Source organism: Vicia villosa, linkage group LG2 (genome assembly GCF_029867415.1).
Source record: "Vicia villosa cultivar HV-30 ecotype Madison, WI linkage group LG2, Vvil1.0, whole genome shotgun sequence".
NCBI classification, from domain to species: Eukaryota; Viridiplantae; Streptophyta; class Magnoliopsida; order Fabales; family Fabaceae; genus Vicia; species Vicia villosa.
In genome coordinates, this window is record NC_081181.1 from 158,626,225 (window position 1) to 158,698,146 (window position 71,922).

Consider the following 71,922-nt stretch of genomic DNA (forward strand, 5'->3'; position numbering starts at 1 on the left):
ATCTGCTTGACACTGTCCCACTGGGCGTGCCAATTTGTTTACGGTGATTTCCGGTAAACAACCGCTAGTCTTCCAAACTATAATAAATATGATTTGGTTACTTGCAGGATCGACTAGATTGATCCTAGGACACATAGTCAAGAAGATTGTCATCAACGTTTATTCGAACCATATTCATTATTTGTCTTCTTCAATAAGCGTTGTTCGATTAAAGAACAAATAGTCTTGACAATCACTTTGTTATATATAAATGTGACTTCAATGAAAAGATAAGTAACATAACATAGAAAATTAAAAGGACTATTGAAACGTAAAGAATCTTAAACTGCAGAAATGTAAAAGACTTTGAAAGTAAATAACATGAAAGTAATTCGAAAGTAAATGACGTTAAAGTAAAGATACAGAAATGTAAATGGCGAGAAGTAAACGAAATGCAGTAATTCTGGAAGATAAAAACAAAAGATAATACACATGTATTAAAATGGTGGTGTCATACGTACATTTTCTCAGCGAACTCTTTCTCTTAACGCTTGATACTTGAGTAAATATGTGAGTGATTTGTACAAAATGAACACACGGAATCCTAACATTAAGACTCCTATTTATACTAGTTTCGACCTTAACGGTCCTATACTAATCTGCTGCCACGTTTCTCATAAGGACTTCTAGCGATGCCATCTGTTACTTGGACAGTTACGAAACCGTCTTCGAATTTCAAATCTTCCCGCCTGAGCCTGTCTTCGACGCGTGGCAGTGTATTAAACAAACACTACGAAAAAACACGCTAAGTAGTAATACTTGAATATATTTACAAATTTGTCTAAGTCCCCGAAGACACATACTTTTCACTAGCTTTCAGTATTCATTATCTTCTTAGCGAACTTAGAAATCTTTACCCTTGAAGCATGGCCATCAGTAGCCATTCTTTTATTTTTAAGGGATGGCCATCAGTAACCATCTTTCCTTCGACTTTCTACTTCTTCGAAGGATACATAATATAAAACGAAATCTTCAGCTAACAGGTAGGCATTGCACTCTTTGTGGACAAGAATGCAAGATACGTCGACGTGACCTACCTCCGCTACTTCATGGACTTGACTACCGTTCACTAATGGAACTGGGGGTCAGCTATTTTGGTATACCTATACCAGAAGCTGAATGAGGCCTCCAACTGGAGGACCAGGCAGTTGATCGGATCCGTCACACTCCTGACGGTACGTTTCATTTTAATTGTTTCACATTTATTTATGATTCGTATTTATTTTTAATACATTATCGTGTTTGTGTTTCAGGGATGGATCATCTCCTACTTCCCCCGCATCCACGACTTCCACATTGATCCTGCATACGAGAACGCCATGTCCAGGGTCGCCTGATACGTTCTCCAAGGAGGGAACAATGCAGTGGGACCATATCGTGGGTACCTCGACCGCACAGCTCATGATGACATCAATTGGAGACCATTCAGTGACTACACTATTGTTGTCGCCTTTGACCGCATCTCATTATATTCTGGCTGGTGGCATGCGGGACCAACACCATGGTGAGGTATCTCCCTGAGCGGTACATGCGGTAGTTTGGATTTGTGCAGATGATACTCGGGTCACCTTTTGATGCTGCTCCCGACACAGTTACCCGAGTGGAGCAACTAACATAGTTGCGGATTTGGGAGCGTCATGTGGTCCCGGAGGAGTATCGTCGCATGCAGGTCACCCGGAACTGGCACAGTGTGCAGGGGTATGTCACATGGTTCTATCGGGTGTCACATCCTCTGATGACACCCGACGGTTCCAGCGCTCCTAGGCCAACATACGAGGAGGTCCTGGAGAACCAACAGGTCGAGGATGATCATGCCATTGATCTCCTGTCGATCTGCCAGCGGATAGAGCTACTTGGGCGGGACGCGTTGAACCGAGGTATCATTGATCATGGCGGACCAGAGGCAGTCGCCGTGGTGGAGAGGATAGTCGGTGATGCGGGCCATGCGGTGGCATATAGGAGGCAGAGGAGGTCCCAGGAAGTGAGGGTTAGACATACCCAATAGGGGTTCAGTTTTTTTTTTTTGTATTCAGCTTGTATTTCGCACACTATTACTCATTTTGTATATATTATTCGGATTTTATTTATTATATTAGTATTTTATGTTGATATGTCGTTTATTTTGTTCGGCGTTTTTTCGTTTTGTATATATTACTCGTTCTGTATATATTTTGTACGGGACAATTAAGAAAAGCATAAAAAAAAGAGAATTTCTGCATAATTCAGAAATGTACTTTCGAAAATCCCCAAAATTGTGAAAAAGGTGTTTTTGGAAGCGCATATCCGAAAACACCTCCCATTTGGTGTTTTCGAAAGTGCACTTCCGAAATCTGGAAAAATTTAGAAAAAAAAATACTTCGGAGATACATCTCCGAAGCAGGGATAAATTGGGATTTTCGCTAGGGGGTCACCCCATAGGGAGGTGGATAAAAAAAATTTCTAAAATTTTGATGAGGGCAAAACATAACTCTTATGTTTCACAAAACAAAGCAATTATCCATTGTAGCTTTAAAGCTGCTTGTTGAGAATATTTGTTTTACAAATTGGCTAGTGCTATTTGGTGTAAGATATCATGAATGTTTGAATTTGGTATTACTAAGAACATAAAGCCCCATTATATTTTCAAAAAATTGAGTTTCGTATAAGTATCATGGTTGTTTGATTTTGGTATAAGTAAGAATATAAAGTCATTTATCTTAACAAATTGCTTTGAGTTAATTACTTTGAAAATAAAGACGCGTGTTCTCATCTTTTTTTGATATGACATGAACCATACAGAGATGACACATTGAAGTTAAAAAAGATGGAGCATACCTCTATGCAAGAATCAGGAAACAAGAATTTTCTTAACTAATAAAAATAAAATGTGTTTTGATTAGTGAGACTATTTTATTACTTTAGTGGCAAAAAAATTGTGTTCATGCTTTGTGTGGAATTTTTATAAATTCATTTGTATTTTAACCAATATTACATGTCTTTATATAGCTCATACATGCTTAGTAAATTCTCAATTGGGTGCTGGGCTAATATTGTAATAGGATGGATTTCGGCCCAAATTTATATATTTTAATATTTTAATTAATTCATTTTAAAAAGAATTTAATTAAAATTATTAAATAATTTTTTTACCAAAAATATTAATTTATTTAAAAATATATTAATTAATAAAATATCGTAGCCATCCTTGTCAGCTAATAAAAAATAATTTTTTTAGACTCTTAATACGCCAACCTAAATGGAGTAATAGATTGTGCAGTGCAACTCCAATAGAGTAAATATGTGATGTAGGTAAATTAAATTTGCTTTCAATTCTAAAATAATAAAAATCTTTTATGTACTAGAACACGAGTATTTTAATATTGAGTAGTTAGCAAAATTAATTTGTAATAATTTTTTCCGGATAAAAATAGGATATCATGCAAGTTGGAGAGGACATATGATAAGAAGATTAAAAGGCTCATTAGAGAAAAGAAAAAATCAGTTTTTCTTAAAGACTATTATCATTAAAAGAGGTGTCTTTAGTATTTTATTTTATATTTCAAGCCTATTTACCTTTGCTGGCCCATGGCCCATTTAAATATTGGGAAAGAAACTCTAACTATATATTTGTATGCATCTTCCTCATTAATGTTATGAAAATTCTGAAGTGTTTTATTCTTTCTTCCTTAGAAACTTAGATCTAGTTTTAATTTGAGCAATTATCTATCATTGTGCTTTCATCTCTTTCACTCATGGCTCCCCTCAAACCCAATAACCTTCCTTCTAAAGAAATTGTAGAAGAGTCTGTCCAAATATCCCAACTCCATTTGAACAATGCTATGCAAGACACTCAAGCGCAAATCGATGAACGTTTTCATGTTGCAGCTTAAGATCTAGCACTACAACTTGGCAAAGTTCACACTAGGTTTGATAATGAGAAACAACTTGCTGATTCAAGACATGAATCTCTCATGGCAAACCTTCACAAACTGCTAGCTCAAAAGGAAACCCTAAATACTGATGTTGGTCACTCTGCTACTGTTCATCTCAGCACTGTTCACGGTGTTACTATTCATGACGGCACTGTTCATAGCAACACTATTCATGAGGGTACTGTTCACTCCGCATCTACCAACTCAGGTATCCCTAACACTCCTTATTCCATTCCTATGGTTACTACCCCTATTAGAAATTCTGCCAGCTTTTCCAATACCCTTGCCCAACCCACTACCAGCATTCCCCCTCGTAATACTGCAGCACAACCACCACCCCCTTTCCTCCATATTTATCATCCCCTCAACCTTTTATCCCACACCAACCATATAACAGCCCCTTCACTCCTCAAATACCATATCATCTCAACCCACAAATTCCCCCTCTACCAACTGCACGCTCACCAAAACTTGAACTCCCTATGTTTGATGGGTCAAACCCCTTGGATTGGTTATTTCAAGCTGACAAATTTTTTAACTTCTATAACTTACCCCCTGAAAATAGGTTATCATTAATTTCTTTTTACATGAAAGGCGATGCCTTGTCTTGGTTTAAGTGGATGCATTTAAATCATTTCTTAACAAATTGGTTTTCTTTCATAAGAGCCTTGGAATGAAGATTTGGTCCATATACTTTTGATAATCATCAAGCAGAATTGTTTAAATTGAAACAGGATGGGTCAGTTACGAAATATCAAACAAGGTTTGAAAAACTTGGTAACCAAGTTGTTGGACTACCTCAAAAGGCTATACTAAATTGTTTTATTTCTGGTTTAACACCAACAATCCAGAATGAATTAGCCATTCATAAACCAACCTCCATTTCCCAAGCCATTGGCCTTGCAAAATTAATCGAGTCCAAGATTAATGATGCAAAATCCAAATATTCCAAACCCTATAACCCATCTTTCAGCAAGCTTAATCCCTCTTAATTCCTTTAACCCACAAACAAATCCACCAACCAAAACAGCAACCACACCACAACTTAACCGTCTTCCCATTAGAAATCTTACAAAAAACCAACTTCAAGAACGTCGCGCCCAAGGTTTATGCTTTAATTGCGACGAAAAATTCATTCTGGGGCACAAGTGTGCGACAAAATTCTTTTTGCTTCTTGCTGAAGAGGACTTAATAGAATCTGACCCAGCAGTTGAAATTATCAGCGAGTGTGAATCTCCATCATTGTCCGATAACACTTATTTTCAATTATCTCCCCAAGCTTTAATCGGGCAGTTTTCTCCACAAACATTAAAATTATAAGGTGTAATTAATGAACTGCCTGTTATGGTTCTGGTTGACACAGGCACTACACATAACATCCTCCAACCAAGTTTGTCCCAACATCTCAATCTCCCAACTTCCGAAATTCCACACTTTTCTGTAAAGGTTGGCAATGGCTCTCATCTTAAATGCAAGGGAATCTGCCAAGATGTTCTTCTCATCCTTCAAAACCAACAATTTTCATTACCTTTTTATTTGCTACTAATTGAGGGAGCTGATGTCGTCTTGGGTATGGCTTGGTTGAGAACACTTGGTCCAATCAATGTTGACTTTTTTATACCCTCCATCACATTTTCCCACAAAAACACTCAAATCACTATAAAAGGTGATCCTCAAACCCACCCATCACAAACCAACTTTAATCAACTTTGCCAACTTGTCCATACCAACTCAATTGCATCCCTCCATATAATGACCTTTGAAAATGTTCCAGAATCCTCATCCACACCTTCACAAATGACCCTTGACAGCCTTCCCAAATCACTTCCCCTTGAAGTCTAATCCCTCATAGAAACTCACCTAGAAAATTTTCAAGCTCTTAAGGCCTTCCTCCTTATAGACCTCATGATCACCATATTCCTCTCCTCACAAATACAATACCAGTCAATGTTAAACCTTATCGCTACCCTCATTATCAAAAAGAAGCTATGACAACCATAATCAAAGAAATGTTAAGAGATGGAATTATAATTCCCTGCAACAACCATTTTTCCTCTCCCGTCCTACTTGTGAAGAAAAAAGATTGAAGTCGGAGGTTTTGTGTTGACTATCGCGCTCTAAATGCAGTAACGGTCAAATACCGTTTTCCTATACCTACCATAGATGAGCTACTTGATGAGTTGGGAAATGCATCAATGTTCACTAAGATAGATCTGCGCTCAGGTTATCACCAGATTAGAGTCTCTTTGGAAGATACTTATAAGACTGCTTTCAGAACTTTCGATGGGCATTACGAGTTTCTCGTAATGCCATTTGGGCTCACTAATGCCCCCTCTACTTTTCAATCAGCAATGAATGACCTTTTGAGGCCTTACTTAAGACAGTTTTTTTTGGTTTTCTTTGACGATATTCTCATTTATAGCCCCACTTTTAATGATCATTTAACTCACTTATAAATTGTTTTTAATCTTTTAAAATCAAATGTTTTTGTTGCAAAAATGGCTAAGTTTGTTTTTGCAGTTGATAAAGTTCATTATCTTGGTCATGTTATCTCTGCTGGGAAGGTTGCCCCAGATCCAGAGAAAGATCCAAGCCATGTTGGATTGGCCAGAACCTCGTTCACACACGGCTCTACACGGTTTTTTAGGCCTCACAAGTTTTTACCGTCGATTTGTGCGTCATTACGCCACACTCACCGCTCCTCTCACTGATTTATTACGTTCCACTAGATTTGTTTGGAGTACAGAGGAGGCCGAAGCCTTTACAAAGTTGAAGACGAAGATGATCGACATGCCGGTTCTTGCCTTGCCAGATTTTAAAAAGAAATTCATTGTTGAGACAGACGCATCAGGAGTTGCCATTGGTGCAGTTTTATCACAGGACGGTCACCCGATCGCTTTCTTTAGCAAGAAGATGTGTCCAAGGATGTAAGCTTCTTCTGTTTATGTGCGAGAAATATATGCTGTAACAGAGGCAGTAAAGAAATGGCGTCAGTATCTTGTGGGTCAACAATTTCTTATTCATACAGATCAAAAGAGTCTACGTAACTTGTTGCTTTAAAAGATTCAAACACCAGAACAGCAAAAATGAGCCGCTAAATTGCAAGGTTTTAATTTTGAAATATTATACAAACCTGGGAAATCGAATCTCGTTGTAGATGATTTGAGCAGAAAGTTCTCTAACAACTCTGTTCTGATGACCATATCTTCTCCAATCCCTGACCTCCTTATAACCCTTCGAAAATTCTACAACAGAGACACAACAGGTCAAACATTAGTCAAACATCTTACACAAGATCTGACTGAATAACACTCTTTTAAGTTCATACAAGGCTTAGTGTACCACAAAGATCATATCTTTATACCTGATATTGCAGCAATCAGAACACACATCCTTCGAGAGTACCATTCAACACCAACAGCAGGCCACTCAGGGGTTAAAGCAACACTAGCAAGAGTATCTGCTTCATTTTCTTGGCCGGGAATTTACCTCACAGTTAAAACAATGGTAAAATATTGCTCAGTTTGTCAACAAAACAAGTATGTAACACAGAAGAAAAAGGGACTTTCGCAACCACTTCCAATACCTCATAAAGTCTAGGATGAACTTACCATGGATTTTATCACCAATCTACCAGCTTCTTTTGGCCACACCATCGTCTGGGTAATATGTGACCGCCTCACCAAGTTTGTGCATTTCTTGGCGCTACCAACAAAGTTCACGGCCAAGGACCTTGCTTATCGTTTTTCTGTGGAGATCTATCGCCTACATGGGAACCCTAAATCAATTGTCTCCGACAGAGACCCCTTGTTTCGGAGCTCCTTCTGAAAAGAATACTTCAAAATACAGGGAACAACATTAAAATATAGTACTTCATATCATCCTAAAATAGATGGCCAGACAGAGGTAGTTAACAGATCTATAGAGACTTACCTTAGATGTTTTACGAGTGATCTTCCTTGTCAGTGGTACAAGTTTCTCTATCTTGCTGAGTTTTGGTATAACACATCTTTTCATACATCTATTAAAATGACCCCCTTCAAAGCCCTGTACGGTCGGGATCCTCCAAATATTCTGCATTATGTGGCCGAAAATCATCATGAAGCCTCCTTGTCCGCCTCTCTGCAACAAAGAGAACAAATAATTAGTCAGTTAAAGGATAACCTTAAGAAAAGCATAATCCAAATGGAAAAACAAGCAAACAAGAACTGAATAGATTGTGCCTTCAAACAAGGAGATCTGGTGCTTCTACGACTCCAACCTCATCGTCAACAAACCGTGAACAGGAGATCATCCCAGAAGCTTGCGAAACGTTTTTTGGTCCTTTCAGCATCATTAAACGAGTTGGGGAGGTAGCCTACACGTTGGACCTTCCTTCATCTTCAAGAATCCACCCTGTTGTTCATGTTTCGTTGCTTAAACAGTATTACGGCCCCCAACCAACAAAGGAAATTCGCCCATTTTCTCTTCAAGAACAGCAAAGCTTTTGTGAGACTCTACAGAATATGCAAGACATTGAAGGTTCGAGTTTTTTTTATGATGATAACAATAGAATTTTGGGCAAAGAGGTGAGAGTTTTAAAAAAATGATGAAGAGCTGAGAAGTGAGTTTGAAGCGCAAGTGAGAGGGAAAACACAAATGCATTATGCAAATACAAGTGCAAGTGAAAAAGTAAATGACCTACAAGATTCACTTATTGCCCCAAGTACCAATATGAGTTCCAAACAGCTGGCAGGGTCCCACAATATGACCGTTTCACACTCCCTCACGCGTGCTACCCGTGCTTCACGTGAAATGTTGCAAAACAGCATGCAACCAGCTGCCCCCCACACATCTATTCGCACTGCCCAAGGAATCCCTTCTTTCCCTTTTCACACGTTTCCCATTCCCCAAAAACCCTATCTTCTCCCAATCAATCAGCATCCTCCATCCAGATTTTTCCTTATCCTTCCATATCAAAAAATATTATATCTCATCCTTCTAACCCTAATGAGACCGCGGCTGCCACCTCACCCATGTGCCTTTTCCCTTCACTGTATTTCCCTACTTCTACCACAATTCAACCCGACCCACTTCAAATAACTTTCCTATGAACCTTGAGGACAAGATTCTTAATGGGTCAATGAGTATTGATAAGAAGATTAAAAGGCCCAAAAGAAAAAATCAATTTTTCTTAAAGACTATTATCATTAAAAGAGGTGTCTTTAGTATTTTGTTTTATATTTCAAGCCTATTTACCTTTGCTGGCCCATGGCCCATTTAAGTATTAGGAAAGAAACCCTAACTATATTTTTGTATGCATCTTCCTCATTAATGTTATGAAAATTCTGAAGTGTTTTATTATTTCTTCCTTAGAGTTTTAATTTGAGCAATTATCTATCAAGATAATTATTTACTACACAATCTCTTTATTTTTTTAAACTAAAATAAAAAATGTTAATGCTTTCTTTTTAGAGATTGTGTCACATTCACTAATTTGAGCAATTATCTATCAACATCCTTAAACGCCATACAATACAGTACAGCCAAAGATGTATTTTAAAAAAACTGTATATATTTTATTATTTAGGATTAGAGAAGGTTTATAAATGAACTAGTAAGTCGGTATAAATGAACTAGTAAATTACATTATATTTTTCTTCAAATAAAGCAAATTAAAAAGATAAAAATGATTTATCGTTCTATTATTTAGGATTATAGAAGGTTTTCGAAGGAACTAAAAGTAGGTTTATTATCAGAAGAGGTTTTTCATTTTATTATATATATTTTAATTCACAGAACAACAGAAAAATCAGCAACGAAGAAGAAGATAGAGTTCGCCGATCAATGAATACGTCGTCGTTTATGGACAAGCAGATAATGGATCTGAATCTCTCTCACGGATCTCCCGCTCCTTCCACCAACGATTTCATCGACCTAATCAAGCATCCTCGTCACCACCAACAACAACAAGTACTTGATGAAGATGATGATGATCAACAACAACACGAAGAAATTGATTCATCATCCACTCACAATAACGGAATCAAAAGTGCCGATATCGTTCCTAGCTACGATTTTCAACCGATTCGTTCACTCCCTGATTCTTCCCCCAATTTCGGTTCTTCGTTTGCGAAAACTTGGAACTCCGATTCCAACTCCAAAGTATATATTCTTACTTTTTCTTCTTTTTTTGCCCTAATTGCTTCCTGGTATTTTATCCTCTTTTGTAGTTGAATTGAATTGAATTGGATTGTTATTCACTATTTTTTTGTATGATTAATTGTAGTAATTTTAAGAAAAATAGCTTTTTTTTGTTTGAAAAGTTTAGATTATTCTTTAAGAGTGGGACGATAAGTACTCATATGTCAATGTAAAATTGGTGGTGCATGTTCTTTTTTAGGGTGTGTTTGGTTTGGATAGAGGGTTTTAGAGGGGAGGGCTTATTTTTTCCTTTTTCCTTCTTAAATTTAGGAAGCCATTAAATGTATCTAAAGAGGATTAATTTAAGTGGTTATTGGAATGTTGTATGATTATTTATTATGTTAGTGATTTTAAGATTCAATTGCAAGAGTGGTGACTTGCCAGTTTCAGAGTTAGCTGCTGATCTGTTGTTTTATTTATTTGTTTATTGTTTACTTCTTGAATTTTCCTTGTTCTCTCAATTGTGCAGTTTGAGTTATGTGTTATTTTGGCATTGCATTGGGGTTTCATGTATTTGAATAATCTGGTGATCATATGTAGTGTTGTGCAATATATAGTAGGTCATAAATAATAATATATCGTATCATCTTAGTGTAGTGTTATTTTCTTCATAAATATTAAGTATTCATCCTTATTTTGTGCAGAAGTACAGTTCTCTGGATTCTTTTGAACCTGCAAAGGTGACTGTAGAAAAAGACCGAAGTGCTGTTGATGCCTCAATTTTGTTAGAGATTGATCGAACAATGAAGAAACACATGGACAATTTGCATCATGTTCTGGAAGGTGTTAGTGCGAGGTTAACACAACTAGAAACCAGAACTCACCATCTTGAGAGTTCTATGGATGATTTGAAGGTATCTGTTGGAAATAATCATGGAATCACTGATGGGAAATTGAGGCTGTTGGAGAATATTCTTTCTGAGGTATTTTATAAACATTGTTAAAATGAAATACTTTTGAATTATTAGGTTGTCACGGAAATTGATCTTAGGAATGCGTTAGTATTTTACTATGTCCCTAATTTGGGTTCTCTCTACAAAATTGCCATAAGTTCCTTCAGCTTCAACTTGGCTGCACTATAGTCTATAGCCCTATGGTCTCATTTTTTCTTAGTGGCTGGGAAAATGGTGGAGGGGCCCCGGACATTTGAGGATTGTATGTATAATTTTGTATTTGGCGTACATGATTGAGTATTATTTTAAAATTTCTGTAACGTCGTATCAAATTTTTAAGATGTGTTGAACTGAATTTGTTAATTCAGAGTTGCGTTTGTTTTTACATTGAGTCATGGACAACACAACCTTTGATTTACAAACCCTAAGAAAAAGCAGTTACGGCTGAATTATTTAATCATCAGTCTGAAAGGAACAAACTGCTTATTTGAATAATTGGTTTGTAGGGAACCTTATGTAGATGCTACTTGTGAGAAACAATAACAGTATAACACTGCTTTTAATATAGTTATGTTTGTGCATGTTGCCTGCTATTGGCATATAATCGCAACTCATACTTAATCTATCTATAAGCTTAAAAGCTCATGTTTTTTCATAATTTATTCTCATATTGGTCCATCTTTTACACTTTTGTTGGACATACAAAATATACAGGTGCAAACAGGGGTGCAAGATATCAAAGACAAACAAGATATCGTTCAAGCTCAGCTGCAACTGGCAAAACTCCAAGTTTCCAAGACAGAGAAACAATCAGAACCTCAAACTAGTGCAGTATCAAATCCTGTGCAGCAAGCTTCATCTGCTCCTCAGCAATCTCAACAATATCTTCCTTCATCTTTTAACCTTCCACAGTCAACTCCTGTGGTTTCTCCCCCTAATGCACCTCCTCAACCTCCTTCTCAACAGGGTTTGCCACCTCCGGTTCAACTTCCCAATCAATACTCACAAATCCCAAACCCAACTGTTCCTCAGAGAGATCCATACTTGCCACCACCACCTGTTCATTCTCAGGAAATCCCAAATCAGCAGTACCAGCTGCCTTTAACTCAGCAGCCACATCCTCAACCAGGGGCACCTCCACATCAACAATATCAGCAGACCCCTCATCCTCAGTACGCTCAGCCAGCACATCATCTACCTCAACAGCAGCCACCACTTTCATCCGGAAATCCACCTCAACTGCAGTCTTCCATGGGTCACCACCATTTAGAAGAACCATCTTATGTTCCTTCTCAGAGTTATCCTCCCAATGTCCGCCAACCACCATCTCAGCCACCCAGTGGACCTCCTCCACCTGCCCAGCAATTCTACGGGACACCGCCCCAAGGATATGAATCACCATCAAGTAGATCTGGTTCAAGTTATTCTTCTGGATATGGTACATTGCCTGGGCCTGCTGAGCCATATCGATATGGCGGGCCACCTCAGTATGGTGGTAAACAACCTCAACTACCTAACGCCTCTGTGGCGTCCAGTGGTGGAAGTGGTTACCCACAGCTCCCAACTGCCCGCCCTCTCCCACAAGCAGTACCTACTGCATCATCAGTAAGTGGCGGCTCAGGTTCTGCTGGAACTGGTAGCAGGGTGTCTGTTGACGATGTAGTAGAAAAAGTTGCTACTATGGGATTCCCTAGAGACCATGTGAGGGCAACGGTTCGGAAGCTGACAGAGAATGGTCAATCAGTTGACTTAAATACAGTGCTGGATAAGCTTATGAATGAAGGCGGTGGTGATATGCAGCAACAAAGAGGTTGGTTTGGTCGGTAAAATGGCGGTAATCAATTGAACTTTTGTATAGAAGTATCATTTGTTTTGTGTTGAAGGTTTATGAGGAAGGATGACTGCGTGGTTGGATTGTGCCAATTGAATATTTTCACTTTTTTCTTTCTTTCCATTTGTTCTTATTTCTTGGATAGTTGAAACTGTTTTATGCTTTCTTGTGGGTTTAATTACTATCTTAATCTTGTGCAGTATATTTTCAATAAATAAAAGGAGATTTGGTAAGTTGCTCTGAATTTTTCAAATTTCTGGCACAAAACTAAATGCTACTTCAAATTATAAGTTGTTTTGACGTAGTTGATTACTTGATTTTATATAGACGAGAAATCATGTTGTTTTTATAAAATTACAGTTAAAAATCCGATCAAGGTAAATTAAATAAACTTAATTAATTAATTCATTTAATCTATGGATATTGATTTTCATTAACAAATAATGAATTTTTAGTAGTATTGTCAATATTTTATAAACATTTCTACATATAAATGACGTAGTCCTCACATGTTCTGCTAATCTAGAATGTTTATTTATTTATTTATTTTGGTAACAATTAAATATATTTATATAAATTTAAAAAATGTGATATATTTTGGCAATTTCTCATCGCACATTTATACATTCTAATTTAAAAAATGTGATATATTTTGGCAATTTCTCATTGCACATTTATACATTCTCCTACGTCTTGTCACTCTAGTACAAAATATTTAAAATGTCTTACCTATTTGAAGATATTTAAAATGTCTTATGTATTTGGAGATACATTTTCAGATGCACTGAATATAATTTTTTTTTAAATAAAATTCGGAGAAACGCTTCCGGAGTCTTTTTATAGGTGTGTTTGGAGATATATCTCGGAACATAACTTAGTTTTAGAAATCACCAGATGCACTGAATATAATTTTTTTCAAAAGAAAATTCGGAGAAACGCTTCTGGAGTCTTTTTATGGGTGTGTTTGGAGATATATTTCCGAACATAACTTGGTTCAAGAGGAGGGATATATTTTTTTTTTTTTGTCGAAGAGAGGGCCTAAGCCCAAGAACAAAACAACTAAACACACACTATTCTAGGGTACAAGACACCCTTAGAATCATTAACAAAGAATTCAACAAGCCAACTAGGAATTATAGGAAAGGACACATAACCAAGACTCAACTCTTTATCGAACATTGCAAGGCGATTCGCACAACCATTGCACTCACGATAAATATGTCGAATTTCCACCTTTTCTAAAGCATTCATCCAAAAATGGATTTTACACACCAAATTACTATTGCTCCTGTTGTTACCCTTCCGCTTGTTACAAATATCCACCGCCTCTTTCGAATCCGACTCAAGAACAACATACTTGAAACCTTTCTCCACCACCAACTTCAGCCCCTCATAAATACCCCACAACTCAGCACACAAGGAATTACTTCTGCTCACTCCTTTAGCAAAACCCCCACACCATCTTCCCTCCTCATCTCTAAGAAGACCTCCACAACCAGATCCAACATTAATAGTATGAGCTCCATCAACATTAACTTTAATAAAACCAGTCTCTGGCCTGCACCATTTAATTTGCACCTCCTTTCTATCTCGTTCCATGACGCGATTATTACAAGCAGCGGCCTTGTAATGAAGGATATGCGTAGCAATTACACTAACCATGTCCACAGGTCTACGAAAGTGTTCATCATGCTTCGATTTATTTCGCCATTCCCAAATAGCATGGCAAGCTGTAGACCAAAATTCTGGCCAATTTCCAACACCATGGATACTAGTAACAAACTTGCTATCCATATTCATCTGTAGCCATTCCTGTAACTCTACTATATAGAACCGATGTGCAATGTCCCTAGGAATAGTTCTATCCCAAATGCTCCTAACATGAATGCAGTCTCTAAACACATGCATGGTGCTCTCCATATAATTACCACACACACCACAATCTGCATGCCCCAGCCCAAATTTTCCCATTCTTAGACCTGTCAGAAGCCTATCGTGGTGTAGCAGCCACATAAAGAAACAAATTCTTTCCGGAACTTGTAGCTCCCAGATTCTCTTCCACTTCTTGCTAATAACCGGATCATTAGCCTCCATCAAGAGCTTATACATGTTGCTTATAGTCATACCTTCATCATCCTTAGGGGAGACTTCAAACGTATCCTCCTGCGAGTCAGCTAGTGGCGGGTGAAGTGCTGCAATATGCAGCCTTAAAGTATGGGGCAGCCAGCTTAAAAGTTGCCAATCCCAATCTCCATCTACTCCCACAAGATCACACACCTTAGCATCAGTTAAATAAGCAGGAATACAAATATTCTTATCAATCATGCAACAACCTCTCTCAATCCAACTATCTTGCCACGCATGGATACTATCTCCATTACCAATGTTCCATTTTCCTAACTCCATTAAAGTAGAAGCATTCTTCACAATGACTCTCCAAAGATTAGAATCCAAACTACCAGCTTTAAGATCTTTAGTCACATCCCCTACCTTGTATTTACCACGAAGAACTTGACACCACAAATCCTTATCGCCATTTAGAATTTTGCCACCAAGCTTCATCATACAAACTTGATTCATAGTTCCAAGATCACGTAGCCCAAGTCCTCCATCTTTTTTGCTTGAAGTTATCGTGTCCCAGCCAACATCATGATGTTTTTTCTTTAGATCGGTATCACCCCAAATAAATCCACGTTGTAATTTTTGGATTTCTTTGACACATCTCTTAGGAAGACTGTTAGTCATCATGGGATAAATTGGGATTGCTTCCACCACACTATTTGCAAGAGTGACTCTACCTGCAAAAGAAAGTAATCTAGTTTTCCAGTTAGCAAGATTTTTTGATATCTGTTCTATAACATAGTTAAAGTCTTCTTTCTTCAGAGCTTTAGCCTTTAAAGGAACTCCTAAATATTTTCCAAAGCTGTATGTCTCCTTGAACCCAGAAGCATGACAAAGCTTGTTACGCATCCCACGAGACACATTACAAGAGAACATAATACTCGATTTCTCCTTACTTATCTCCTGGCCCGACAGCAGACAGAAATCATATAAAATCTTCTGGACAATCTCCATTTGGATCTCTGTAGCCTCCCCAAAAAGAAGGAGATCATCGGCAAACATAAGATGCGTAATACCAACACCATGGACTCCGACACGAAATGGTTTCCACTTCTTCTTGATCACCTCATTTTCAATCAAGTGAGATAATTTATCCATGCAAAGCACAAATAAATATGGAGATATGGGATCTCCTTGCCGAATCCCCCGACGAGGCTGAAAATACTCATTCCTACTACCATTCCAATTCACATTCGTTTCCACGCTTGAAACACCATGCATAATTAGATTATTAATATTATGAGGAAGCTTTATCTCTTCTAATGTTCTCCATATGAATTCCCAATGAAGCTTGTCATAGGCTTTGGCCAAGTCAATTTTCAGAGCAAAGAAACCCTTCTTGCCTTTCTTTTTACTCATACTGTGAATCACTTCATTTGCTATAATAATATTCTCATGAATGGATCTACCCGGCACAAAGCCAGTTTGATAAGGAGAGACCAAACTCGACATATAGGGCTTCAATCTGCTCACTAAAACTTTGGTAACAATCTTGTAGAGAGTATTACAAAGCGAAATAGGACGGAATTGTTCAATTTTCTGAGGCTGGTCCACTTTCGGAATCAAACAAATGTCCGTTTTATTAATATCAGCCAACATGCTAGGCTCCTTCCAAGTCTCCATAACAAAGTTGCAAACATCCATTCCAACAGCATCCCATGATTTCTGATAAAAACCAGTAGGAAATCCATCCGAACCAGGCGCCTTCCACGGTTTCATCGAGAACACAGCTTGCTTGATCTCTTCCATCTCCACATTCTTATTCAACTGTTTCAAATCCTCCTCATGCAGCTCAGGATAGCTGATCGGAGTTTGATACCAGTTGCACCATTGATTCGGGCTAGCAAACAGCTTCCTATAAAACTCAGTGCAATGCTTCTGTAACTTTTCCTGATCTGAAATCCACTCACCACTTTCATTCTTCAACATAACGATTTTGTTATGTTTCCGTCTGGAGATTGTCTACATATGATAGAATTTAGTGTTTCTATCTCCATCCTTAAGCCATTTAGAACGGGATCTTTGGTGCCACATTAGTTCTTCTTGATTCAAGATATGGCTTAAATCTTTTTGAAGATTATATTGAAGCCTAGAGGAGGGATATTCTTATTCTAAGAGTAAGCTATCAATACTTACTCCTCCTCATTACGATTGATTCTTCTCAATATAATGGTTAAAGTTAATGAGTATTATTTTTCTCTCTCTACATTTAATTATTTATTAATTTTAACCATTAGATTGAAAAGAATCAATGGTCATGATAAGGAATAAGTCTTGATAACTTACTCTTGGAGTAAGAGTATCCCTCATATATATATATATATATATATATATATATATATATATATATATATATATATATATATATATATATATATATATATATATATATATATATATATATATATATATATATATATATATATATATATATATATAAACTTACCGATAAAAAGTAGAAAGTTTGTAAATAAGTAAATGCAATGTAAATCAAACCATAAAATTAATATGTACTAAATCATATCAAATTTAATACACATATAAAAAGTGTATTAATTACAATCTAAAATGCATCAAAAGATCTAGTACCGCATAAATTTATAATTGGTTCCGCTTTCAACGCTTCCTTATTTGATTCTCTTTCAAGCTCCATCAATTTGGTGGGCTCTATCATCTCTCTATAAATTGATCTGCTCAAGTTTTTGCCTCATTTGTTGAATGTGTCGTTCACTCGATCGATATAGCTGGAATTGGACACCCAGGTCTTAAATAAATCTGAACAAAATGTAGGTCCTTTGAAAGAAACTCTATTAACATGATGCGTACGGGAGGATTTTTAGGTGGACCACTCTGTAATGGAAAAATGTCTCTGAGAACCCATATTTTGTTAGATCGGTACACTTAGTCATATGCACTTGCTATAAGTTGACTATCTTAGGTTCTTTCTTCTTATATAAATATAATCTTATCCCATCCTTTAAAAACTAGTTTTTTTTCATTGGTTTCATCTGCAGTCGTGCTTATCCATCCACTCCACCATCATTTTATTCGATCATCCAAGTCAACACTTCTATTTTGTTTTTTTTCTCTAAAGACACACGTTTAAGATAATCTTCAACTTAATCTTTCTGTTTTTGATACTACATACCCAATTAAACACCTTAAAGAACTTTGTTGAAATGACACATTTACAAGCATGTTTTAGTTTTATTGAAGTTCTAGTATTGTTCATATGATCCCAAGACAAACTTCATAAAAAATCTTGATTATTTTCTTGTTCATAATATGACTATGCCTTTGAAATTTCTGCATTTTTATATGTCAATATTTATATACTAGTTTAGTATTAACCTTGGTATGCCTAATTTTTCTTCGTAGATTGATTATTGATCTTTTTACTGACAACAGGTTGTTGCCTATTTATCAATGATTGATATTTTTTTTGACCAAAATAATCTGTTTCAAAATATTAACATAGTCATTGTAAATAGAATTTATTTGTTACAAAACTATATTTTTTATATCATAAGCTAACGCCCATTAATATTGATCATTCTTTATGTTGTTTTGTTGTTGTTAAGAATATAAATTAATTTGATGTTTTGTTATGCGTTGTTAAAAAAAAGTGTCGACTTTTTTAATAATGATAATTTTTTTGTAAATATGTAATAAATTAAATTATAAAAAAATTGATGGACTGAACTCGCCAACTCATTAGCGAGTCTAAACGGAACAAGCTACCCGCTTTACCACCCTGAACTCTATAATGTGAATATATCTTTTAGGATAATACATTACTATTACTTTCTTATATTAGAAATTATGCTAATATTTATCATATAAATTATAATGTATGAACTATTTTTTAACAAAACATGAATTTAAATTAAATGAATTTTATATAAGTCATAGATTATAATAAAGGTTTTATAATAATAAGTTAAAATAATTCATAAATATATCATAGGCATTCCTTTTCAAAATTTAATTTGATATTCAATTACAACTAATTCAGAATCTATCTTATCGTTCACTAAGGGTTCACTAAGGGTATGTTTGGATTGATGGAATGAAGCCGGATGGAATGAAATAAATTTATGTTCCATCGTTTGGATCAATCAAAAACAGATGGAATGAAGTGGTATCAGATATAATGCATTTCATCCTATTACATCACTTTCCACCATTTTTTATACCCTCTGATTTGGACGGAATGAAAAAATTACTCTATTCCATCAAGATGTATCCAAACAATAAAATGACGTATTTATTTCATTCCACTCCGTTCTGCTCTATTTCATTACGCTCCGCTCCATTCTGCTCCGTTGTTGTTATTGTATCCAAACATAGCCTAAGAAAAAACCCTAATGATATCATAAATTATTTATGTAAAAATCTGTTAAAAACAATTTTCAATTTATTAAACAAATAAATAAATTTAAATATTCGATCAAATGCTCACAATAGAGCTTTGTCTCAATAATTTTAATATGTTTAAACTTATTCAATGTTAGAAAAATTTATATGCTACATAAATACGAAATCATAGAATTAGTATGAAAAATATTCAAACTTTAGGAAAAAAATAATAATAAAATAAAAATTTTATTGATTGATTTGATTAAAGGTGTGTTCGTATTGTGTGTAGCTGTTTTGTTTCCTTTCTTCCAACCCAACCCCCAAATTCGTTCCTTCTTCGTACTCTCACGGCAGCCACTTTCCGATCAATCGCCGTCATCGTCAACTCTCATCGCCGCCGCGCGACTCGACTCTTTCTTCCTAAGGTTTTCTCTCGTTCTCTCAAATTGCGCCGATGGTTTAATATCATAATTGTTCAAATTGCGTAATCGTAATTGAAATCAATTGAAACAATAACTATCTATATTCACGATTCCTTTCAGTTTATTGTGTAGTTAATTTATGTATTCTGAAATCAATTTCCGATTTCGATGATTTTTATTTTCTTCATCATTGACAGTGTAGTGGTTGTTGTTGTTGTTGTTGTTATTTGATGATTTGTGAAAGATGTGAAAAATTAATATGTATTTTCAATAGAAATTTTAATTAGGTTAAACCGTAGTGACAGTTAGAGAGATTTTTGTAATTAGTTATTTAGTTTTAATGATTAGTGTTTTTTCTTAAAACCGTTTTTGGTAAATGATAATGATGAAATTAGTCTGTTTATGATTTTGATTGGTGATTTTTGAGCTGTGAGAAGTTTAGTGTGGAATGTGTTTAGCTTAGAGTAGCGATGTTTTAGATGATGATGATTTTGAGTGGCTGGAGATCTGTTGTTTAGGTTTCTTTAATGGTTGATCCAATATATGCGGTGTTATTCGATTTTGAAATCATCTGAATGTTTCTTTATGTGTTCAATTTCTGGCTGCTATTAAATGTATTTGTCGTGGCGTCATTGATGAGCCTTGGATGTTTCCTAAAACCCTTTTGATGATTTTCTTGTTACTTTATTTTTATTTTTATGAGCAATGGACGGTTTGGTGTTAGAATGTTATGTTTTAAAAGTAATTGAGGGTTTATTGAATGATCAGGCACGGATTATAGTGACATACAAAATTCTTATTTTATTGATTAGCAAGTACAGTTAGCATTTCTCACTAACAAATTAACAATAGTTGGACGGCAGGTTGTGATTCCCATTTAAGGCTTTCTGTCTTTTGATGTTTGTTTATGTGTTTTGGAAAGTCAAAATATTCTTCATAACAAATTTTCTGCATTTACTAGATCGGGATTTGCTTATTGACTGTGTCAAATGTTTATTCCGGTTGAGTGTAAGGATGCATAACTAGGAAACTGGCCAATTTAATAACATACTTAAATTAATGCACAAATAAGTAATCAATGCCGTTGTCCATTTACCACTGGAAAGATTGTTAAAAGTTTATAGTTTAACATCAAATTATCTTATGTTTGATCTCCTGATTTTTTTTATTGATGTAGGTCCATCTGTATTTCTGGAATTATTCTAAGCAACATAAGCTGGCTTATCATTCCTAGTTGGGATTTCAAAGAAGATACCATACAGATTTTGTTATACGGAAATAAATGGAGCTTAAAGCTTCATCTCCAAAACCAGAGTCTGTCGCGCCATCGGATTGCGCCAGTGATCCCGAAGAGAAGGAAGTGAGCGATGACGATGACGATGATAGGAATCATAAGCATCGGAGGAAGGAAGGTCATTCTCAGTCATTGGAGAGAGATGTTTTCGATCCTGCAATTAACAGACCATTCAGAAAGCGTAACAAAAATTTTGGGAACCGTCATCCATTTAGAGATAATGAATCTATGGCCTTTGAAACACTGAAATCTTACAGCGATGCCACCACAGATAAAGATTTTTATTCCAAGTTCGAAAGAAGGCGCCCTGGGATGACTTCAATTCCTCGAACACCTTTTGATATGAATCAAAGGTTACGACCAAACCAATCATTTGCTGGAGATCCTGGCGCTGGTAGGGGAAGAGGCAGGGAATCTGGTTTTTGGAATCATCGTGAATCTAGGTTCAGCTCAATTGATGTTGCTTCTCAAATGGTTCAGCAGGGATCCTTTCCTCCAGCCCTTTATACTGGACGTGGGTTACCAAATATATCAAATGCACAAAATGCATCTTGGAATACATTTGGTTTAATTCCAGCCGTACCCAACGGTGGCTTAGACATGCTTCATCCAATGGGTTTACAAGGAGCGCTCAGACCACCTATTAATTCATCTTTAAATGCGAATATTCCTCGTCAACGATGCAGAGATTTTGAGGAACGTGGATTTTGCCTGAGGGGGGACATGTGCCCTATGGAACATGGTGTTAATCGAATTGTCATTGAAGATGTTCAGGTACCTTTTTACATGAGATACTAGCAAATATCCATATTTTTAAAGTATAAAAATAATATTGAAAGAAAAACGTTAATTGATAAAATAGGTCACAGTTATAGGTATGCGCAAATTACATGCTAAAGACTTTTCAAATTGTCAGCATCGATAATTTTTGCTGCTGTCTTGAGTGAGTGAGGCTCTTTTTTTTTTTACCTTCTTTCCTAATGGTTAGGAAAGAATCGTAGTGTATCCCTTAGAGTTAGTTTCTAATCTTAGAGTATCTCCTAGGATTAGCTGTTCATACTGCCTACTTTGGGCACACTGGTAATAACTATCCTCATTGATGACCCTTTTAATTGTATGTTGAAAAGATTTTTCATTTTAATGATATTCTTTAAAGTTTATAATAATGTTCTCTCCTGCAGTCTGTTTGTTGGCATTGGTCTCAGAAAAATTGATATTCTTTTTTCTTCACTCCCTGTTGAACTTTGTATGTTTGTATTTTTTTTGTAATAGAATAGTCTAAATGCTGAATGTTAATGAACAAATGAGGAATTAAATCCAATGTTGTTAAGATGACAATGTTATTGATTAGTGGACACATAAGACAGGATAGAATTAAGACTAGAAGTTTTGGAAAGAAAGTTGTGGTAGCAATTATTGAAGAAAAGGTGATAGAGTTTAAGCTAATGTGGTTTGGTCATGCATGGAGAAGACTTGTAGAAGCCCTAGTAATGAGGGTGGATTGGGTGAAGGATAGCCAAACCTCGAGAGTTAGAGAGAGATCAAGAACTTTAAGTCAAATCTTTAAAATGGTTTTAAATTTGAATGGTCCATCATTAGAAGTTAATCATGTGATAGGACTTTATAAGTTGTTGGAATCTGATTCGACCTAGTGGGGAAAAGGTTTTGTTGTTGTCTATTCTTTACCTGTGCAATTTGATTTTTCGTGTAACAACTTGCTTTTCATTAAGTTTCAAATGTTCAATATTTATTTTTTGCATGATCTTAATTTGAATTGACTAATATTTGCACTTTCCCATAATTTTTCACTGTATCAAAGTCATACATTGTCTGTCAGACTAGCTAATTAATTTGTTGTTCATAATTCAGAGTCTTTCACAGTTCAACCTTCCTGTTTCGCTTTCAAGTGCACACCTAATTGGAGCACCTGCTGGAGCTGGATCACTACATTCAGTAAATGCTTCAACCGCTTCAATGAACAGCAAATGTAAACCTGGAATTATTTCCAAGTCCGCTGTCAATGATGTTGGTTTGCCGATGGATGGTGAATATCCTGGTCCAGGTTGCACAAGTGGAGCTGATCTTTATGATCCAGATCAACCACTGTGGAATGATAGGGGTCTGGAATCTTCAAATGCACTCCTAAATATGCAGTCATCAAAGATTGTTGATGATGCCGAGCCTATGTCTTGTGATGCTCCAAATAGTGTTTGTCCAGTCGAAGCTACCAGAACCTCAGTCAGTTTTCAGGGTGCCAGTGCATCTGTCTGGGGCAGAATTGGTAGTTCAAAAAGTAGAGTTGGCACGAAAGAAAAATCTAACCCTACAATGAGCTCTTTCCATTTTCCTGATAATCAATCAAAGGAAGATACTGATGAATTAATAGGTTCTCACAGCGCCTCCAGTCAAGGTAACCAAATCATAGCAGATGATGCCATCCCAAGAGCCTTGGAAGCATCTTTGAAGGCACAGGCTGATATGCGTAGCATACGTAGACCATCACAGAAGGCATTGCGTACTCTATTTGTAAATGGGATACCTCATAAGATTAACAGGAGGGAATCTCTTCTTGCTCATTTTCAGAAGTTTGGGGAAGTTACCGACATTCATATTCCAATAAACAGTGAACGAGCTTTTGTCCAATTCTCCAAGAGGGAAGAGGCTGAAGCTGCTCTGAAGGCACCTGATGCTGTAATGGGCAATCGTTTCATCAAGATGTGGTGGGCCAATCGAGACTGTGTTCGTAATGATAATTCTACTGCAAGTGGGAATGGTGCAACTGTAACTCCCCGCGGGCAACCACCAACTTTCTTTCCATCTCATCCAGTGGCCACTGATAGGAGAACTGATGCTTCAAGGACTATGTTTGATGGATCATCACCGTTGGATTTATCAAAGCCAGTCATTGCAGATGCACCCAAGGTTGCGCCTCCTTCGCAGAGGAAGCTTGAAAGCTTAGAGCATCTAAGGGAACAAATGCGCAAGAAGCAGGAAATTCTGGACCAAAAGCGTAACGAGTTCAAGCGCCGGTTGAACAAATTTGCGAAACAAGTAAGACCTAATAGCTTTTTTTTTCGTTAAATTGTAGCTGTTGATACATTGGTTTAGAGACTCGTGATATTTTGGATATTCAGTGCATTTTTCTTTTACTAAGTAATGTGATTAGTATAGTGTCAAGTAACAGGACCATATGTATCAATTAGTGCATATGCTGCCTTTCTAAGTCCCAGTAATAAAATGGTGTTCAGAGCTTATCCTCTACATAACTATATTAAAAAGAAAATATAAGCCTGGCACAATCATCGCTCACCACTGCATTCTGTTATCAACTTGTTTCATGTATTAATGTCATTCCTTCTCATCATATAAACTCTAATTTTTCACAGGCTACAGGACCCAAGGGTGAAGTTGTTACCGAGCAATCTGCCAAGAGACTTAAAACAAGCATGGCGTCTGATGTAGTCAAACTGGCTTCTCCTCAATCGTCTGATGCTGATATTGGTATGTCATCTCCACATGCAGAGACAACAGTGGATAAGAATAAACAGTTGGTCAAGACTGCTTCGCAAAGTCCTAAAGCAAATACACCAATGAGACTACAAGAACCTACAGGCTTGAGGCAGTCAATTCAACCATCAGTGCCTGTTAATAGATACAAATTGGATAACCGTCCCACTGCATTTAGAATCATCCCACCTTTGCCAGTTGGTCTAGCAAATGTAAGTCTTCTCTCTTTGCCTCATGTGTCTGTACATATTGTAGAGTTTTGCAATGGGTCCCGTTGTTTGTTTTGCTACAATCATTTGACTAAAGATTTCCCTGTTAGAGTTGGACATGAACTGACATGTGAGAATAGTAGACGTTGAATTAAAATATATGTCTGTATATATTGGATTATAAGATTTTAACTTTTAAAATTTGAAGACTGAAGTACAGTAATCTGCAATTCTGCATTCTCGGTTGTCTTTCCCTAGTCTGACCCATTTTGAAATATTTATGAAAATGAAATAGCTATTTATTGTTTTTGTGTAGATTCAAAGAAAGAAGAAACAATTGGGACTCATTATAGCAAAAAAATTATTGGCCTTTTTGATTGTTTCTATTTATTTTACCTTGTTTCAGATTTCTTAAATGTGTACAAATTATGTGTATTTTCTTTTCTCTGCTGTATTCCTGCTCACATAAGATATCATATTTAAAATTCCGGTAGTCACCCGAGTTAAGTCCCTATCTAATATACAATATGCATTGTATGGGGTAAGAGATCTGAAAATGTTAGTTAAAGGTTTGACCTCAACCCTTTTTTGGTCATCATTTAGTTAAAATAAAAGGATTTGGCATAATACTCTTGCAGGAAATTGGGAATTTTTAATCCAGGGGAAGGATTTGGGTAGAATAGTTGTTTGGACCTAAACAGAATCAACCACCATGGTCTTTGTGTTACGCGCAGCACTTCTCATACTCTCAAGCTCCCCAGAGCCAACATCTGCACTGTCATGTGTAGCACCATCTGACCCAATAGTTTACCAGAAATGACCATAAGCTCACTGTTACTTGCTGCAGCTGCCATCCCACGTTTCTTGTCGGTCCTTTTCTAATTTGTCCTTGGTTATCTATTTTGGGACTCAGGACTGGTCCGCCACTTTCTTCAGTTTTATACCATGACACTCCTAAGCTGTATGTGGTTGTTATGAAGTTGATCATCAGTTAGCCTGGCCTTTTATGAAAAATCTAAGGGCTACCAAGCTAGCCTGTCCTAAGTTATGATTGCAATCCACGAACCTATTTCGCTAATTGGTCTTCTCGTGTTAAACCTAAAAGTCCAAGTGCAATATTATATGAGAAAATTTATCAGGGAGGCGTTTGGAAGAGCTAATTTGTGCTTATCTATTGATATGAACACTTGTGTGATTTTTTACCGTTGATTGATTTTAGTGTGGGTATTTAAATAATACGGTCATTTTACCATTACCAAATGTGACACTGTCAATTTTAATCTTTTGCTTACAAAATTGTTGTCTTTTAGGTTGCTGCGTTGAAGGAACACTTCTTACCATATGGTGAACTTTCCACTGTAGAGCTAGAAGATGTGGAAGTCAATGACAGTAGCGAGCAAGAGGCACATCTAAATTTTACTACTCGTGGAGCAGCTGAGCAGGCCTTTATAAAAGGTAAATGCTGGAAAGATCATAACCTTAAATTCGCGTGGTTGGCACCTACCAATTCTGGCAATGGCAATGCCACAGTTAGTAGAGAACGTTCTCTATCTGCTCCTCCCAGGGAGCCTTTGGATACAGAAGGCCAATCTGAAGAAAAGTTGGGAAACTCTGTAAACCATGAATCAATTGTGTCTGACGGTGAGCATAAATATTCTGAAACTAAAAGTCCTTCAGGGCTTACGAAAAAGGAACAAGATGAAGATCTCCAGTGTACCACCAGTCGAGTGTCTTCGGCCGAACAGTCACCAAAGGACAATGTCTGTTGATGGTCAGATTTGTACAGCGAGGTAAAATTTAAATCTATTGAACTCTAACTTTCAGGGGCATTTTTTTTTATATCAATTTCTAAAAAATTATTATTCCATGTTCCTTTGGTCAATGTTAAGACATGTAAAGTTCCTTGTATTTGGCCACTTCTTGTATTTGGTGGTATTAGTCGAATGGTGCATCATGTTATATCTCAGCTTTTGGATAGTTCTCTTGTAGGATAAAAATTTTGAATATCAAAATTATGTTAAAAGCCATTGAACAGTTACTTGACAAATATTTGGGAACCCTTTCCCTTTTTTGTTTTGTAGCAACAGTAGAATAATATAATTGAAGCGGTTAGTTTAACTCCATATACTTGAAACATTTATTTTATTTCTACCTGTTTCTATTGTTTTACAAGTTGTTTTAACATGGGAGATTTTGATTAGGTAGTGGTTAACAAATAAAAAGATAGCACCATCATGGGCATGGGAAAGTTAACAAATAATCATTGATTTAATAGCAAATAAATGTAATTAATTTAGTACAATGGTAAGAAAGAAACACTTCAAACCTTGCGTTTGTTCTTTGAATCAATGGTTTGTTGACTTGTTCGTTGAATCAATGGTTATTTTGAACTTTATGATAACTTTCCTATCTTTTTAAGTTCGCCATCCTAACCTTGTATGAAATATGTTTTTGGTGCCTTACTTTTTTTGTTGCTGTAATCTCCTTTCAAAAGTGATTTGTTTTGTCTCTTAAATTGTTTATGCTATTTGTTGTTCTTTGGTCTTTAGTCCTCTCTTTGATGTGTGTCAAAAGATAACACACCACAAGACATTTGAAAATATCGTGACAAAACATGTCACTTTTCAAAACGGGAATTATAATTTTTTATAATTTTGCTGGATAAATAATGTTGAACCCACAAAAATTGTTCTACTTAATTGTTCACATTTTTTTAAAATAAAAAGTTACTATAATCTTTGTCCCTAAAGATCTATCAACTTATATTTAGTGGTGAGACTGAAAATGGAGAAAAATCAAATAAAAGAAATATAATGGAGAGAATTCAGATCCATAACTAAACTCCCGTAAAAAAAGAATATGATAAATGTATCTTCAATGCAATTTATTTTAGCTTTTTTAAATAAGTTTTTACAGTATTACAATTTTTAATAAAGGGTCATGCTAACATGTGCCCTAAGGACATATGTTAAAGACACTATAATTAGAAAAAGTTAAATTATACATATGTTAAGGATACTATAATTAGAAAAAGTTAAATATAATTAAATGCAATAAAGTCATATTTAAAGTTTTGATACATTGAATACACGCGTTCCAAGAAAATATTTCTATAAATATCTCTTTATCTTGTGCCCTTGGGGCACATGTTAGCTTTTCCCTTTAATAAAATAGTTATACGAATTTATGAAAATAAATGTTCAAATGCAAAATTGATTTAAATAGCTTTTTATAAAATATTATTTTCAATATTTCATTTTTTTACAAATTCAAAGAATATTAAAATATCAAAATTTTGAATAATTTTTTATAAAAATTAATTGATATTTCTTTTTAAAAATTTATGTAATTTCAATTATGCCAAGATTATTAACAATTTAAATTAGTAAATATAAAAAAAATTAAAATAATTTTATGTTTACAAAAAAAAAAAATTACTTTTTAAATTATTTTAAAAAACGAGCGAGCTCTTACTGTTACTCACCTTAATTATAACTCAATTATACCATTTTACACATAATAAAAAATTAGTTAAAATTACTAAAATATAAAATATTTATGGTCAAGTGATTTGTTTGATTTAGATTTTAATCTATTTATATATAAATTATTAAAATATCGGTTTTGAGTAAAACTGAGAATAAACAAAAATATTATTTTCTATAATTCTTGTAATCACTTAATTTCTATAATATCTAATTAATTTTTCTCTCTTAAAAACTTAAATATTGTTTAAGTAATATTTAACATGATAAATACAATGTTCGATTAATTATTAAAATTTTAACATAACTTTTATATATTTAGAATAACATATAGTGTTAATTTATTCCATTTTGAGTGTTGATTAAAAAAGAAAAACTAAAAAAAAATTATATAAATTTATGAGAAAAACAGCAATGAGTAATGTTTGTTAAATTAAAGCTATAAATATTTTTACTAAAATACCATTTAGTACAGGAGACAAAAAAGGATGTGAAAAGAGAAAAAAATATATGGTGAATTTTTATCTACCCAACTCAAAAAGTTGGGTAAAGTTACATTTTATGTAAAATGTTTTGGAAACAACCCAAAAATATACTATTTAATAAATAATTAAATAAGATAAACATAAATAATGCAATGTGATTGGTGGAATGTACACTACCCAACTTTTTATGATGGGTAGAGAAGTTGTCCCCAAAATATATATCATTTAGTACAATAACTGACGTAAAATTTACATCGGATTAATAATTTATAAGAGAATTAATAAATTGTTTTGAAATAACATTAAATAAAATGAGTGAAGACCCATTTTGGTCCCTCACAAATATTACACGAGTCAAATTAGTTCTTCACAAAAAAATTGACCAAACTTAATCCCTTACAAAATTTAACCAGATCATATTAGTCATTCTGCTAATATTTTTCTCAAATTCGTTTTTTCCTACTTCTAAACTGATTTTTTTCATACTTTTAAGCCGTGACTAGACTGACACGTTGATTTTTTTTTTTTTTAAATACTAAATTAATTTTAATTTTTAATTTCATTTTTAAACAATTATCAATGAATAACATCAAACAAGCCAAAATTGTTTCTTATAAAGTAATTTTTAAACAAGTAATTTCCATGATTTCTACTAATATTAACAAATTTTATACATAAAATTTTACCTATGAGGTCTCAAATCCAAGTCCCTTCAAGTTAAATGATTTTCACTTTGCAACTAAACAAATCAATTTCTATCGTTAATAAAGTGATTATCATTTACGCCTAGAAAAATCAATTTATATTGTTAGTAAAGTGACTATTATTTACAACAAGACAAATCAATTTTTATTTTTAATAAAGTGACTATCATTTACAACTAGACAAATCAATTTCTATTGTTAGTAAAGTGACTATCATTTACAACTAGATAAATCAATTTCTATTGTTAATAAAGTGATTATCATTTACAACTAGACAAATCAATTTCTACGGTTAGTAAAGTGACTATCAATAACAACTAGACAAATCAATTTTTATTGTTAGTAAAGTGACTATCATTTACAAATAGACAAATCAATTTCTATTGTATTAAATTGATTGTTATTTAATCTGAAGAGACTTAGGTTCGAGACCATATTGATACAAATTTTGTATTTTTTATTTTAAATTTAGAATTGTTTAAGATTAACCACATGGGTCTGAGTTCAACTCCTTATAAGAAACAATTTTGGTTTTTTTTTTTTTTTTTGAACCAAAGAATATATATTAATTCAAAAAACCACTATACACACATGGCAATCCAAAGGATTCAGCCCAAACCCAATACAACCTACATCATTAGATTGGCTAATTGCAATCCAATTTTCCTATTTTTCCACCCCTGTAAACTATTCTATCTATGATTCTGTCTATGATATTTTTACTAGTATCCTCTTTACAAAAGACAATAGAATTCCTATAAAGCCACACCTCATGTACTGTTTCAGTCAAAGCTAGTTGAAACAATCTAGCTCTCCATCCTTTACCCTTAGCTCTAGCCAAAATCCAGTGTAAAAATGAAAAATAAATAAAATCCAACGTGGTAGTTCAGTCACGGTTTAAAATTTGGAAAAAATAAGTTTAAAAAAATATTAACAGAAGGACTAATATGATCCGTTTAAATTTTATAAGGGATTAAATTGGGTGTATTTTATTGTGAAGGACTAATTTGACTCGTGTAATATTTGTGAGGCACTAAAATGAGTCTTTACTCAAATAAAATTGAGGTTGGTAAATTTTGCTTATATATAAAAAAAAGGGTTAAACCCTATTTTGCCCCATGCCATTTGGGGTGAATCTCAAAAAGGACCCTGTAAAAAAAAAAACACAGATTCCATCCTTGCCAAATTCAGATTCCCTCATTTTAAACCCTCAGTGGATGAGATCCCATAAAAAGCTGACATGGACTTGCCACGTTGGCATATCTTATTATTTGAGGTACAGGTGTCATTTTTTATTTTTATTTCTAATTCAGAATAAACATATAACATATTTTAATTATTGAAACACTTAAACTTAAAATTAAAAAATCAAATGAAGCTATAAACCTTTCGTTCTCCCCCTTGCAACCCTAAAACAGAAAAGTTCCATTTGCATGTTCTCCATCTTCTCTCTTCAACGTCCATTTTCAACCCATCTTCAAAGGGAAAGTATCAACAGCTGTAAGGTATGATTATTTCAGTTCATCTATTGTTCCCGATTCTATTTTTCATGGTTATTAACGGTAGGTTTTTCTATTGCAAGAATGACGCTGTGCAAAATAATCTTTCACCATGGTGGTGAGTTCGTGCGTGATAACTTCGTCTTCTACAGAGGAGGAGATGTATCGACTCTTCATGGGCAAGATCCAGATACCTGGTCATTCTACGAAGCAATGAATGTGGTTCTCCAACTTGGCTTTGATGGAGGTCGAATCAGAATGTGGAGGAAAATAGAAGGTATTGATGAAAACTTTTTTCACTTGACTGATGATCTTCATGTTACAGAAATTACAAAGCATTGTATCCAGCACAATGTTGAGGGGCATATTTGGCTAGAACATTTTGTTGGAGACAACACAAAGTGGGCTGAGAAACCAAATATAGTTGATGTTGGTGAAGTGAGTGAAGATGATGACTCTCCAGGGGTAAGGTTTGGGGACAGCGAGGAAGAAAGAGTAAATGATGACAATGAAGGATTTGTGACTGTGGAGGTTGAAAGACCAAATGATGGTAATAGGGTTGAAGTGGCAGGTAAGAAGCTTAGGTACAAGTTAAGAGCTAACAAGGATGCATCAACTTTAAGGTCTCCCAAAAAAATAAAGTTGCGTGTTCCTTCAAGGGTGCCAAGACTTGATATGGCAGGTTAACCACACATTTGATGGGCACCAATTCATTGTGGATTTAGGTAAGAAAACATGCACATGTTATTTTTGGGAACTTGTGGGCATTCCATGTAGGCATGCCATAGCTGCCATGAGTTATCAAAAGTTGGATCCAGAATCATTTGTGGATGATTGCTATAGTAGGGAAACATACACTAAATGTTACTCATATAGTGTGAGTCCCACTAATGGCATGGATATGTGGCCTACTGTTGATAATGAGGATATGCTTCCACCTTCATACAAGAAAGGTCCAGGTAGACCCAGAAAACTTAGGATTAGAGAGCATGATGAAAATGGATCTAGAATGAGAAGGCCAGGTGTTAATTATAGGTGCACCAGATGTGACAGCATTGGACATAACTCCAGGAAATGTAAAGCTGAAGTTCAGAATCCTGCAGCTTTAAAGAGAAAGGTGTGTAATTTTGTTTGCTATCCATTGGTTTTGTTTGTTTGCTTCTTATTGATTTAGATTGCTTCTCTTATTGTTGTGTCACAGAGAAAGGCACCAAGGAAAGCTGCTTCATCAAGCAATGTGGGTGACACAGAGACAGTAGAGGATTACTTTGAGGGGGAAATTGATGCAACAATTGAAGCAATGGTGGCATCAGTTGAAGCTGACTTAGCAACTCAAGCATCACAGATAGTGAATCCAAGTCCTATCAACAAGTCTCCATCCAAGAACAAGACAAAGAACAAGAAAGTTGGCTCTAAGAAGAAATGATGTTGCACTTTATTATGTTGTGTTTTGGTCCTGTTTGTAATGGTTCTAAGATGATGTTTTGTACTGTTTTTAATGGTTCTAAGAAATGATGTTTTGTAATAGCTTGAACTCAGTGGCATTTTGTTATGTTTGGTTTTGTAATAGTTTGTACCAATGGCATTTTGATAACAATTATGTAGTGCTGACAGTTTAGTTGTACCAATGGCAAATTATGCAGTCATGTTGATGTTGTACCAATTATGCAGTCATTTTGATGTTGTAGAAATTATGCAGATTATGCAAATTATGTTTTCAGTTGTACCAATGTTATTGACTAAGTCTGATACAACTCAGTTTTGTTGTACCAATTCTGCAAATTACAGTTCAGTTGTACCAATGCAATTTTAAAAGTTGTATCAATTATGTATCTCAGTTTGCAATTATAGTTCAATTAGAGTGCATCTGATACAACTCAGTTAGAATGCAATTATAGATGTTCAACTTCAGATACAACTCAATTAGGGTGCAATTAGAGAACATTTGTCAACCTCAGATACAACTTAATTGTCATTGCAATTTTAGTAGTTAAATTTCAATAACATTTCAGTTCACTACAAGGCAATTTCAGTAAGAGTGCATCTGTGACAAGGCAATAACATTTCTATTTCAATAAGAGTACATCTGATACAATAACATCTACTTACTACTAAACAGAAAAACAAAAAACAACCAAGATTGGTACAACATCTACTTACTACTAAACAGAAAAACAAAAAACAACCAAGATACAATAAGAGTGCAGGTGAGGGCATTAATAATCTTCTGATCTTTTGCAGCCTTCATTTTCAATTTCTCAATCTTCATCTTGTTCATTGACATCCCAACCTCCTGTACAAAATTCTTCCCAAATTCTGCACCCAAATTCCTCATAACCTCTAACAGTTGTTCACTTTCAGCTAAAGAGCCACCTTCAACTATTTCACTATCAATTTCATCGTCCCATTGAAACCCATTGCAATCATCATTCTTCTGAATAAATTTGAAACAACATTAGGATTAAGGAAAAAGAAATGGAGAACTAAGGTTATAAACTGAAATCGAACGTACCCCCCAATTTCTACACTTCCAATATTTTCTTCCTGGGTTTGACTTCGATTTCGACACAAACATTCGCATAGGTTGATGGTGCCCGCAGATTGGAGCTTTCCTCCCACAGCTATTAATCTCTGAACTTGCGCTTCGAGACATTCTTTGAAGCTCGTATGCAGGTTGATGTTGTAGATGGAGGAAGCGCTGCGTACAAACCCTAGAAACAAAAGAGACAACTTGAAATCAACAAAACAGCTTCATTTGATTTTTTAATTTTAAGTTTAAGTGTTTCAATAATTAAAATATGTTATATGTTTATTCTGAATTAGAAATAAAAATAAAAAATGACACCTGTACCTCAAATAATAAGATATGCCAACGTGGCAAGTCCATGTCAGCTTTTTATGGGATCTCATCCACTGAGGGTTTAAAATGAGGGAATCTGAATTTGGCAAGGATGGAATCTGTGTTTTTTTTTTACAGAGTCCTTTTTGAGATTCACCCCAAATGGCAGGGGGCAAAATAGGGTTTAACCCTAAAAAAAAAGACTGACCTATACAGTGAAGGCGACTATTTATGGAGAAGCTGATCTATACAACAATTATGCCAATTATCTTTATACACAATTTCTTCGCTGAACTAAGGTCCTCTTAGTTAATGAATAATTTGCTCTACCATATATAGTGTATTTTTTTTATTTATCTTACAAATAACTTTTATATTACTACATTTTCTCATAATTTTTTAATTATTAACAATATTTTATACATTCTAATCTCTAGCAAAAAAAAAAAAGACCTTTAAGTTAATTTCATCTGTTCGAAATTTAACTGAGTCTAACATTTTGATCTCTTATAAAATTTAATTGAGATCATGGTAGACTATCTACAATGATTTACATATTTAACACTTTTTTTTTTCTTTCATTTTTTACACTCCACATCATCTTCTCTCTCTTCCACCTAATAATTCAATATTCATTCAACTTTTAGTCACTATAATGATTTTTGTTTAATAAAATTTAACACCCTACCCTACCACTTTTATTTCATATTTTTATTTTCTTTTATGTTTTTGTAGTTATATATTAATAACAATTGCCGATTGAAATTAAATTAAAATAATTAAGAATTAAATATTTTATTTTAATTTTTTTCCTAATTTAATAATTTATTTTTATTTTATTTTTTAATTCTATTTCTTAAATTAATTTTTTTTTATTTGCAAGTAATAAAGACGAGATACAGGAATAGTCATTATTAAAACAAATAAAACTAAAAAAAAAACTTAAAATACAATACAATATACTAAACATTTGAGGCTTTTCCCGCGAATAGGAGTTGAATCCTCTGTATTTAGAGTGGCTCCATGACCATTGCTCATGCCACCAAGAGCCGTTTGTGTAGAAAATTCAGGAAATTCATCAAGTCCAACATTAGAAACATTTTCATTTCCCATAAGGTGACGCTTGAGATGAATATGACATCATAGATCCATAATATGGACGATAATTTGGATTAGATGACGGCATTAAGAAATTTGGTATATTTTGGAGATCTTGTTGGTTGGAAGATTGATTTTGAAATATATAGTTGGGGCACTAAATATTATATTCAAATGCAAAATTGATTTAATTAGCTTTTTAAATAGCAAATTTAAAATATTATAGAACCATCACATTGGAACAAGGCAGCATAAATTCTACATTACCATCATCACACGTTATAGATGTACCATCAAATTTAAAATATTATAGTCTCTTAGGCTATTTTTAATTTATTTAAGTTTGGGAAGATTTGGAAGGTAGGGATTTTAATGGGTATGTGCCAACCTGCAAATCCACCCACCTAACTCAATTTAACCATTATTTCTGTCCAACCCAGTCATGTACGCATTCAACTCAAACCTATTGAAACCAATCATTAATTGGTTCGAATAATGAGTTTGAAATTTTAAATCTACAAACTCAACCCGTTGACATGTCATACTATTTTATTTAATTTTTGAGTGAAGACCCATTTTGGTCCCTCATAAATATTACACGAGTCAAATTAGTCCCCACAAAAAAATTGATCCAACTTAATCCCTTACAAAATTTAACCAAATCATATTAGTCCTTCTGCTAATATTTTTCTCAAATCGGTTTTTTCCTACTTCTAAACCGGTTCTTTTCATACTTTTAAACCGTGTCTGGACTGACACGTTGGATTTTATTTTATTTTTTAAATACTAAATTAATTTTTATTTTTTAATTACATTTTTAAACAGTTATCAATGAATAATATCAAAAAAGCAAAAATTATTTCTTATAAAGTAATTTTTAAATAAGTAATTTCCATGATTTCTACTAATATTAACAAATTCTATACATAATTTTTTAGCTATGAGGTCTCGAATCCAAGTCTCTTCAAGTTAAATGATTTTCACTTTACAACTAGACAAATCAATTTCTATCGTTAAAAAAGTGACTATCATTTACAACTAGAAAAATCAATTTCTATTGTTAATAAAGTGACTATTATTTACAACAAAACAAATCAATTTCTATTTTTAGTAAATTGACTATCATTTACAACTAGATAAATCAATTTATATTGTTAATAAAGTGAATATCATTTACAACTAGACAAATCAATTTCTACGGTTAGTAAAGTGACTATCAATAACAACTAGACAAATCAATTTATATTGTTAGTAAAGTGACTATCATTCACAAATAGACAAATTAATTTATATTTTATTAAATTGACTGTCATTTAATCAGAAGAGACTTAGGTTCGAGACCATATTAATACAAATTTTGTATTTTTATTTTAAATTTAAATTTTGTTTAAAATTAACCACATGGGCCTTAGTTCAACTCCTTATAAGAAACAATTTTGGATTTTTTATATTATTAATTTATAATTGTTTAAAAATGAAATTAAAAATAAAAATCAATTTAGTATTTTTATATCATTTGATTTTGTTCTTACATTAGTATGTCATGTTGTATACTAATTTCCATGCCTGCCGATGTTGCTATGAAAAGAAGAATTGATGAGAGTATTGCCTGATATAAATACTGTAGTGAGGAATGATGATATCTAACTTTGGTAGTGTCTGATACAGGTTGAAGTAACTGGTATAGGATAGTTAATTTATTGATGCAGATTGATGGGAATATGTGGAAGATATATGTGTTTGCAAGAGTCGAAGGAAAAGCTTGAAGTGGAAGATATTCTGTGTTGGAACTTGTTAAAATCCACCGCACTCCAGGCATATTAGTAGGCTGAATAACTTCTTCAAAGAACTAGAAGACTTTCAACCTCCTGATCCATAAATATGTCAAGAATATTGTTCATTGAGTGAAGGGTTCTATGTTATTGTTTCAGTTTGTTGCTTGAAGTTAGTAGTTTTTTTTTTGTTAGTTCTTAGAACCTTTCACGAGACAACTTTTGTTCTCTTGTGTTTATTTGGTTGCAGTAAAGTTTCTGGGGACACTAATTTGCATATTCAATTTCATACATTAGACTTTGAAGTAATGTATGTTCATTCATACCTGTAAGTGTCTCAAACCTTGGCATATTTGAACACATATTTGGACCAGATCAGACTCATTCAAACATTCAAAAAGTCTCAATATTTATCTTGGATTTATCAAACAGTTGACATGTTTGCTTTAGAAATTGTGGCAGATTACTTGCTGCTGAGGAACCGAATCCTTAACTGGTTTGGTTCTTCTTTCAGAAGGGTTCTCCAAGTGCTTAGATATTTATCATATCATCAATTTCGCTACCTTCTTAAAATGAGGTGAGTTGTCGAACGCGGCCTTATTTTGGGACAACTTAGACTTCAAGCATGTTGTGGTCCAATTTATCGTCGTCGAGTTCCATATCTTTCTGCAATCCTCGGATAACATACTTGCATGTTAAACTATTTGGAACAAAACCTATCTTGACAAGCTTATCTTGAAGTTCCATCAACTCAGCCACATTACCACCCTCACAAAAAACTTTAACAATCGCATTGTAGCTAACGGTATCATAAACTTGAAACTCCTCGGCAAAAAATTTCAACAACGACACAGCTTTTTCAACATCATTTTCTTCACAATAACCATTTATTAATGCTCTCTTTATTTCTAAATCGGGTAAAATACCTAAACTAACCATTTCTTTCAACAAGCCTTGAGCTTCTGAAGTCCTTTTTACTCTACACAAGCAGCTTATGATAGCTTTATAGTTAGTGAGATTCAGTTTCATACTCTTTTTTGTCATCTCGGATTTCAAATTCAGCGCTTCGTCCACATTATTGAAAATACATAGAGACTCTACAAGTTTAATGTAAGTACTCATTTCGGGCACATAACCGTCTTGAGATATCCTTATCAGAAAACTTCGAGCCGCAAATGGTCGGCCTTCTTTACACAATGCAACTAAGAGATAATCATATAAATTTTCAGGAATTGTAACTCCAAACCTCTGAAGTTCTGCAACCAAATTCAACGCCGACAAAAGCTTCCCCTCCTTTGCATATCCTTGAAAGACAATCCTACACGTGACACTGTCGGGACGAATCCCGATTCCTATCATTTCGTGCAATAGTGATCTACACATTTGCATCTTACCTTCTTTGCAATAACCGGATACAAGAGTATTATACGACACAATGTCCGGATCAATTCCTTTCTGAACCATCTGATTAAAAAGCTGATGAGCCTCCTTGATCTTCCCTTCTTTACAAAGACCGTTCATCAACGCACTATACGAAATCAAATTAGGAACCACACCTCTAATGCACATGATCTTGTAAAGATAAAAAGCATCCTCCAACCTTCTTTTCCTACAATAGCCATTAATGAGTGTGTTATACGTAACCAAATCCGGCTCAAATCCTTCCTCCTCCATCTTCTCAAGGAATCCATTCACTTTATCCGTATCTCCATCTCGACACAAAACATGCGTCATAATATTGAAAGTATAAACATTCCTATGCAATCCAAGTCTTCCCATTTCTTCATACACTTCCCAACATTCATCAATATAATTAAACTTCACCAAACCATTCAACAAACAATTACAAGCAACAACATTCGGAACAAAACAAGCCTCAACATTGTTCCTAAAAGTTTCCAAACCCTTCTCAACCATACCTAACTTCACATAAGCCTTAATAAGCATATCAAATATCACAGGATTCCAATTACAATCCTCAGTACAACCAATCAAACTCTTATAAATATCCTCATCAGGAACATTCAATTGTATCAATTCAGACAACAATTTCATAGCTTGAGGGAAAACTTGAGACCAAGCAAGTATGTGAACAATTATGCAATAATTTTGAACACTATGTGTGATACTCAAATCGTTTTTAACCCAATTGAAAAATGTGAGTGCTGAAGAGTGATCAGATTGGCATCTAAGCAAAACCCTAGAAATTTCATGGGAACCCAGGTGAGGAAGAATCTCTTTGATTTCGTTCTGAAAAAGGGAAAGATGGAAACTTTTCTGTTTGAGGAGTGAAGAAATGAGGTTTACAATGTTGTTAGGGTTTTGGGTCGGTGGAAGAAGATTGTAAAAAGGACTTGAAATTGGTTTAGACTCGGAATCATGGAGAGTGATTAGAGAAGAGGAAGAAGAAGAATAAAAGAAAGAAGAGTTTTTAGTGAAAATTAAGTGAGAAAGGGAAGAAATTGAATTTGAGGGTCGAGGAATCATGATGATGAAGAAGGAAGAGCATGGAAATGACAACGTACCAGGTTGTGGCAGACAACGGCGGTCGGAGAAAGACGAGGTTGCAGCGCAGAATTATTGTTTTTTATTTTAAAAAAGTTCAAAATTCATTTTATATCATTCATATTTTTTATTGTACTACAAAAATGAAAAACCATTCATACTTTTTATAAGGGAAAAAAGAAATGCACTGACAGTGTAAAGTATTTTACACTGTCAACCAATGAGAGACATGCATCAGAATAAATCTCATTTTTAATTTTAAAAAATTAAAATTACATGACAAATTAAAGCATTTTGATTGGTTGTATAAGTAAAACTGTTTTAAACTGACAGTGCACTATCTTTAAACTCTTTTTATAATGCAAATATGAAATTTTCTATTCTAATTTATATTGGGAAAAAAGGATATGCACGGACAGTGTAAAGTATTTTTACACTGTCAACCAATGAGAGACATGCATCAGAATAAAGCTCATTTTTAATTTTAAAAAATTGTAATTACATGGCAAATTAAAGCATTTTGATTGGTTGTATGTGTAAAACTAATTTACACTGACAGTGCACTATCTTTAAACTCATTTATATTTACTTAAGAGTTGAATTTATATACAGTGTAAAATTATTTTACACTGTCATCCAATAGAAAACTAATAAAGTGTCATGTCATTAAAAAACTTTTAATTTAAAATGTGTTTTATTCTGATATAAGATTGTGATTGGTTGACAGTGTAAAATAATTTTACACGGTCAGTGTATGAACCTTTTTCCCTTTACTTAATCCATTTTTTATACTAAAATAAAAATAATACAATCAAATTAAAATATTTTTCATCACATGTTAGATCTTCACTAACCGGTGATATAAAAAATAAAAAAGCTAAAACACTCTAATATATACTCTCTTCAGCCTTAATTATAAACAAATTTTGTTAAATATATTAAAAATGATAGTTGTCTTGTTAAGACACATTTGTTGGTAATATTTGAAGATATTAAAAATGATATTTGTCTTATTAAGACACGAACATTTAATTATATAGTCATGGATTTTAATTATTCATCTTTAAATGGACAAAATTTCTAGTATTAAGTATTATACCAAAAAGAAAAAAGTGTCTTTCTGATGTTTGTTTATATTAAAAGGGAAAAAGATTTAAGAATTTACTAGTAAAATAAGAAAAGAGGAAGTACACACATTTTAGAAGTCAATGCAAAAAACAACAAGTCGAAAACTTAATCCTAAAAATGACCAAGAATAATAATGTAAGATCATAGTCTCTAATCTCATTCATCTATGAAAAAGAAAGGACTGAAATACGCAAAAATAATAATAAATATTGAGAGGAAAGATATGCATGCATCATTTACTTGTAGTTGGCATTTTAATGGAAGCATCAATTCAAACTCTAAAATCAAGATTTCATAAGCTAAAAGTACAAAATTTCTTTTGTAACCAAATTGAAATGCATTACACATATTGCATAAGCTTAAGTAATGCCAAAGGTGGGGCACTAAATATGCAGTAGGTTTTTCTAAGAAAACAAAGTGTATAATATTCATTTTGCATAACCCAAGAATTGTCGGGGGAAGGTTTGGGTATGGGACCCTCCCAAGTTATACAAGTGTATATGGTAAAATTGATCCCCTTAAATTAAGCAATATCAAACATTCAAAAAAGAATATATTCATTCTACTTAATTGAACAAGTTTTTTTAATTAAAAAAGTTAAAGTAAGGTCAAAGATGAAGAAATAGACATTACAAGTAAGTTGACACTCACATTACAACGCTCAACTTTAACTAAGATTATTTCACTAAGATGGATCAACTCTAATCAAATATTATTAAGAGGAAAAGTTTGGAATGACTAAGCCAAAACAGGAGATAACAAAACAAACTAAAATGATTGGTCAATTGCCTCATTCATAAACTTTATCAAAGACTTTGATGAATAGAAAAAGAGTAGTTTATATACAAAAATAGTCATTGCTTAAATCTAAACTCGGGAAGACCAAACCTATTTCGATTGGAAACTTCAAAATCATCTTTAGGTGCAATTAGAACTATTTAAAACAAGAGGCAATTTTGTTAGCACAAAGGTCATCTTCCTATATCTACAGCTGCTTCTCAAATTGAGTGTACTAGAACTTCTGAGCAAGTCATGTTGGTGGAAACAATTTCCAGTAGTCCATGTTTGTAATGCTTTACATTGGTGTGTGTTCCTTTGAGCAAATGATATACTGCAACGAGTTTCCTTTTGTAGTATCATCTAACTATAACAATTTTCTTTCAAGCAACAACCATGCTAGCAAGCTTAAGTTGCTTATCTAATGGCAAGTACTCTTTTAATAATACGCATGTACGATGCATCACCTGCAGTAGAAAATCCCCCATATGATTCTCACTTTCATCAATGGTTTGTGAACCTTCAACATAAGAGCTGTCTGCTATGTGCATTGTCCAATCATATATACGTTCTGTCGATGAAAAGAGATGGGAAACAACAGTTTCTGCAACAACATTCCAGCTTTTATCTGCTAGAAGAGACACAAGTGTGACTGGTAGATCATTCAGTACGGTTTGTTGGTCAACAACTATAAAAGGCATGTATTTGCAGCAGGTAGCAGATAGCAGGCCAATAAACTGCAGTGCCTGCAAAATAATGGAAGTGATGGATAAAAAGTGAGTAGGGGCTAAAACAATTTCAACTTGTATATCAAGGAGTAAAAGATATTTTTCTTTAGTTAATGATATAGAATGATACCCAAGTCCATTAATGGAGAGCAGTGGCATAGAAAAGCCAGACATTCATATGTACATCATGCTTATAACATAAACTTTTACACTAAACCAAGATAATTTAGTTTTCCATTGAAATATCTTAGAATTAATGTATCATAACACTTCGAAGAAATGGAATATCAACCATTTGATCAGATATTAATTTTGCGGATTTATTTTTATTCTTATTATAATTTTGAAATTGGACAAGCAAGATCTGCATAATGATTACTACCCAAAATATTTTAATGAAGATATCAATCTCGAGTTTCAGTTTCCTACCGTAGAAGGAAAACTGGACACACAGCTAATTTCAAGAGCATCAATAAGCCACTGCCTTTTAAAACCTATCTCCGCAAGATACAAAACAGCCGCAACTTCCAAGAGAACATCCCAGATTCCTGCAAAAACTTAATCTTAGTATCAACATTTCCAGCTCAATATGTTGCCAAGTTTCTAACATTTTTGAAGTGAATGAATAAACAGCAACTCTGATTCGATTCAGGCACAATTAATCTGAGTTATGATAAAGAACAGAATACTAACCTTGTGATTTGGAGTTCAATATGTAAGATTTCATTTTTCCCAGTTCAATTAGTGGAAGAGAACCGGTTTTCACAATCTTGATTTTAGCATGAACCTTCTTTTGGACTTCAATAGATTTGCATGAACTCTGAACAAACTCCTCTTGTGAAACCTGAGTATATAAATGATTGTTTCTATCACATAACTTAAGCAGAATTACAGACATTTTGTATCCAATAAGCTTGACCTCAATCAATTATAATCAACACCAAGGACGAATAACTTTAAGCAAAAATAAAATATAATATTCGAACATAACTGAATCAATGCCTGCATACCTTCAGGAAATCCAAAAGCCAACCCTGTGGAGCCTTCCCTAAGCATTTTACAGCCTCAGACCATTCCTCTACAGAACTTGTGTCCCCTGACATTACACTGCCAGAAGATTTCCCAACTGGTAATAGGGTAAATAGAACCTCCATGCATCTCTCAACATGTGATATGTGGCTCGAAGTGTCCACAGAAACTTCATTTAGGCACTCATAGAGACCCTTCCAGCATGAAAGGCGCAACAAGCACTTTTTGTTCGTGTCAAACTCTTTGTATGAATTCAATGAAGACAAGTGATAACCCACATCACCAAATAACTTCTCAAGCCTCGAGCTTGAATATACTTTTACAAGGTCTGCTAGATGATTTAGCAGACAGCACTGCAGATTTATTTCTAGTGTCTTAAACCGAGAAAAGTCAGACAGCTCATCAAGAAAAGTTAGCAGCGAATCAAATTGATTTGCATGAGCTAATGCAAACAGCACGCATTCCTCCCTTAGAGTTCCTTTCTTACAAACAGAATCTGTTGCTAAAGAATCAGTAATCTTGGCCTCATATCTCATACAACGCCTAATAATTGCCCCCCAATCCATGCTTGGTAACCTGGGAGCTCTTGAAAGGCACCCTAATATCGCAACAATTGTACCAGCATGTACAGTACTTCCTTGCTGAATTTGTACAAGACATAAATTGAGAAAAATGAGAGACCCATAAAAGCAAACAACATAGTTAATGTAATAGACTTGTTAAGTATAGGCTGTATATAAAGAGTCTATCGTATACAACTATGCTAACTTAATCTAGAAGATAGAGTTTAATAGAATAATCATCATAGCAGATTCAGTTCTGTGTAGCAATAAGGTAGGCACCATAAAGGAAATGAAGTAATACAAATTCGAGTTTCATGGATGAACCAAAAGCAACAAAATTCAAGATAACTATTTTGTTTAAGCACAGCTGTTGCAAATGACGCATGCAGAGTTGCAGCCCCAATTACACTTGGAAAATAATATTGACAACGACTACTATAATATGTTGTAGCATAGTCACTAGTGTTGAATTAATAATAATAATAATAATAATAATAATAATAATAATAATAATAATAACAACAATAATAATAATAATAATAATAATAATAATAATAATAATAATAATAATAATAATAATAATAACAACAACTTATATAGGTTAGAACAATATTGAAATGGTTTTAGCATGATTAGTACATTTAACAAGACGAAAAAATGAAACCAATCAATATGAAACAAATTTCTGAGTGATCTCAACTATTGATTTTATGTGTCATGTGATCTTTGAAAGAAACGAATTTCAGAACCCAATATGAATGATCAGCAGAGTTATTTATAAGTAAAACTATAACATAGTTTATATTATTTGAACAATGATCACAAGTTACTTGAATAACTATAACATAGTTTCTGTAATTTGAAGAATGGTTTTTAGGATTTAAGCTGCTAAAGTAGTTGGTTAATTTTCCAACTCTCAGAAATGAAACATAAACTCTTCAGATGATTCAAAGATAAAATGTTTAAAATAACTTCAAAATTAACTACACAGGAACACAAGCCTCACATTAAGCAAAGGAACGTACCACGAAGGGGAAAAACAGTTACAGAGGGAAAGAAACACGAACAGATAATGAAAGACAAATAATGAATATTTTATACCTAAAAAGATATACCATTCACTCAAAAAATAAGAACATTAAATATTTGCACACAATATGGGCAAGAAATCTACCTCGGTGTATTTGAACTCCATAAGCCACAAACTAAGTTTCAAAACCACGCTGTCCTCTGGAAAATTATGAGAAACGGATTTTGAATTAGTTTCAGCCACATTACCATCACCATCAACCCCCAAACGTTCCTTGGACCATAAATGATGTTGAAGGAAGGCAAGTGCCCAAGAAGCAAACTGCTGTAGTTGATGATTATCAGGATTCTGTGCCACAAGAAACATTTCTTGCACCAATGATGTCAAATATGGCTCACAGACAGAGCTTGAAAGGAGGGGAGTCGTGACAGAAGAAGAATCCTGCAGTTTACATTGTACGATACTTGAATTTGAATGTGAAACAAGGAAAAGAGACAAATATATAGAGACAAATGGTAACAATTTTATAATAAGGTAAATTACCTCCTTCTGATAAGTAGATTGCCTGTTGTAATTTGGAAAATTCATATAGACCAAAATCCTTGTACCAGCTCCCATAGCAGCAACTACTCCCAGCATACCACCAAGATGAACAAGAAAAGGGAAAGGATTGGAATAGCATTTCCTGAATAGTTCAAGTAAATATTTAACACGCTCAACTTCAACAGAGTGAACACCTTCACTCAGTATAGATGAAATTACTGTCCCTGCTCCAATGCACGACGCCATCAGTAAACTATGGTGCAAAACACCAGACTCTTTTACAGATATTAACTCAGAAATAAAGTTTTTAAAGCCAAGTACAATATGGTCCAACTCATTATCATCCATCAATTCCATTCTTTGGCAAAAAGTCACTATTGTGGGAAGTGCAATGCAAGATCCTAATGCCAAAACAATATCAGATTTCCCCCCTTGCAAATCAGCACTCTGAAATAGGGAATTCATGTATGGAAGCCATGATATTATCAATTTTTTTATTTTGACAACAGTCTCTAACTCTCCAGCTCTGTATAATGCACTGATGGAGGTAGCCAAACCAAGAACAAGTCCAGCAACACCCCATATATCTTCTTCCAAGTCTTCACTATCCTCGGAGGACGATTCAAATTCGTCAGCATTTACATCATAACCAAGTGGAAAGGATGAACATAAACTATCCAAAGCATCTAAAGAGCATCTGGTTCTCTGTTGTATCATTGTAGCTAGGGCCCCAACAATTCTTCTTAGTAACTCGGATTCTGGAACCTTTTCTGTTTCCTTTTTGACAGTAGAGTCATCAGCAGCTTCAACTCTGGTAAGAAGATCTTGGCACAAAAACCCCAATCCAACACCACATGCTCCTTTAACAAGGGAACTTTTGCTAACCAAAAGTACCTGGAAGATCACAAAATCAGTGAAACACAGAGGCCAGATAATCTTATTGGTTAGTTCCTCTCAAAATGAACAAAATAAATAATATTGCAGGATATATTTCACAATTAATGCTTTTAGCTTCTCAGTGAGTGTGCAGCAGGGGCGGTTTTATAGCCCAGGGGCGATTTTTAGACAAAACTAGGGGATAATTAGTAAAAACAGGGTGTGAAAACTAGAACAGATAAATAACCAATGGCCCAGTCCAATTAATTATTTTTGCCCAGGCTGCCTAAAATTCCTGGCTCCACCACTAAGTGTGCATATGTGTGTAATATGTATGTCATAGCCCTCTTCATTTTCCTCAGAGGTCTAAATCTGAACTTAATTCTCCTGATAGTTTTCACATGACTAGTAAAAGCTAAGGAAATGGAATAGGGCGGAGTAAGAAACTCTTTCAACATCTAAATGTAAGAAAGAAGACTATCTATATCTTAAAAATCATAGAGAATAGACAGACAAAAAGAAGAAATAAAAAATACCTCAAGAAGTCCTGTGATGTTATGATATCTTTCTTTATGATCAGTTACATGAAGGCAACTTGAGATCAATCCAAGAGAAATTGCAGCAGACCACTGGTGATGTTCATGTTCATGTTGGAGCAACCACTCCAAAAGAAATTTTGAAGCAGCGGATTTAACAGTGTGAACAGATGGAGGCAAAACCTGACAATAGTAATGTCAAAGACTGTAACAATCAAATGCTATTATGCTATATGTTACCAACCAAAAAGATTATTACAGAATTGGCTCAATAATTCAATACTTCTTTAATTAAGCATAGCTCTAAGTGAAATCCTATATATTGATTACTACTTACTACAACAGATATTGGATTGGATAGGGGGATATACAATAAAACACTATGAGACTGAATTACTTCCAAGATCATTGATATTATAAAACTGTTCATTTAAAGCATTGTTAGTACCCCAACAATGGCTTATAAATGTTGACATGCCATAACATTGCAGAGAAGATAACTAGTCTGAATCTATAAAGATGAAAAATGGGGTGCACAGCCATGAAAAAGCTTCTCACCACACAGAGTGCACCAATGGCCAGTGCAATATTTTCGGCAGCTCTAGGTATAGCCTCGTTTGCTATTACTGTCATACTCTGCATGAAATTCATATAAGAAAAATCCTACATCAGATATGACATAAACTCGGACAGTACTTGCAGCTAATGATTAGTAAGAAGGGGCAAGGATATGTTTAAAATGACAAAATACAGATCTTGACCTTCAAAATATCGCTAGCAGCTTTAGAAGTTTTATCTAGGACACTCAGTTGTGCCTTAGCATCATAAGACATAATGTAAGCCTTCACCCAACGTCGCATGAAGTCTTTCCATGATTGCAATGACATGAGCGCAAGCAAGATATTTCTTGAAAGGTGAAGAGAAGCAGCTGTTTCCTTGAGAGCATTCTCATAAGCAGCATGGACATATCTTGGCCTCTAAATGCTCATAAAATCAGATTAAAAGTGCAGTCAAATATAAAGAGAATATATCTAGTGTACTGATATCTTACTTTTGATGCCTGATGTTCATTCAAATCTTTAGGAGTGAAAGAAAAACACAACAAAGCTGCACCAGGTAATTCTATAGCCTCATTTATCTTTCCTGCAAAGATAATGCTTACATATCAAAGCTTTTTTAAATAACATATGAAAATTACATTAAACCAGGTAAAGTTTGATAAAAATAATTAATGGCAAAAGAAAATTCTATATGAAAATCACTTTTTCGATTATGAAAGCACTCAGTTTTTTTCAGATTTCAGAAAATTCTAAATCAACTGGTTTTTCTTCATTCTATACATGTATGGCAGATTTAAGAAACACAACTCAAGCATTTTATTATATTTTCCCACAAGCTGGTCTGAATTTTTTCTCACAAGTTTTTTTGAAGAAAATGGACAGCCAACACCACCATACCTGAAGAGAATATAGCTTGTGGAAATACATCCATCAACTTTTCAATTTTACTTCCTGCAACTCTTTTCCCCTTGACTAACCTTCGACGATTGCTAAAGCAAATGAATGGAAAAATATCAAATTTTATCAGACTATCTCACTCCGCAGATCAGTAACTGGAGTGTAGGATTATTATGTTTTTATAAACACAAATTTTATCTAAATTCAATGTGGGACTTGGGTTTTTCCCAATAAGAATATAATCTATGAAGCACGGACACATCTAAGAGTAAGCGTGTCGCGGTGTCTAACACGCGTCAGTGTCCGACACTTGTATGACACCCATACAACACGTGTCGGAAAAGTCAGACAAGTGTACACAAAAAAATGGAATTTTTATTTGCTTCAACACTCTTTGAATTGGTGCTCGACACTCGCATGAAACTCTTACAATACGTGTCGGACAATTGTTTTAAAAATATAGTTTTTTTTCTTTTCTTCAATACACCTTATACTCTTTTGGAACAAACCCCATGCATATCTAAAAGGGTTAAGCATGTATTGAAGCAATGTTATCAACAAAGAATTAAGGCATTAATCATGATTAGAATATTTTTAACTATTTTAATAATAGATGGATAGAGTAAGCTCAAATATATATGTAGCGGCGTCGTTGTCCTATGTTCATTGGATATAATACTTACATGTGTTCATATGTTATAATCTTGACATGAAAATCCTCCATAACCTTGAGTACCTTGGGACTTGTCTCAGAAAAGAATAGCTCCAAATTCATTTTCTTAAAATTTGGAATGTTTTTTTCAAGCTGCGCCACCTATAAATTGGAAATGTAGTTATTAATGGAAAAAGACTAAATTATTTATTTTTAAACCAAAAATTAGTTGTCCATTCATGTAGAGCAAGGGTTGCATCAATGTGATACTTCATATTGAATAAGTGCCTCCAGGGCTGCAATTTTTGTTTTTTCCCACTTTGTCCCATGGCTAGAGGTAACTAAATCCCAAAGATTTAACAGCACACTCTTTGATGCTTCTGGATAAGCTTCTGCATCCATTGCACCCCACCTTAGCAGAAGGCAAGTGCTGCCATAAGACAGGAAGAGACTTTTATGAAGGATGACAAATGAATATTTGGCAACATATATCAATCAAGGGGAAAAAATAATTCAATAAAAGTTTGATACAGATGTAAAGTTCATTACCTAAACGAAGTTCTATAAAAAACCCAAAAATTTTAAAAAAACCTAAAAAGTTGGGAAGCAAAAGCCCAGGGTTTTAAACTTCAAATATTCCGTTTAGGCTCTAAACCATCCCTTTTATTTTTCTGGATGAAATTAAACCACCATCTATGTTAGAGCCTTAGACATGCTTACCTATGTGCAATAATAGGATCATCTTTGTAACCTTGCACGTGCTTTGCAATGACATCCCATGCAGTGTAAAAATCTAGACACATGAGATAGTATTCCCTTTTAGAATGCTTTCATTTTATATTAAAAAAGTAAAATAAAAGTAACACAATCTACTATCAGACTTCATGAATAAATACCCAGTCCTTAATATATTATTATTTTGTTAAATATATTTTGATAGTAACATCCATTACCGATCACATCTGCTTCACAAAGGTGGACAAGGCTTTGCAAGCCGAGAGCTTTAACTATAGAATCTTGACACTCAATGCAAGACTGTTTGTATTCAATACAAAAAAGTATATCTTAGGAAAAAAACACATGCACCAGAAAAGGAGAAAGAAGAAAAGTGTCGAGCATACCGAAACGGTCAAGATAAGATCAACACCCCTATCAGGGCTTTTATGGCAAACATCTCGAATGGAAGCAGCCAAACTGATACAGATAGCTCTGTCTGATGTGAAATCAGTGAAACCTTTTGGGAGCAAGACACCCTAGATATGGAGAAAATATAAAACAATTTAGGGAAATTTTGATTTAGTAAGACCTTGAAAAAACAGCAAGAAACCATAATAAAGAGTAAACGAATGAGCAACTCAACAGAAAACGGTTTTGAAATAGGCAGCCCAGAAAGAAAACCAATTGTTATCAGATTGCAAGTAAAACTAGTAAATTTGGGCAGAACTTTTTATCACCCTGCACTGGTCAACAATACAGTATATTGGTGCAGAAAAAGTGCATATTTGTTGTCGGAAATTCGAGGCATGAAGGAATAGGTTTTGCTCTTAAGAGATAGCATATATAGTAAACCAACTACATCTTGACTTCAATAGCAGTTTAATACAATATATAAACAAATAATGAAGAGTTAGAGAATAGAATGCTGCTACTGCGTCAATGTGTGTTCAACCTTCCTTAAAGATAATTTTTAACAAATATTTACAGCTTTTATTCACCATATGAACAATTCCATTTCTTTTATCAGTTGTCATTTAAATATTCTCATCTTCTGCATAAAATAAATATTAATATGCATATAGAATAGACCCATAGTAATATGTGGTAGCGTGGGAAGTACAAGAAAGGGTGGAATAAAAAGCTCACTTGTAAACTTCCAAAGGCTCTATCATTGGTCTCCCAAGTTCGACACAGCAGTCGAGTTCCCGTAGCATACAATGAGCTGCATTTTAGGAGAAACATTTAAAGATGAAATTCATTGATTGCAAAATTTTGAAGAATACATGAGGACCAAATTTGAGTTCTACAGCCAGAATAAAAAATGAGGACCAAAATGAATTTTCTATCTTAAAACCTAATATCATCTTATTAATGAGCTGAAAAGAAACGTTCAGCTGTACAGTCATATTTAGAGTTCTAAATTCCAAAGAGCACTTTTTTAGGCATTTGAGCACAGCTAGAGATAGAACAAATCACTCACAAAGAATATGTAAAACCAGTAACACTGTGGCCTTTAATTATGCATAAACTTTGGCCAAACTTTGGCCTTTAATCAACACTGTGAAGCTCAATTTCAGAATGCTAAAAAAGGGACCTCAATGGTACAACATGGTAGAAAACAAAAACAAGATGCCGCAAGGCAACACTAATACCAAAAAAATCAAAAAATAAATATAACAAAATACACAATCTAACAGAGTACCCACCCTTTTGCATCTCTGTTAAGCATTGGCAAGATAGTTTGAACTACAAGTGGAGTCATTGCGGAGTGTGAAGCAAGTGATGGCAGCATCTCAAAGATTTTTAGCTGCAACAAGGAAAAAACTTATACAGACAAAACAAATGACAGAGACCACAGAACAAGATAGTGCCACACAATAAGTGCCATTGCAAAAGGGGGGACTTACCAGCATATCATGGCAAATGATATCATTTCTTGTGAATATATTACTGTAGAACATAATTGCTAGCAACAAAGGAACTCCTAGTTTGGGATCCATAATGGCAATGGCAGACAGAGAGTCAACAGCAGCAGCCCCCATCGATGGATGTATCAACAAAACACTGAGAACAGCACTAAGTAAGGGTGTCTCTGCAAGGGAAGATATTGAGCTAACATTAATCTCTTACATCATTACATCATTTAACACAACTATGCTAACTAAGCCATTTCCAAAAGCTTAAGGATTGTACCGGTTAAGAATAATTCTTGAGGAAGCATGAGAGGCAATGTAGATTTCCGACGCTCAACAATTGACAAACAGAACCCTCTTAGATGAGAAGCCCAAGATATTGGTTTATCATGCATTATTTCACTTTCATGCATGCCCTTTAAAGCCAGATTCAGTAGGGAAATTCTGGAAGAAAATTCTCCATCCTGAAACAACAGAAGCATAGAATTTCTAAACTAAAATTATTGCTGGGTGCAAAACTATAATTCGTATTGATTCTCATTAATTGGATGCCCTCTTTGTAAGCAGAAAACATGCAAATTTGCATATAATCATATGTTCATTCAGAACAACAGCATACTAAATTACTAATGCTTCCATCCAGAACAGAAATAAACATCATTTGTTGAGATAATCTACGTAACATTTTTTTAAACAGGAAAAATCTGGTATGCCAGACAAAATACCTGATACCACAGATGTTGCAAAAGTCTCAAAACTATAATTCCGGGTGTGCTAAGATAATGAGTTCCCTCATCAATGATTGGTTTATGTCTTAGTGCCACCAACATCTTGACAAGGAGCTTCTCCAAGATAAGAAGCAAATCAGTAGCCAGTGCTTTCACATATTTAGAAGGAGATGACATGAGGCTGACAAAGGGAAGTAGAAACAAAATCTCTTCAAATGGAGAGGACATATTTCTGGCAATAGCATCATCTGCATAGGCAATTATTACAATAAATTAATAAAATGATGACATTGAGGGTGAGCTTCAAAGGAGCATAAATACATAGATTATTTTATGAATTTAAGCATGAGAAAATTAGGGCACAAATAAATGTTGCAATAGAAGATAGTTCTGTGTCCAAACTATACAGTATTCAGAATCCTTGAAGACAGTTTCTATGAAATTATGAAATATGAATCCCAGGGATAGATTATTTAGGACTGAAAGGAAAATTCGAAAAATAAGTGTTTTTATTTCAGCAAAAGAAATCCATGCATTTGTTCACATGTGTTCAATTTCAATGCTTGCATAAACCCTAAAACTGGTATAGCTATAATAAAAATTCACCCTTATCATATTTCCACTTCAGGATTAAGAGGAGGAGTTTAGATATAGAAATTTGTTCATGCTCAAGTTCCGATTGAACAAGGATTGTAAATAATGACGCCATAGTCGTTGACAGACCAGGCTCCCATTGCAAACCGAGATCTTTCTGAACTGAAAACAACCGCCTTGAGAGTTCAATTATGGGCTCATGACCACCACAGTGCCACTGAAGACATGTCAACAGAGACAGAACTGTTCCCAGGAATTCAACAGCACGTAGTTGAACCTCAGCAATCAGCTATTAACAAGAATCAAGATCAACACAAGTGAAAGGCATAATTACATTAACCAAGGAAACTAAATTATGACAGTGGTGAATACAAATGTGAACATTAAATGACAAGGAAGATACATACCAATTTCTCTCCGGCCAGAGACTTAAGTACCACTATATACGCCTCCACCATATGTTCTACAACAAATACTAATTTTCTATAGTCCTGAGGATTCCCAAAAAGAAAACAGCAATAAGATAATTATATCATTTCAAGTACTACAGTAAGAAACCGTAATGACCAGAAAAAATGTGTCATTTAACCAATATATCTAATGCTCCTTCTCAATATTAATAAACTTACTTCCGAGGTCTCATGTGGAAGATACTTAAGGCACCCCATTAGCAGCTTAAGAACAGGCATGGACTCACTCGGACACGAGCAACAGAATGATGCCATAGACGATACCAATTGCAACCCAAATGAAGAGGAGGGTGACTCTGAACCTAACAATCTTATGATTGAAAAATCCAGTAAGGGCTTTAAAAACTCACAAACGTGTACCATACCCAAATGCTTATTCTGTAACATAAACAGCAACACTTGTTGCAAAAGTTCAGACTGAACTTCCACCCGACAGGACAATATCTGTCAAACACCAAGAAACAACAGTTAAAAAAATAGTTCAATAACCATACTATAACAACAACAACCAAGCATCATCCCACTAAGTGGGGTCGGCTACATGGATCAACTTCTGCCATAATGTTTTGTCCAGAATCATGTTTTTATCTAAATTGTTAATCTCGAGATCTTTTTTAATAATTTCTCTTATAATTTTTCTAGGTCTTCCTCTACCTCTAACCTAGGTTGTCAATAGCGCGCTATAGCGGCGCTATAGCGTAGCGGTAGAGGACCTCGCCGCGACGCTTTTTGGCTGTTAACCGCTATATGAAATAGCGGAAATAGCGGCCGCGATTTGTGGAGGCGTAGCGGTGAAATAGCGGCACAATAGCGGTTTGTAAATCGCTATTGTGACAATGAGGTCAATACTGTAATTTTGAATTTTTTTAAGGGAATATTTGTATTTTTTTTCCTTTTATTTCACTAATATAAAAGCTAAAAGTGAGACATTAGATCATTTACATTCTCTCTCTTCACTTAAATTAGCAGTCGTTCTCTGAGATTGATGTGATTTAGTCATTTTGTTTACGTTTAGAATTTGATTTAGTCATTTTAAGTACATTCCTAATTTGAGTCATTATGTTTGGTTTATCTATGTTGCAACTTTTAGTTTATGTATGTTGTAACTTTTGTTTTTATGTCATTATGTATGTTGTTGGAACCTATTTTTAGTATTTATGTATGTTGTTTGGAACCTATTTTAGTATTTATGTTTTCATATTAAGTATTTACCTTGATTTTTAAAAGCTCACGATAGCGGTCATCCCGCTATCCGCTATGCCGCTATAGCATTTGGGAGGTCCGGCGCTACGCGCCACTATCTGAGATTAACAACCTAGCCTCTAACTATTTGACTCCTCTTCATCTAATCTACTCTCCTTACCACCGAATCTACAAGTCTTCTCTCAACATGCCCAAACCACCAAAGTCTATTCACCACCATTTTTCCTACTATAAGTGTTACCCCAACACTCTCTTTAATATTGTCATTTTTAATCTTATCATGTCTAGTATTACCACACATCCAACGCAACATCTTCATCTCTGCTACATTTACTTTAAATTGCTTTTGAATCTAAATTTACTTTTACAAACAGACTAAAATAACTCACCAAACATATAAAGAAAGCTCATTTTCTGTGGTCAAAGTACGGAAAATCAAACAAGCTCTCAGTTTGCTTGTACACCAAGGTTCAACCATTCAATGAATTATTTATTGGTAAGCTTTCATGTAAATTAAAACACCTTCACAAACTTTCACTCATACATTATAAAACACTGAAACTTCAGATTGAAGGCGTGTCTGGTATTTGACAAATATCATTTAGAATTACTTCCATCTTCTATGTTTCATTTCACAATAAGGAAAATCAAAAGTGATTCCAGACGCATAAAATTGATTTTAACATGTTTGAATGATGTCGAACAAAACTGATTTCACCTCTATAAGTAATTCTAACTTGAAGCTAGAATTTACAACTTTCAACTTCAAACTTGATTTTTACACTCGAATTTATTGTTCATCTAACCAAAATTTCAACCAATAATAAAAATGTTAACAATTGAGTATAAGCATTATTTATCACGACTTAAGCATAAATTTGCAATATAGCATAAATTTGAAATGTGAAATTTTAAAAAGAGAGATATAAATGAAGTTAACCATGACAAAAGGATGAGTAAGAACGGAACCAAACTTCCAACCACCATTACTCTTCTGAAACCCAAACCGAACAAGAAACCCCAAACCCTTAACAAAAACGGGCACAAACTTCGGGTCGGATCCTTCAACCGCAGATTGAAGCTCCAACAATCCATTAGTAACAGAAATAACACCGTCGGTAACAAGACGACACAACTGACGAACGGATTCATCAACAACATTGGGGGAAGATGAAGTGAGACATTGAGAAATAGCGCGTTTTCCAGGTTCGGATTCTGAATTGAGATGATTGGGAGATGATCGAAGCTTGGAGAAGATTGAAGTAACTGCGAGTTTTTGAAGAGCTGGTTGAGGGATTCGAGTTTTCTCTAGAAGAGGAGCATAAGACTCCATTATCACTCTTCGAAACTTTTACGCTCGGTTTTCTACTTTGAAACTTCACGCATTCTATATGATCCAATTTTAAACTTAGTTATTTGTAGTTTTTGTTTTATCTTATTAAATTATTAAAATTTGTCTTAATATTAAATATAAATATAATTTTTATTTTGTTATCATTTAGAATTTTTTATTTTTTTAAAGTAGTTGATTTATAAGCCGTGTTTTAAAAACGGGATCGAACCGGTCGGTCGGATCAGTCGGACCGAAAATTGGAGGGGTCATCGGTTTGGTCTGATTGTTAGAACAGATATGTTATTGAACCAGTGAGAACCGGCCAAAACCAAAAAAAAATTATGAACTGGCGGTTTCAGAAAACCGGTGGTTCAAATGCATATTCTTTTTTTCCGAACAAAACGACGTCGTTTTCATGATTTTTTTTATAAAAAATATAATTAAAATATAATTAGACTTTATTCAAACCTTATTTGAAATAATTTTTCCCCTATTTGCAATTAGACTTAGTTTAAAATTTATTTAAATTTATATTTTGTATTATTTTATTATGAGTGATGATTATATTTAGAATTTGAATGTAAAAAATAAATATGTGAAATTATGATACTAAAAAATTGTAAAATTTTGTAGGTGTTGCGATATTTTTTAGAGACTAAGTCATCTGGTTCGACCGATTTAATAAATATATAGTATTGCAATAGAGACCAGTTTATTCCATCGAGTTATCCGGTTTAATCTGATTTAGTCATGCGGTTCGACCAATAACCCAATACTCTCACCGGTTTGATGATCGGTCCGATTTTTAAAACACTGTTTATAAGTATCAACAACTTGTTTACAAATAAATGTTGCTGCGAGGATTCGAACCCTAGACATTGAGACAAACTAAGATTTTCTCTTTTGTCTCGTGAAGTTTGTTTTTATTTTACATTATGTCATATAGGTATGTTTGGATTTGCTATATAAAATAGGGTGATAAATAATGAGATTATATTATTTGAATTTGTAAATAATAGATGGAGTGAGATAGAATATGATGGAAAAGTTAAGCTAAATGTGGACTATTTAGCTATTGTGAAGGCTTTAGAAAATGCCACTTTGAGTAACATACAGGGGCATTCTTTGATCACAAAAATTTGTCGTTTATCGGAGAGTCGCGCGATGAGGTTCAGGTGGTGCTTTCTTTCTGAGAAACAAACAAATGTGTTGATGCTTTAGCTAATGCTAGATGATCTTTGGAAGTCGACAACATTTTCTTTGACGTTGCGCCAAACTTTATTAGGACTAGGAGTTTGCTAGAAGATGATGTAAATGGAGTTTTGTCTCCCAAATTGGCATTTTTTTAGATTTGATCTTATTCAATCTGCCAAACAAATCTGATCGTACCTGATCAGAAAAATCGTCAAGGCAGCGGAATCTGGCTTGGAGAGCAAGATGGGGGGTACCTGCAAGGTTCTCCGATGCTTAAGTTAGTAGCTATCAGAGAATGAGGGTTGAGAATGAAGAATGGAATACCTGACCCTCTAGTGAAAGAGGGTATTTATAGCCCCCAGCGCTGGGCCAAGGTTCCCTAATTGGGCCAAATCCAACTGGAGGCCCACGTGCTAGGGAACTGCCAGAACGTCCCATGCTAGGGCTGAGTCAGCAGGAGACTCACGTTCTGGATGAGCATAGCGTAGGGTTCGGAGATGGTTGACCGAATCCTCCGCTGCGTGACGCGTGGTCTTCGCGTGTGGATAAATCTTGACGGTTATCCAGTGAATGGGCCCAAATGACTTCGGCCTGCTCGGCTAGTGAGAAGAGCTGGGCCTGCTCGGCCCAGTCCAGAACAGGAGCCCCCCAAGTCATCAGTCTTGTAAGGGTGATGACTTTAACCAGGAGGTTAGCCGAGCAAGAGCACGAGCAATGGTTTTCGACGGTGGACTCCTCGCACGCTTAGGTTGACGGGGAGAGGAGTTTCTGCCGGTCATAAGACCGAATGGTGGTCGGCCAGTGCCCATGGGAGCCGGGGAGGCGGCTGTCCCTTGGTTTCCACTTGACACGTTTTGGTTACCGTTTGTCAGCGTGATTGACATGTGGCAGCTGTGGAGACTGCCATTATTGATGCGCCGTTTTTAGGCATGAAAGCTGACTGCGCCCTTTGGGTTTCCCAAGTTGTTTCAGGACACGTGGCCTCTTTTCGTGGGTGGAGCCGCCTTGGGGTGTAGGCAATGATGGCGCCTCCTAGGCTGCCTAGGCCATCATGACACCCTTTGGCCTTCTTCTCCTATATAAGGAGTGAGGAGATCACTCATTTGTCACTTAACATTTTTCAAACCTTCAAGATTCGTTCACTGCTCTCCTCTTCGTCTTGTACATCTCTTCTCCGTTCCTTCAAGTAAGTTCCTCGCCTTCTTCTTGCTTTTATTTAAGTTTTATGTTTTAGCTTTGAGTGCGGCGGGCAGGATTGATGAGTGTGTCGAGCAAGGTTCATGAGTTTGCCGAGTAGTCCTAGGAGATCGTTATTTTTCCCATGCGTTTGCCGAGTGAGATTTGAGTGAGCGGGGCAAGAATAGTCGAATGAGACGTCCAGGCTTTAGATTTAATCAAGAATAGTTTGAATGAGACGAGCGAAGGAGATTGCATGCCTCAGTTAGGGTATGAGTTTGCCGGAGAGCTAGATGCACCTACCGTCCATCGCTGTACGTGGTGACTTTATTTTGCGGGTGCTTCTAATTTAGTTCGTCGGTATTCGATGGGAGGCAAAATTCTTTCCTCGTCTCTTTTCCTCGCCCTTTCACTTGACTTGCGGTGGAAGGGTGGATTTGACCAGTCGAATTCACTGTTTCCTCTGCTTTTCAGGTAAATGGCCGACGAGAACAAAGACGATGTCGTCTTCGACATATCAGACGGGGATGAAGCTGTTGGTTGCCCGCAGGACGAGGGCGTTCCCGTCGTCGAGACTTTCCCGAGGAAACTTGAGGAATGGGTGGCCGTTGCTCCGAGGACGATTGCGTCGCGTTTCTCGACGCGTCCTAAGGAAGCCTTTAATGTCATCGAGGACCTTGACCAGGACGAGGAGCCTTCTTGGGGCGCTTTTGTGCCTAAATCTCATCAGAGGATCTGCTCGCAATTCCCTGGTCCTCGTTTCGCAATGTATGAATTCGTCTTTAAGGAGGCTGGTCTCCGGCTTCCCTTCACTCATTTGCAACGGAGTATCTTCAGTTGGTTGCGCTTGTGCCCGTCTCAGCTTCATCCTAACGCCTTCGCGTTCCTAAGAGCCTTCGAAGTTGTATGTGGGTTCTTGGAGGTCGAAGCGACTCTGCCTCTTTTCTTCAGGGTGTTTCATTTGCAGAGGTTGCGCGATCCGGACGGCAAGTGGAGTTGGATGTCCTTTAAGCAGCCGAAGAAGCTGTTTGCCATTTATCAGGACTCTATCAAGCATTTCAAGAGTCGGTATTTTATGGTCAAGTCGCTCACTCCTGAGGCCGAAAACCATTTGTTCGAGGAACGCGAGTATATTGAGGACGGGGTGAGGAGAGTGGGCCCATCTGCTCGGTTCCCGTTGGAGTGGCAGCCTGACCACTTCGAGCATGGGACCGACTATTACATCTTCCGGGATGAGGATCTCAATGAGCGCGATACGGGGGGGTATCAGCGGCTCGCTTCTTTCGTGGACGGGTTTAGACCGGCAGTATGTACATATCCCAACGGGGATCCCTTATTCGAGGAAGATGGAGGTCCTATGCTGGAGCCTCGGTATATCAACACAAAAGTTATCCTCGAGTGTGGGAGTTACGGGGATGCGATAATTTTGTTAGGTGAGATAACTATTTCTTGTTCGAACAATATCCTTTCGGTTCTAACTCTTTATTTTGCAGGAAAAATGGCCGACCTGCATGACAAGATTGTGAAGATGAGGGCAAAGAACAAGGGGGCCGTCAAGCTGACCGTGAAGCGAACGCGGGTCGAGGAGGTCAAGGCGGCTGCTGCGGGCGCGCCTGATGGTGGCTCCCCTTCGTCGGTTGGGACGATTTCGGGAGGTTCTCCGGCCGGGAAAAAACAAAAGAACGAGGGGACCCCCGAACTTCGCCCCCTTATCAACGACAACCCTTCCGAGGATGACATAGTGTTGCCCTCATGTACTCTGCACAGGGGGATCTTCTCGAAGAGAAATGTGCTGCTGAAGCGCGAGGAGGTGAGGCATATAGTCAGGCGGGATCGGGTGGCCCGGGATAAGGACTTGTCCGAGGATCTTGAAGGGATGATGAGGGTGGCCGCCCTGGCCTTGGCCCTCGATGCCCAAAGGGTCTGCCCTCAGAAGGATTATGATGCTCTGCAGACCAAATATGATGAGCTAGAGCACGAGTTTGAACAGTACAAGGATAAGTATGAGGTTCAGAGCGGCATTGTTGAAGACCTCTGTAAAGAGCAGAACAAGGTCAGGACTTTGGAGGCCGAGGGAAAAAGGCTCCGTGAGCGAATTGCTGAGTTAGAGAGGTCTCATCTCCCTGCTGCCGAGGAAGATGAAGACGAGAAAGCCTTGGTGACCCGCTCCCAGCTTCTGGGTAAGGTGAGGGAGCTGGAGGTCGACTGTGTTGCCACCCTGGGGGTTGGATTTAAAGCCGCGATGGATCAGCTAAAAGTCCTCAATCCGCGCTTGGTGACGAAAGGCATCGGTCCGTACAATAAGGTTGTGGACGGGCGGATTGAGTCAAATCCGGAGTTCGAAGACTGGGAAGATGAGCAGGAGCCCCTGTTTACGGTGATTTCCGGTAAACAACCGCTAGTCCTCCAAACTATAATAAATATGATTTGGTTACTCGCAGGATCGACTAGATTGATCCTAGGACACATAGTCAATTAGATTGTTATCAATATTCTTTAGAACCATGTTCATGATTCGTTGTCTTCGACAAATGTTATTCGATTGAAAACATACACTTTTAGTGATGACTTGATTATATGTGATTATGACTTTAAAATGTAAACAACGCAGATAACGTAACATGCAATTCTGTTTAAATGTAAAGAATCTTAAAACATAAAACTGTTAAAGATCTTGAAAGTAAATAACATGAAAGTAAATAACATGAAAGTAAATAACATGAAAGTAAATAACATGAAAGTAAATAACATGAAAGTAAATAACATGAAAGTAAAGATACAGTAATGTAAATAACAAGAAGTAAATAGAATGCAAGAATTTAAAGATATTCGAAAACGAAAAGCAATAAAAGATAATACTCATGTATTAAGATGGTGGTGTCATACGTACATTTTCTCAGCGAACTCGTTCTCGTTAACGCTTGATACTTGAGTAAATATGTGAGTGATTTGTACAAAATGAACACCCGGAATTCTATCATAAAAAACTCCTATTTATACTAGTTTCGACCATAACGGCCCTACGCTAATCCGCTGCCACGTTTCTCATAAGAACTTCCAGCGATGACATCTGTGAATAAGCAGTTACGCAACTATCTTCGAATTTCAAATCTTCCCGCCTGAGTCCATCTTCGACGCGTGGCAGTATGTTAATAAACACTTACTAACAAACACGCTAAATAATAATACTTAAGCAATTTATAAATTTTGTCTAAGTCTTCGAGGATATGTCCTTCCAATAGCTTTCAGTAGCCATCACCTTCATAAAAAACTTAGACGTTTCTTGCTATCGAAACATGGCCATCAGTAGCCATTTTATATTTCTCAGAGATGGTCATCAGTAACCACCTTACCTTCGATCATACACTCCTTCGAAGCACATATATTTGTTCAACGAAATCTTCAGCTAACAAATTGCCCCCAATAAATGCCTGTTTCGAAGATCAACAGAAATAGGCGTTTTTTGCCATCATAAGATTTCGTCTCTTATTAAATTTTTGATAGTTCCAAGACTACTGACTAAACGTCATAATCATTGATAATCTCTGTTTCCGAAACGTCTTGTCATTCTCAAAATGTCTTCTCATAACTTACATTCCCACGTCCTTGACCTTACTTCCTGATCATTACTCCTATATACTAGGAGTAAGGCTGAATCTTTCGACCGCCATTGGATTAAATCATCATTCGCCACGTGTCCTTTGGGTTTTACCCAAAAGATTTAAAAAGGATTTCCGTTAAACCTTTAAATACTTTGGACTTGCACTCTTTTTACAACTTCTCATTCCTATTTCTCCGTCTTCTTCATCAAACAAAGGAACCAACATCTTCAAACTTTTCAAATCTGAATTTCTCAAAACTCGTCCGATGGCTTCATCTTCCAATGTTCTTCAACCTGTTCTAAAGCTCCAATCCACCACACGGTCTGGTGAACACGAACACATTCCAAACCCTAACGTTGAAGAAGTTCGCGCTATCTACGCTTCCCAGGTAATCATACCCTTTGAACTTTCTGGAAAATCTTTTGCTTTTATGGGTCCATTGCCGGGTGAAGATAACCAAACCCTAAGTAGGTTCTTCCCTGCTTATTATAAGACTAGGCCATTAGTGAGCAAAGCTAACACAAATGAAGAGGGTTGCTCTCCTTCAGGAGAATCTGCTAATGTTGAAGAAACTTCAACCGTAGCCCCTTTGGCTTTGCCAAAAATTAGGTTAAATTATATGACCAACTTTGTGAAAGTGTTTAGGTCACTCCCTTTAGCCAAAGATCCTGACTTGTACTTTGCCTGGTTAGAAAAAGTAGAGAAAAAGAAAGAATCTGACTGGAAATCGTTAGGAATCTACGATTTGATCCAACTATCAAAAACAGGCTTAACATATAACCAACCCATGCTAGTAGCAGCGGTCCATTTCTGGGATGCTTCCCACAACACTTTCCACCTCCCATGTGGAATGGTCACCCCTACTCTCTTCGATGTAGCTGCGATTACAGGACTTCGACCAACTGGGGAAGACTTCGATCCCACTGAGATGGATGATGACACAATTGGCTTTAATAATTCGACAGTTACTTATACTGCGTTTATCCAACAACATCATGTTACCGCGAACGAAGAAGTCTCTGATGACGAACATATTGCCTTCTTGGCGCTATGGCTTTCGCGATGTGCTTTCTGCTCAAGATCCATACAAGTTGCAAAGAGATATCTTTGCATGGCTAATCAATTGCATAATGGAAAAAAGCTCAATCTTGGCCAACTACTTCTGGGATTTCTTTATGAAAACCTTAGCGAAGCTGCAAACCTTACCAAGAATTACCAATCTGGTACCTTACTTTATGCTGGACCTTTCTGGCTTTTGCAACTGTGGCTAAATGCTACGTTCGAAGCTCATCTTCCGTTTCGAGGGAAAGTCAAGGAGGAAAATGACAAAATCAGGAATCGAACTATTGAAGGAACTAGGTTGGCTTACCTGACTCCAAAAGAAGAGCCTGGGAAACTTCAAGAATACTTCTTAGCGTATATGATGATGTTTGCCCAGCGTCGTCAATTCGATCCGTCTATGGCTCCGTTTGTACATAGAACCAAGGGTCCTGAATGGTTTACTCAGAAATTCCCACCAACATCTCAGGATCAACAAACTGAGCTTATGGAAATTTGGGAATCTTTTCTGACTCCAAGGTTGTTCCTCCACCGTCTTCGACCATCGAAAGGGCAATGCATTCTTGTGTGCTATCAACCAAATTTGGTTTCACGACAGTTTGGATTGGTCCAAATAAAACCAAAATGCTTATATGAGAAAAGGAGTCATATGTGCTTCCACACCTTATACTTGTCAGAAGAAGAATGTGAAACAAAAGTTAACAGATATGCTGGCGTCACCAACCTTTCCCCTATTCCTTTCGAACCTTCCTTTTACTGTACACCAGACTTCCATCAATGGTGGACGAATTATTATACTTCTCAAATCTTTGATGCTGATAGTTTGACGCAGGAACTAACTGCAGCTTTTGCTGATGTGCAGGAGACTTTTCGTAAAGGTACTACAACTCATATTAAAGAAATACAAGCTTTCCAAAAAAATTTTGAAACTATCTATAGGCCTGATGATCTTAGTCGGACCGTTCGTGAGGCTGCAATCACTTTGCGCGAAAAGTTTTCCGCCAAACTGGATAAGTTGAAATTGCCCTCGTATGTTCGACCAGAACTACGTTATGAAGTGGCTTTCAAACTTAATCCTCCAAAATTTCCTCCACTGCCAAGCGCGGATTTTGGTGTGGCTTTGAGCCCCCCTTTTCCAGATTGGTTTGTGTGTGGCAACGTTTTAAAAGATCTTCAAAACAGTAGTAAAAAACGCGCTGAACGGGTGGTTCCGACTAAGCATACCTTGGATACTTTCAAAGGACATCTCCATATAGATCTCGAACACGTTCGTGTCTTGACTCCAATACCTGAAGGTTTGGATTCAGACAATCTTTTCGACTGACTTTTCCTTTTTGGCTGGTATACTAATTTCAGTTTCGACTACAGCTGTTGCCCATAGGAGGAAGATCAAAGAGACTCCTGCCCAAAAGAATCCTGGGACATCCCAAAGCGACAAACCCAGTGAAAGTGGCTCTCTCAATCCTGATAAAAAGCCTACGGTACGCACCTTTTGCGTTCTTAATCTTATATAATCTGTAATCAATAGTCCCTTTGCTTATCATCTGTCTTTTCAGAGTTCGAAGCCCCCAACTGGTCCGAAACGGAAAGTTTCTTCGTCCGCTGCTTCAGATGATGAGGATAAATCTCCTCCTTGCACTAGACAAGGACTTAGGAAAAGACAAAAATCTGCTACTCCTTCGAAAAAGGGAAAGGGAGCAAGTCCCTCCAAAACTGCTTCTCCTACTGATAAAGCGTCCTCTGAAGATTCCCCTTTGAAAACAACTAGCAACAAACTTGTTGTCGAAAGTCACAATTCAAGTCCAGATAATATCCAAACCAAGGTCTTTCAGGTTTTTTCGCATATTAACTTGTGACTTTATCTAAATAATGGGATTAACTTTTTTACCTTGTTATTGCAGGATGATGCTGGCACTGCTACTTCAGGTTTCAAAGATCCTGGTCTTACCATTGATGTTCCCAAACTCTATGGTAATAATAATCTTTAGCTTCGTTGACAAACTTGTTACAGGTTTATTCTTATGACTAACTCTGCTTTATCTGACACAGATACTTCTCGAGACAAAGCTCCTGCTCTTTCACCCGTGGTCGAAGATGCTCAGCCCATCAACACTATGCTGCCCGATGAACCCGTTGAAGAAAGTCATTCTACTGATGAGTCTCCAGCTACTCATCAAGACAAAAGTTTGGAAGGCGAAGATCACGCCCTCTCAGGTAGTGACAATGTGAATCTGCATCCTCATCATAGTGACGACACTGTGTCTGAATCAGATGTTATGGAGGAAACTTCCAAACTAGAAAAGCAAAACTTTCAAGAAGCTTCGACTCTTGACACAAAAGCTGATCCTGGGACCACTTCAATGCCTGCCCCTACGCCTTCGGAGCTAGAACAATTAAAGCATGCTGATCCTCTTAGTTTCTTGAAGATTATCATGAATGTGGATACTTCTTCGTCTCCAAGTCCTGACGCTATTCCAGTTGCGACTGTGGGGTCTGGCAACCAAGAAGACACTTCTAGCCTGCTTCGACAAATCAAAGAGCGGTTCTTCGATGTCAATCTTGTGGATCTCCTCATTCGGGATCCTCTTAAGAGTCATGGTTTAAATCAACTTTTGAAAAAAGTAGATTTACTTCAAGTCTCCACAACAGTCTCAGACGTACTTGTTCTGTTAGGCTCTCTGGTTGAGCAACTTCAAGCTGATATCCTTCGAAAACGAAGTATCGAAAGAGAGTTATCTGAAGCAATGGCCTCCCGTGATTCTTCATGGAATTCTGCAGTAGATGCAACCCAACGAGGCGAGGTCCTCAAACTTAAGCAATCAGAAGACCAGAAGGCCTTTGATGATCATGCAAAAAATATCAAGATCTGGAAACAAGAGATAAAGGCACTTGAGGAGAAAATCAAGGAAGCTGAACGCAGCCAGGCAACCATCCAACAATCCAACCAAAAGGAGTTGGTCGAAATAGTACAATCAGGGATCACACATTTCGAGGCTGCTCAAAAATTGATTCCTGAGATCGAAAGGTTGAAGAAACAACGATCGGTGATTGAACTCTGTATGACTTCTTGGGAGTCACAATATTCAAAGATCAAGAATAACCTCCCTGAGGGTTTCAACTAGCTGCTTCGAACCTTATTATCTGTTGCGTTCTTATTTGTAATCGAAACCTCATATGTTTTGTAAAAGCACTTATTTATATGCTTAACTTCTCCCTTCGTTTAAATATAATATTTATCAGCACTATTTCTTAGCAAATCTTTTCAATCTCTTGTCAAAATATATTTTCAGATCCTCCACAGTACTCTTCATTAATGCAACATGTAAACTCCGAATACTCTTCGCGACCTCTTAGCCTTTGGACTTGACGTTTCTACTTCTTTAGCCCTAATCATGACTAAACAATAACGTTACTTTTTCAAAACGTCATTTCAAGACGTGCGTGAATCAGTTTCATGATTGCTGTTCAACTTCCAAGGGCGGGAAACGGCGGATGTAATAACTCCTCTCTTTGGAAAAACCAACTGCAGTCTAATCAATTATTAAGAAACTAAACCAACCTTTAGTATTCCCTTTCTATATAAAGGTCCAATATCACCCTTATTTTCTTCATTCACTCATTCTCTTCTTTCCTAAACTCAGAAAAGAGAAACCATTTTTCTTCCTCCAAAACCTTCTTCTCTTTTTTCATAATGGCCGAAATCCTCTCTTTCAATGAAATCAAAACCCTTATCCGGAGCGAGTTCAGACTTTCTGAGGATGAACTCCTTCGCCACTTTGTCACTCTTGAAACTTTGTTTGTCAATCAGGAGTTGGACTTCTACTTTGAGGAAGTCTTGGAAGGTGCTGTTTATCCAAACATGTTGGCTGAGTTTTGGATGAATGCTACTGTACGCATAGATCCTGAAGGTAGAACCACCATAGATTCTGAGATTCGGCATGCACGTTTCAGTATTACTCCTGCCACCATTGCTCACTTAATCAGGTGTAGTAACTCTGGGGAACGCTTTGATGACGATGGCTTTAACATGACCACGCATCTCATGCTGAGGTCCGTCATGGACAATGATCCTTTTAGTGCCAGAGTTGTTAGGATCTGGCATCAGATGCTCGTGGGCAACTTCCAGCCTCGGAGGATCAACGAAAACGACATCTTGGTTGAAGATTTGGAGTTCATCTTCTGTGGTCTTCGAGGGAAGAAGATCAACATTCCTTTGATGATATTCAAAGGTCTCGTGAAAGCTGTCTCTATTGGTACTGAACGGCAGAGGAACGTGACTTGCCTCCCATACGGAAGACTTCTTACTTTCATCTTTCAAAGGAAGGGTGTAGTGAGACGCATGCGTGAGGGCGGAGCCATCGACATGTTCGAAGCTGAAGCTTCACCCGTGTTGTCCTTGGAGGGTTTAAACCAAAGGATTAACTAACAACTTTCCTTTTTCCTTTATCTTAGGGTTTTTATGCTTTCTTTTTTTTTTTTTTTTGTACTTTCCGATCCTGTTTGGATCTTTTGTAATGCATGCAAACCCAAGTTATGAATGACAAATATTTTGAAATTTCTTTAGACTTTTCCTTTTTAAGTCTGTTATTCTGCATGTAAAGCCATTTTGATCGACATGGCTCATGTGTTTTGACACATGGCTAACCATTTTGGCTTTTCGTGACACCTCAAGTGTCTACGTTTTTGCAATCTTAACTTCGAACATGCTTGGCTTATATTTCTTCAAATACTTCCCATTTACTCTTAAGATCCTACGATCTTCTGCTAATTCTTCGATTTCATAAGCATTGTTCGAAAATGTTTTTAAGATTCGAAAAGGTCCTTCCCAATGTGGGGACCATTTACCAAGCGCCTGATTTTTTCGGTCTATAGGTAAAATAACTTTCCAGACTAAATCATTATTAACAAAAGTTTTACCTTTCACCTTTTTATTGTATGCTCTGGATACCCTTTCTTTCTGTCTTTTAATCATTTCCAATGCTCGAAGCCTGTCTTCGTCTAGATCTACCAATTCATTCATCATTAACTCCCAGTAAACGTTGGGAGAAATGTCTGCTTGTCTTTGTATTCTTACTGACTGCAAACATATTTCGATTGGTAGTACCGCATCATGTCCAAACGTCAACTGGAAAGGAGTTGTATTTGTAGCTTCTTTTGGAGATGTTCGACAAGCCCAAAGTGCTTGATCCAAAGTCTTATGCCAATTCTTGGGTTTCTTCCCCACATGCTTCTTAATAAGACCAATTATAATTTTATTTGCTGCTTCGACTTGTCCATTTGCTTGAGCATAATAAGGTGTGGATGTTAGCAACTTGAATCCTATTTCCTTGGCAAAGTCCTGCATTTTTCGTCCAGTGAAGACTGATCCCTGATCAGTTGTTATGCTTTCTGGGATTCCGAACCTATATATAATATATTTTTGAATAAACTCAATCACCGCTTCTTGGTCCACATTTGCCAATGGTATTGCTTCGACCCATTTTGTGAAATAGTCTATTCCTACCAAAATGTACCTTTGACCTCTGGATGATTTGGGGTGAATTTCTCCAATTAAATCTAAAGCCCATCCTCTGAAAGGCCAAGGTTTCACTATTGTACTGAGTTCATTTGCTGGAGCATGTTGTATACCTGCGTGTTCTTGGCATTCTTGGCACCCCTTGGCAAATTCTATGCAATCTTTCAACATTGAAGGCCAATACATCCCATAACGAAACAAAAGCCATTTCATCTTATGTCCTGCTTGATGTGCACCACATGCCCCACTGTGTACGTTTGATAGAGCCAAGTATGCTTCTGCTTCACCCAAGCATTTCAGCAATACCCCTTCAGAAGTTTTCTTGAACAATTCATTCCCCATTAGAAAATATGACAAGGCTCTATACTTGATTTTTCTATCTGTCTCCGTCGAAGGATTCTTCAAATAGTTGATTATTGGGCTCCTCCAATCCGTGTCTGCCAAAGAGTCAATATTTAGGACTTCGAACTCTTCTTTGTTGGCATAACCCAATTGTGAATTCTCTAGATCGCTCGGAGAAAGTTTAGTAGACATTGCTCTTCCTCTTACTTCGATCAATTCTTCCAATTTTTCTTTCGATACTTTGTATCCTGAAGCCAACTGTGCCAAGTCGTTCGCTTCTTGGTTATTCACCCTTGATACGTGTTTCAATTCTACATATTCGAATTTCTTGAGTAGCCTATTTGCAATGACAAAGTACATGATTAGATTCTCTTTGATGCACTTGTATTCTTTTGTTAATTGTTTGATGACCAATTCGGAGTCTCCTTTAATTTCGACTCTGGTTGCCCCCAGTTCTAACAAAGCCTCAAGTCCGGCGATTAACGCTTCGTACTCAGCTTCATTGTTGGAGCATAATGGTCCTTCGAGTTTGTACTTGAGCTTTGTTGGAATTCCATCAGGAGAAATTATCAACACTCCAACTCCAGAACCTTCTCTATGTGTCGACCCATCGAAGTACAACTTCCAAGGTTTTAGGTCCACGTAATGCTGATGATTCTCAACCACTGCGTGATCGACAATGAAGTCTGACACAATTTGGCCTTTCATTGCCTTGAGAGGTTGGAATATTAGCGAATATTCCGTTAGGGCTAAAGCCCACTTGCCAATTCGACTATGTAATATTGGCTTGGATAACATATGCTTAATAACATCACAATGAGACGAAACGTAAACATCAACTGGCTTTATATAATACTTAAGTTTAATACAAGAGAAATACAAACAAAGGCAGAGTTTTTCTATAGCAGTATATCTAGTCTCTGCATCATTGAGTACTCTACTTAAGTAGTAAATGGCTCTTTCGATGCCATTCTCATCTTCTTGTGCCAGCATGCTGCCTATTGTTTTGTCTGATGCTGAAATGTACAGGCGCATGTGTTTCTTCCCGTTTGGGGGAGATAAGATTGGTGGACAAGTCAAGTATTGCTTTATCTGATCGAAAGCTTCTTGATGTTCAGCACGCCATTCGAACTTTCCTTGCTTAAGCCGTAGTAAAGGCGAGAAGGCTTGCGTGCGTCCACTCAAGTTAGAGATAAATCTTCTTAAAAATTTATCTTTCCCAACAGTGATTGTAACTCTTTCTTCGTGGATGGAGATTTGGTTTCCATGATGGCTTTTGTCTTGTTCTGGTTGATTTCTATTCCCTTTTTATGGACTACGAAACCCAAGAAATCTCCTGCTTGTACAAAGAAAGCACATTTAAGGGGGTTCATCTTCAACCCATGTTTCCTCATTCTTTCGAATGATTGGCTTAAATGATCGAGATGACTCATTCCCGAAGTAGATTTTACCACAATGTCGTCTATATATACTTGCATGAATGTTTCTATAAAGTCATGGAATATAGAGTTCATTGCTCTTTGGTAAGTTGCCCCAGCATTTTTTAAACCAAAAGGCATTACAACCCATTCGTAAATGCCTATTGCCCCTGGGCAACGAAACGCTGTCTTGGATACATCATCTTCTGCAATAAAGATCTGATTATATCCTGAGTATCCATCCAACATACTTAGATACTCAAAACCTGCGGCTGAGTCTACCAGCATTTCTGCTACAGGCATGGGATATTCGTCTTTAGGAGTGGCTGCATTAAGATCACGAAAGTCTATGCATACTCGTAAAGAGCCATTCTTTTTAATTACAGGTACTATATTGGCAATCCATTCGACATACCTTGTAGTTTGGATAAACTTGCAACGTAAAAGCCTTTCGACCTCTGCTTTAATCTTCGAATGGATCTCTGGCGCGAATCTTCTAGGAGTTTGCTTCACAGGTTTCTTCCCTTCTTTTATTGGAAGCTTCAATTCGACTAGATCCCTTCCTAGACCAGGCATCTCATCATAATCCCAAGCAAAGCAATCTCTATTTTCTTTCAGCATTTTGATGACCGTTGCTTTTAGTTCTGGCTCTAATTTCGCGCTGATATATCGCCTTCTGCTAACATTTTGATGACCGTTGCTTTTAGTTCTGGCTCTAATTTCGCGCTGATATATCGCCTTCTGTTTGTTCTCGGCCACGTAGGCCGAAATCTTTTCGAAGAATGAAGACTCAGACATGATTAATGTCATCGTCCCAGCCTGTTGGCCGTATTGCTGCATGATCTTCTAAAGGTGCTGTATCCGCTGGACCATCCATGATCTCTCTATCCCATTGGAATCCGTTTGGGTGCAAAGTAAGATAATACAATGCATTCTTATTTGGGGTGTACATCTCTTCTGCAGTATGACAAGGTCCTATATTTGCCAGATTCCTATCGAAGTTGGATTTATTTACCTGGTTAACTTCAGACATATAGTAACTCTGATCACCTTCGATGTTTTCTACTATGCCATCTTCTCTCCAGATTGTCACCCTTTGATGCATTGTTGAGGGTACAGCTGCTACCCCGTGAATCCATTCCCTTCCGAGCAACAGGTTATAATTTGCTTTTGCTGGTATAACCATGAACATAGTGGGTCTGGTAACTGAGCCTACTGTCAAATTGACTTGAACAACTCCCAGTGTTTGTCCTATCTTACCCTCATAGTTAGACAGGACCATGTTATGTGGTCTTATGTCCGTATCGAACATGCCAATTCTCTTTATCATATACTGGGGCATCAAATTTACTGCTGCTCCCCCATCAACTAGGACTTTATTGATGCCAACATTCTCAATCTTAGCCCTAATATAGAGTGGTTTCAAATGATTTCTCATACCCTCATCAGGCCTCTCGAAGAAAGCATTCTGCTCTTCGACTGCACCATTATTTAGCACATAGTAACACACAGGTCTGTGTTTTGTCATTTCTTCGATATCAGCCTCCTCACAGTCTTCTACCTCAGTTTCCTGGTTAAACTCGTGAGGGAGTACGGACACAACATTGCAATTTAAATTTATAGACGAGACTCCATCAGAATCAAAATCATTTGTCATTCTGTCCTCTTCGTTCCAGGAATTTGACCGCATCTTATCTTCTTCATCCAAGAGCTTTTCAGCTTCGAACAATGCACGTTCCACCGGAGGTTTGTTTGACTTTGCTCCCTGGTATGGGACTTGGTTGCTGCTAGTTTCTCCAGTTTCTCTTGGTCTATATTCCTTCTGGGCCCTTTTCATCCTCTGGTGCCTCCTCCATTGGGACCGAGACATAGGGTTTTTTCCCTTATAGTTCTCCAATCGATATGTCTCTCGATTTGGCCTTTGAAATTGTCTCCTATATGCCATTGCGGTTCTTCCTCCTTGGTCCCAACTACGCCGTTTGTTGGTTCTTGCATCGGCTTGTACCCATCTATCCCTAGGTGGATCTGCAGGGATTTTGAACGTTACCCTTCGAACTCTAGGGTGTGGACTATCTGGCCTCTTCGTTGGAGTCCATACATCGAAACCATACAAGTCAGGACGTAGCCCTTGAGTTTCTTGATTCATGGAGCAGTGCACACGTTCAAATGATCGTGCTAGCATC

At 36.1% G+C, this 71,922-nt stretch overlaps 6 protein-coding genes across 6 annotated transcripts; 3 read left to right on the forward strand and 3 right to left on the reverse strand.

Moving 5' to 3' along the window:
• Positions 1–9,641: 9,641 nt before the first annotated feature.
• LOC131652710 (transcriptional regulator DEF1-like) lies at positions 9,642–13,090 on the forward strand. Its single transcript, XM_058922654.1, has 3 exons — positions 9,642–10,094; positions 10,778–11,056; positions 11,741–13,090. The coding sequence occupies exons 1-3, from the start codon at positions 9,777–9,779 to the stop codon at positions 12,851–12,853; spliced, it is 1,710 nt and encodes a 569-aa protein (XP_058778637.1). The 5' UTR covers positions 9,642–9,776; the 3' UTR covers positions 12,854–13,090.
• A 6,509-nt stretch (positions 13,091–19,599) lies between these two features.
• LOC131652711 (zinc finger CCCH domain-containing protein 41-like) lies at positions 19,600–27,240 on the forward strand. Its single transcript, XM_058922655.1, has 5 exons — positions 19,600–19,762; positions 20,937–21,827; positions 22,923–24,104; positions 24,440–24,772; positions 26,080–27,240. Exons 2-5 carry the CDS (start codon positions 21,042–21,044, stop codon positions 26,536–26,538), a joined length of 2,760 nt encoding a protein of 919 aa, XP_058778638.1. The 5' UTR covers positions 19,600–19,762; positions 20,937–21,041; the 3' UTR covers positions 26,539–27,240.
• Positions 27,241–31,645: 4,405 nt separating this feature from the next.
• On the forward strand, positions 31,646–32,368 carry LOC131650442 (uncharacterized). Its single transcript, XM_058920151.1, has 2 exons — positions 31,646–32,059; positions 32,144–32,368. Exons 1-2 carry the CDS (start codon positions 31,736–31,738, stop codon positions 32,366–32,368), a joined length of 549 nt encoding a protein of 182 aa, XP_058776134.1. The 5' UTR covers positions 31,646–31,735.
• A 649-nt stretch (positions 32,369–33,017) lies between these two features.
• LOC131647207 (uncharacterized) lies at positions 33,018–33,888 on the reverse strand. Its single transcript, XM_058917119.1, has 3 exons — positions 33,794–33,888; positions 33,455–33,653; positions 33,018–33,376 (listed from the first exon to the last, which is right to left on the reverse strand). Exons 1-3 carry the CDS (start codon positions 33,850–33,852, stop codon positions 33,095–33,097), a joined length of 540 nt encoding a protein of 179 aa, XP_058773102.1. The 5' UTR covers positions 33,853–33,888; the 3' UTR covers positions 33,018–33,094.
• Positions 33,889–36,376: 2,488 nt separating this feature from the next.
• LOC131647208 (pentatricopeptide repeat-containing protein At5g40400-like) lies at positions 36,377–39,258 on the reverse strand. The gene has a single exon (XM_058917120.1). It carries the CDS (start codon positions 39,136–39,138, stop codon positions 37,264–37,266), a length of 1,875 nt encoding a protein of 624 aa, XP_058773103.1. The 5' UTR covers positions 39,139–39,258; the 3' UTR covers positions 36,377–37,263.
• A 2,061-nt stretch (positions 39,259–41,319) lies between these two features.
• LOC131652712 (protein RST1-like) lies at positions 41,320–55,498 on the reverse strand. The gene is made up of 25 exons (XM_058922656.1): positions 55,041–55,498; positions 53,057–53,341; positions 52,835–52,918; positions 52,440–52,716; positions 51,831–52,081; positions 51,386–51,569; positions 51,100–51,284; positions 50,899–50,999; positions 50,339–50,414; positions 49,597–49,728; positions 49,429–49,510; positions 49,196–49,268; positions 48,746–48,905; positions 48,507–48,637; positions 47,824–47,915; positions 47,418–47,509; positions 47,128–47,343; positions 46,925–47,002; positions 46,367–46,549; positions 44,955–45,848; positions 44,556–44,852; positions 42,800–43,459; positions 42,483–42,633; positions 42,219–42,337; positions 41,320–41,807 (listed from the first exon to the last, which is right to left on the reverse strand). The coding sequence occupies exons 1-25, from the start codon at positions 55,431–55,433 to the stop codon at positions 41,445–41,447; spliced, it is 5,559 nt and encodes a 1,852-aa protein (XP_058778639.1). The 5' UTR covers positions 55,434–55,498; the 3' UTR covers positions 41,320–41,444.
• Between the last annotated feature and the right edge of the window lie 16,424 nt (positions 55,499–71,922).

Excerpts from the sequence above, each read along its gene's own strand:
- LOC131652710 (XM_058922654.1), top strand. The coding sequence starts at position 9,777 with ATGAATACGTCGTCGTTTATGGACAAGCAGATAATGGATCTGAATCTC. Across the intron at positions 10,095-10,777 it reads ACTCCGATTCCAACTCCAAA|AAGTACAGTTCTCTGGATTC; the intron begins GTATATATTCTT and ends TATTTTGTGCAG. Across the intron at positions 11,057-11,740 it reads TGGAGAATATTCTTTCTGAG|GTGCAAACAGGGGTGCAAGA; the intron begins GTATTTTATAAA and ends CAAAATATACAG.
- LOC131652711 (XM_058922655.1), top strand. The coding sequence starts at position 21,042 with ATGGAGCTTAAAGCTTCATCTCCAAAACCAGAGTCTGTCGCGCCATCG. Across the intron at positions 21,828-22,922 it reads TTGTCATTGAAGATGTTCAG|AGTCTTTCACAGTTCAACCT; the intron begins GTACCTTTTTAC and ends TTCATAATTCAG. Across the intron at positions 24,105-24,439 it reads TGAACAAATTTGCGAAACAA|GCTACAGGACCCAAGGGTGA; the intron begins GTAAGACCTAAT and ends AATTTTTCACAG.
- LOC131650442 (XM_058920151.1), top strand. The coding sequence starts at position 31,736 with ATGAGTTATCAAAAGTTGGATCCAGAATCATTTGTGGATGATTGCTAT. Across the intron at positions 32,060-32,143 it reads CTGCAGCTTTAAAGAGAAAG|AGAAAGGCACCAAGGAAAGC; the intron begins GTGTGTAATTTT and ends GTTGTGTCACAG.
- LOC131647207 (XM_058917119.1), bottom strand. The coding sequence starts at position 33,852 with ATGAGATCCCATAAAAAGCTGACATGGACTTGCCACGTTGGCATATCT. Across the intron at positions 33,654-33,793 it reads GGCATATCTTATTATTTGAG|GGTTTGTACGCAGCGCTTCC; the intron begins GTACAGGTGTCA and ends TTTTGTTTCTAG. Across the intron at positions 33,377-33,454 it reads GGAAGTGTAGAAATTGGGGG|AAGAATGATGATTGCAATGG; the intron begins GTACGTTCGATT and ends AAATTTATTCAG.
- LOC131647208 (XM_058917120.1), bottom strand. The coding sequence starts at position 39,138 with ATGATTCCTCGACCCTCAAATTCAATTTCTTCCCTTTCTCACTTAATT.
- LOC131652712 (XM_058922656.1), bottom strand. The coding sequence starts at position 55,433 with ATGGAGTCTTATGCTCCTCTTCTAGAGAAAACTCGAATCCCTCAACCA. Across the intron at positions 50,415-50,898 it reads CTTAACAGAGATGCAAAAGG|CTCATTGTATGCTACGGGAA; the intron begins GTGGGTACTCTG and ends CCTAAAATGCAG. Across the intron at positions 47,510-47,823 it reads ACAAGCTATATTCTCTTCAG|GAAAGATAAATGAGGCTATA; the intron begins GTATGGTGGTGT and ends TTATCTTTGCAG.